At 40.2% G+C, this 72,089-nt stretch overlaps 2 protein-coding genes across 2 annotated transcripts; one reads left to right on the top strand and one right to left on the bottom strand.

Annotated features, from left to right (window-relative positions):
* Positions 1-39,086: 39,086 nt before the first annotated feature.
* Positions 39,087-39,917, bottom strand: LOC143577543 (uncharacterized). Its single transcript, XM_077061349.1, has one exon. The coding sequence runs from the start codon at positions 39,915-39,917 to the stop codon at positions 39,087-39,089; it is 831 nt and encodes a 276-aa protein (XP_076917464.1).
* A 22,259-nt stretch (positions 39,918-62,176) lies between these two features.
* On the top strand, positions 62,177-62,591 carry LOC143577542 (non-specific lipid-transfer protein AP10-like). The gene is made up of 2 exons (XM_077061347.1): positions 62,177-62,472; positions 62,582-62,591. The coding sequence occupies exons 1-2, from the start codon at positions 62,177-62,179 to the stop codon at positions 62,589-62,591; spliced, it is 306 nt and encodes a 101-aa protein (XP_076917462.1).
* The last annotated feature ends 9,498 nt before the right edge of the window (positions 62,592-72,089 follow it).

Below are 72,089 nucleotides of genomic sequence, written 5' to 3'. Positions count from 1 at the left end.
TAATGGTATGCGTCCTCTCAACAGCTGTTGCCAGCTTGCTTTTTGCCACGTGTCATAGTTTCATTGCACCTTCGTTTTCTCTCTCTTCCGCATTAATTTCATCGCATTAATTGCGATTAGTATATAAAGGGGGAGAGGGTTCTTTGTAATCCACACTTTCACTCTTCTCTTCATCTTCTAAGCGATTTCCGGCGAATACTCACCTTTTCAGGCAAGCATTCTCCCGAAATCGTTTTCTTCTTCTTTTACAAGATGTCTCGTGATCTCGAATCTACAGCTGATGACAAGAGTACTGCTGGCGAGTGCCAGTGTGCTCTGCCTGGCGATCTGTATCGGTACGTCGTCAGGAAGTTCATGCTCGAGTCTCTCGAGCCTGAGTTTCCTGAACCCCATCAGACGGTGTACGATGCCCCCAGAGGCAAGATCGGGGTTTATGCTGCATTCTTTGTTTATGGGAATCTTAGGTTCCCATTGACAAAGTTTGTTTACCGTGTCCTTGAGAGGCACGGTGTTCATTTGACCGAGTTGCACCCCATGGCGATCGCCAAGATTCGCCACTTCGAGTGGGTGTGCCGGATTTTGGGCATTGAGCCCTATGTTGACCGCCTGATGACCTTCTACACTTGGAGGTGCATCTAGGGGTGGTACACGTTGATAACCCGGATCAAGGGTTTGAAGATTTGCGCAACCGAGCGCAGTCTTCGCTCGTGGAAGAGGGAGTTCTTCTACCTCTCCGCTCGCGCCATCCCCCTTGCCATGAAATTTAAGAACGGGCAAGTACTTCCCAGCCTTCACGCCTCCAACTACGAGGAGGCGGAATGGTTTTCGAAGATATCTCGAGTCCAATCTCCGGTTTACCGGTTTGCGGAGTCCGGGATGGTGATGCTGGGGATGAGCCGGGTGTGGAAGGCTGCGGATGCGCATAAGATCCCAATCGTCCTCGAATACGGTTCGAACTCTGTTCCTTACGGTATGCTTTGTTTCTTTTTGTTGATTTTGAATTTCTTCTAACTTCTTTCCTGTTTATTTCAGAGGGGAACGACTTGCAGTCGCTCCTGAACCCGCGGGAGGCTGACGGTCCCGCCCGGATGGGTACTCGCGCTCTAGACGAGAACGAGTTGCCCATCCTAGAACAAACGGCGGATCGGTTCGTGGAGGTCTATCCGCTAGGCCATGAGATCCTTAGCGCCTGTCGGCCAGGTAAGGCGCTATTCGACCCTCGACCCCTCAATGTTGAAACCTCTGCTGGAATTCCTCTAATCGTATGTTCTGATGAGGAATCCGCAGAAGGTCCTCCGTTGGTGCGGAAGAAGAAGGCTGCCGGCGGGAAAGGGAAGGAGAAGGTGGCCTCCACTACCGATCCAGCGCCTCGGTCTGATTCGGAGACCGAGAGCGAAGAGGTGGCGGGGAATCCCGGTGGTGATAAGATCACCATTCCGGAGGCTGTGACAACTGTCACCGAAGAGCCCAGGATGACATCGGTGACCGGCGTGAAGAGGCCGGCTCCATCGGGTTCATCCCCGCCCGTCCGCACTTTCAGGCTCAAGAAAACCCGTAAGTACAACTTCCTTTAGCTTTTTTCTTCATAGTTTAATATCGTTAACACTTATCTTCTTTACGCAGGCGTGGATGTTGACGCATTCCAGGGTGGAGCGCAGAGGAGTACCTCTCCGCCAATGACGGTAGGCTTGGTCAGCCTACCTGAGGCGTCGACCCAGGCGCCTGCGCCTGCTTCCGCTGGTTCAGTTGCTCACTCCTTTGAGCCGACTGTTCCAGCTGAGATGACGTCACCGCCGGCTGTGAGTGCTATTTTTACAGCATCTTTCACCGAGCCGGCGGTTACTTTTGCTGCGGAATCCGCGGCGGCGACCGCGGCGGCTGCTACCATGCCCCCGTCATCGGCAAAGACGGCCGATCCATCAGGTACGCATGGGGCTTCTCGCCAATCTCTGCCACCTTCCCATCTGCCTGACCTCTTGGATGGATTTCCCTTGGGTTCAGGTGATGGGTTCGGCGGCTATCGGCCTGTTATTGACCCTACAGGTGCGTAGGGTTCTTTTGGCCCTTTTCATATATTATTATTATTTTTTTTTTATCATCTTTTCCTAACTGCTTTATGTTTTTTGCAGTGTCGGATTCCAATGAAGTGTATGTTCCACGATGGAACATTCGCCGAGGAACAACCCTTCGCACCCCTGTGGAGTGCGTGGAGTGGGCTCGTCACGCTGCTCCTAGTGGTGCGTTGGGGGAAGCCATGGCTAGCTACCAGGAGGGTAGGCTAACCAATGAGCTTCGGGTTCTCCTGGCCCGGATGCAGCCGCGCGTCGAGCTGCTTTGTCGTGAAAACGACAAGTTAAAAGCAGCTCGCCTTAAAGAAGTGGCTCAGGCGCGGGCTGTCCGGGAGGAGAACCAAAGGCTTTCTGCATTGGCTGCGGAAAAGGAGAAGGCCTTCAAGGCCCTCGAGGTTGAAGTTCAGGCTCGACTTGAGGCCCGTTCCAAGGCTGCCCAAGCTGTTAATGAACAGCTTCGGCTGGCTAAGGAAACTGCAAGGAACGCAACCGAGAGGGCCACCAAGGCTGAAGCTGTTGCTGAGCCTCTACGCGTGGAGAATGAGGAGCTTAAAGCCAAATTAGAGGCTCTCCAGCAGGCTCATGATGCCTTGGCGATGGAAGACGCCAAAAAGCTCCAAGAAATCCTGGACTAGAGGGGGGTGCTTGACCATGCTGAGCGTAAGCTAAAGGGCGTCGAAGAGGCTGCGGCCAAAGAAGTGTTGCTTGCCAACCTCAACAAGAGTGAAGCCGATCGCGCCCGTAACGAAGCTCAAGCTGCCCTCCAAGAATCCCTGGTTGCCAAGGAATGGCTTCTTCGAGAAGCGTTGTCTCAGGTAAGCTTTTCTTGTCTTTACGCTTTTCTTTGTAAGTAGAAAAGGTTTTGATACTTGTATATTTTCTTGTAGTTTGTGCATCGGGTCTTCTCAGAGACCTCTTATGATGATGCTATGAGCGCAGCCCTCAACGCTTCTCACGAGGATGGGGAAAAGGTCGGCTTCCTGCTTGGTCTAGGGTTCGTTGAGAAAGGCATCCCGCCTTCCAACTTCCCTTTGTACAATGTTGATACTGAAGCTGTTTACGACCAAGCAGTGAATCAGTACGCCGCCTTCCCGCATCCGGTGGTGGAGAAGGTGAATCAAGTTGCTGCTGCTGATGATGGGTTAGCTATCCTTAAAGCTTTCCTTGAACTGCCACAATCTACTGATGGTGCTGGTCCAAGTGGAAGTGGCCCTGAAGCCTGATCCTGAAGATCCCTTCCCACTGCTAGGATAGATTTAGCTTGTATAGATTTATTTTCTTGTAGGCGGGTAGTTACCCGGCCATTCTTGTAATGAATTTTTATGAAATATAAATCTTTGTGCGGGTAAGACCGCTACTTTCGTTGGGTTCCTTGCTTTGTAAACGTTGTATGACTTGCATACTTTAGTTTAAATTAGCAATTTTCCAAGTGTTTAGAATAAGTTAACCTTTGAACGTGGTAGATAGGTGTTAAGTTTTGCTTCCTCTTTCGTGATTGTGCGGGTAGGACCGTCACTTGCACTTAGTAGGATGGCTAAACTTTACCATCTGACCTGCGTGTAGGTTTTCCTCATCTTTTGAGGATAAGTTAACCTTTGAACGTGGTAGATAATAGGTGTGAAGTTTTGCTTCCTCTTTCGTGATTGTGCGGGTAGGACCGTCACTTGCACTTAGTAGGATGGCTAAACTTTACCTATATCTGACCTGCGTGTAGGTTTTCCTCATCCTTTGAGGATAAGTTAACCTTTGAACGTGGTAGATAATAGGTGTGAAGTTTTGCTTCCTCTTTCGTGATTGTGCGGGTAGGACCGTCACTTGCACTTAGTAGGATGGCTAAACTTTACCTATATCTGACCTGCGTGTAGGTTTTCCTCATCCTTTGAGGATAAGTTAACCTTTGAACGTGGTAGATAATAGGTGTGAAGTTTTGCTTCCTTTTTCGTGATTGTGCGGGTAGGACCGTCACTTGCACTTAGTAGGATGGCTAAACTTTACCTATATCTGACCTGCGTGTAGGTTTTCCTCATCCTTTTGTTAGAAATTCTCTGTTTTGAATAACCGTTCCATGCGCGATTGTTAATAGGTTAGTGTTCAGTTTCCTCTCATGATTCATGCGGATAGACCGGCACTTCCATTTAATGGGATAACTGAACTTTTCCCCTTCAACTGACCTGCGTGAAGGTTTGTCGTTTTTTGGGTTTATGCGGGTTTTGCCGCCTTCCCCACGCAACGACTTTCCACGTAATTATGCGGTAAAAACCGGCATATTAGTGTTAAATAAATTAACCGTTCGACGCGCGGTTGTTAATAGGTTAGTGTTCAGTTTCCTCTATCATGATTCATGCGGATAGACCGGCACTTTCATTTAGTAGGATGACTGAACTTTTCCCCTTCAACTGACCTGCGTGAAGGTTTGTCGTTTTTTTATGGGTTTATGCGGGTTTTGCCGCCTTCCCCACGCAACGACTCACTTATGTGTGCGGTGAAAACCGGCATCAGTGTTTAGTTCATAAAGTATAAATGTAAAATCATCAGCATCGATGTTTTAAGGAGAATCATTTCCATTAGAAGTGGCTCTTGGCCTTTTCTTTACAAATTTGGAATTGATTTACATGCAAACTGTGTAAATGAGCTCCCTTCCATGTTGTTGGGATGGGAGTGCCATCGAGCCGATACGCACCTGGTTCGGGATCTCGTTCTTTACGCAGCATGTAGTCTCCACATTGAAGCTGGAATTTTATTGTGTTTTCCCCAGCTGGGGTTCTACACGCATTAGCCTGCTCAGCGTTCATTGCGCCACGAGGTGCGCGAGCGTCCCATCTCTGACAAATGCTTCGACCATGTCCTTTACGTCTATGCATTCTTCGGTGTTGTGGCCTTTTGTCCTGTGAAAGTCACAGTATTTGCTCCGATCAGCATTGTGACGATGTCGGATTATTTGAGGCTTTGGCCATGGGAGCTCCTCAGTAGCGAATATCTCGGTGACGCTTTTGGTGAGCGGCGTCCATCTGGAGTTCTTGTTTGACTGTAAGTTATCCCTTCCGCCTAACCGATGCTGCAAGCCGGATGAGGTGTCAAAGTTGACCCTTGACTGCCAAATGCCTAGCTTCCGCTTTTTGTTTAATCGGGCGGTAAGGACGTTGTCTTCTCTTGTTTTCTGGGTGTAGAGGTTTGTGCTCTATGGGAGATCTCTACCCAGTTGCTTCTCCGTTTCCGCAAAGCGTTTAGCTGCTGTCATGATGGCATCCCATGTGGATGGCATGCCATCTTTACCCGTTAAGGTGCGGATGAGCTCTGGGTCGTTCGCGCCCTGGATAAAGGCAGCGCGAACAAGATCTTCGCTGATATTACCCAGACTTAGCTTCTTCGAATTGAAGCGAGTGATGAAGTCTAGCAAAGATTCATCTTTTTCTCGAATGCATTTGAGGATTGTCCATTGCTCCTCGGTATACTTTCTTTGCTGGCTAAACTGTTGGCTAAACTTCTGTTGGAAGTCTGCCCAGTCGTAGATGTGGTTGACCGGTAGACGATCGAACCACGCTCTAGCAGCCCCGACAAGCGTCATTTGGAACATGTAACACCACGTGGGTTCCGTCCAATTACTGACGGTTGCCCCCGCTATGAATCTGTTCAAATGATCATCTGGGTCTGATATACCATCATATGTGCCTATGCTGGACATTTGTTTGGCACTTTTTGGGGCGATTGCTTCCGCAATGTCCCTTGCAAATTTGGATGTTCCCGCATTTGCAACGTTCGGTCTGAATGTTTTGGAGAAGTCTCGTGGACTTCCACCTGTGCTTTTTGGTTTGAAGGCTTGTCCAAAATGCCTTCTCGGTTGGGAGTCCGTTCCCTTACGCTTCCCTTTTGCCCTATGGCGAGGGTTCGCGTCGGAGTCGGACTCCTCCGAGTCATCGTCCCAGTATCCTTCGAATTCGTCAGCCTGTTGGACGGAACGCAAGCGTTCGTCCAACTCAGCTTGGAATTCCTTTTGACGTGGCTCCGCCCATGCCTTAACCTCATCGAGTGTTTGGCGGGGGAGTCTTGTTCGTTTCTCTAACTGGGTATCGGTGATTCCCAGTGAGCGATTATTTACTGCACTTGCCCCAGCTTGGGTAACTGGGGTAGTGTTCGTAAGATTTACTTCACTTGCCCCGGCTTGGGTAACCGGGGTAGTGTTTGTAAAAACTGTGTAGCCGGTATTTCCCCCAGTAGCTGGGGTTGTGGTTACCGGAGTTTCTTTAACCATCTTTCGAGAAGTTTGAAAAAACTGGAGAAAAATGTTCTAGCTTTATGCACGGATGGCGCCAATGAAGAAACACTAACCGGACCCCGGGCAGATTGCTGGTAACCTGGGGGTTAGATAGCTGTTTCCCACGAGGGGTTAGACCCTGAGAAGATGGTTCTTCTGATAACCTGCAAAACAGACACCGTGAGCTTGTCACTGAGAAGGGGGGGTTCCTCCTTGTGACCACCCTCCGGCGTGAGAATCAGACTAGATTGCTCTTTTGATATAAGTGTATATTAAGAGATTGCTAGAGCAGATATCAGGTATAATATGATGATACAAGATAAGATCAGATGGTCATACCATTTGTGGTATTTATAGCCGGAGATAGGTTTCCAAGGAGGTGTGGCCTGCTGAATAGTATTCCTGTTCAACCATCAGTGGCCTACGCACTTGCCCTGCTGGTAGTTGGTGAGTAGGCAGCGGCTGATAGTGACCAGGCCTGCCGTGTACTATTCCTTTTTCACCAACTACAGGCTAGGCACGTGGTATGTCAGGAGTTGGTGAGTAGGTAGCGGCTAATAGTGACATATAGTACAGGAGCATGCTGCTCGCCATACTGTTGTCAATGAGCTGTCGTATCTTTGGATAGATCTTTTGCCCATACCTCGTCAGGTACAGTAAAAGATCCTCAGTATCGTACGGACTGGCTCATTTGGGCGGGAGTATTCCCCCTCCCGCCTTTGTGCGGGAATGTTCCCGGCTTGCTCATTCCTTCTTCAGGTGACTGCTGAATTATTATGAGAGTTAAGCCTTGTGCGTGTAGCCATGCTGCGCGGGTGGCCTTCCCTGATGGCCGGTATCCGTAACTGCGGGAACAGGCGGAGTACCTGAAAACCATTGGTAGGCGTTTCCTGCGGGAACAGCTTGCGTACCGCACGTGAGGACGTCACGTCTCTGAGCGTGGTGGGTCCTGCTGATCCAGTTGGTTTCCGCGCAGACGTTCCTTTAGTTTAGTCTTGCGGGTTCAACCGCGCAGACGTCCGTTAAGGAGTCTTGCGGGTTGAACTGCGCAGACGTCTCTTCAAGGTGAGTGTGGGTCCAACTGGGCTCTGCTGGGACCTACCTCTTCAAAATAGATATTGTATGCGAGTAAACCCAATCATTGTAAACACTATTTCTTAATAATAGCTTTTTATTTAGTAAAAAGAAATAATGATAGCCAAATCTAACTCTCTTCGTTGGATCTTATATGTGTAAATATTTATTCGTTCTTTTAATAAAATTTCTATCATCTAAGAGACTTAAACTCAAGACCTTCTAATCGTCGGTGCAAATGTGGTTTCTATTGTGAATTTATATTATATTCTTTAGAAAGTATGTTTATTTAATTGTTATAAAGAAAGATTTTAAGATAATATGTATTATAATTTATTACCATTTAACAACTTAGATGACAACATCTATAAAGTTCTAAAAGTTGTATGACAAACAGATATTGTTACATATAATTTCTATATTAAATAGAATATAAAGTAGTTTCTCTTTTGTTTCTGGTTGGCAAGTGTCTTTAATGTAATAACGGCGTGTTTCATAGAATCATCGTTTGATGCCAAAAGGCCCAAAACAGTATATATGTTGTGACTGTTATTTATGCATAAACTGGAACCTACTACAATAAATATTATTTAGTTTTCATTTTTCTATACCACTTGCAAGTTATAATTTAACATTGATCTTGTGATATTTTCCTATACGATTTTTTATCAGGAAAAACGACAAGATGTACGGACATTTGTAATTGAAAATATTGAGATTAATAAGCGTTTTATATATCATATTGATTCAACTCATACGAATCAACAAACTCTCGTTTGTTGCGATGGTAGATATTTGCATAATCATGTTAAATATTATAACAAGAATCGAACTGTAGGATGTTGAGTAGTTGCGAGTTTAATTTTATTGAGAAACAAATAAGTCTGTTTCTGGTGATTTATGTTAGGAAATTCGATTTTCGAGTTTTCATTGAGAAACATGTAACTCGTTTGTGGTGATTTATGTTACAGAAACTAATACACCGGGATGAATGTTCACAGATAAAAACAGTAGATAATTGTTGTTTGTTCTTTAATCTTTATGAATAATTGCAATATTTTGATTGGAATGCATATACATATTTTTGTTAACATCCCTCCCCCCTCCCCCCCGGTTTGTAGTTTTCGTTACCCCCGTTTGTTTTTTCATTAATCCAGGGATAAAATAATATATTTTTTTATTTTTTATTTATTTAACTCTATGGTAAAATAATAAACGAGTCGAACTACTTTTTTAACAAAAATAAACGAACATAACTATTTTTTTAACAAAAGTAATAATTTGAACCAGTTTTTAATAAAAATAAACAGACCGAACTACTTATTTAACAAAAATAAATAAACCAAAACACATTTTTTTTAACAAAAATAAACAAACCTAACTATTTAAAAAAAAACAAACGGGTGCACGGGCGCACACCACCCAACACCTCCATGATCTCCAACGGTCTCCCGTTCGTACTTACATGTGGGCATCCTTAAACGGGCACACGTACGTCAAGCATACATCTTCCACAAGAGCGACTGACAAAGCAAAAATGCCGCGTTGCGGGTATTCTTAGAGGAGACATCTAGTAATATAATTAATCTTTTAATCATAAGTTTCTATTATTAAATCCACTTCTAGCCGTGAATGCATGAATATTGGAGGTTGGAACAAAACAATCAGACGAGACAACTTTTTTGCTTTTTAAATCGTCCAGACACTTGCAAGATAACGTTGACCCTATAATTCAATTAGAAAATATTATTATATGTTATTCAATTAGAAAAATACTTTTTCTTTCCTATTATTGTAAGAACGTTGACCCTATAATTCAGTTATTTATATATTTTGTATATCCAACATTTTAATACGTTAATATGTTAACCAAATTGCTTTTAACTTGAAACACCGTTAAATTTAAAAAAAAAATGTTTATACTAACATTTGGCAGATTTGAGGTAGGAGAAAAGGCCAAATTTTCGGCTGAAAAATATGACACTCGCGAGATGTTAAGTTGGTCGTGAGGAGGTATAATAGGACCGCATTTGATAACCCCAAATCTATAGGGGTTCATCAATTGCATCTGAAGAGGTTACATCCTTTACGTACCAAAAATATGCATATACATATTTTTGCAAACATTTATAACTGCTACTCCCCCCCCCCCCCCCAATTTAGCAATTTTCGATTTTGTTTTGGATATAATTGTTGTTTTTTGGTAAAAAGTTTATTACACTATATCTTAAACTAAAACCAATCTTATTTCATTATACTAATAAAATAAAATGTTGAAACTTAGACGTCAAACTAGATTTTTTTTCTAATTTCTAAGCTCCCATCTAATTCATTCAAGCTATTCATAGGTCATAGATCAATATAACTTAATCAATTGAAATATAACATAGTGTGGATTTTATTCATTATTAAGTTAAATATCCTTTTCATACATGAGGTTTTACAAACTACACAATTTTAGTACATTTTTTTAAATTTCTTGCAAATTAGCACTTGATGTTTTCAAATCATGTTTTTTGAGTAGTTTTCGTCAACCCGTTTGTTTTTTCATTAAGTCAGGGTAAAATAATAAATTAGTCGAACTACTTATTTAACAAAAATAAACGAACATAACTTTTTTTTTAACACACGTAAATGATTAGAACCAGTTTTAATAAAAACAAACAAACCGAATTACTTTTTAACAAAAATAAATAAATAAAAGCATATTTTTTTAACAAAAATAAACAAACAAACTATTAAAAAAATGGGTGCACGGGCGCACGCCACCCAAAACCTCCATCGGTCTCCCGTTCCTACCTACATGCGGGCATCCTTAAACGGGCCCACGTCAGGCATACATCTTCCACAAGAGCGACTGGCAAAGCAAAATTAATGCCACGTTGCGGGTATTCTTAGAGGAGACATCTAGTAACATAATTAATCTATTAATCATGCTTAAAAGTTTCTATTATTAAATCCACTTCTAGCCGTGAATGCATGAATATTGGAGGTTGGAACAAAACAATCAGACGAGACAACTTTTTTGCTTTTTGAATCGTCTAAACTTGTAACATGGAGACACTTGCAATTGCTTTTACTTTATTCAAGTACTTTATTGAATATTTCCATTTACTCTATAATAATGTAGTTATATAAAATATTATTATATGTTATTCAATTAGAAAAATACTTTTTCTTTCCTATTATTGTAAGATAACGTTGACCCTATAATTCAGTTATTTATATATTTTGTATATCCAACATTTTAATACGTTAACATGTTAACCAAATTGCTTTTAACTTGAAACACCGTTAAATTTAAAAAAAAAATGTTTATACTAACATTTGGCAGATTTGAGGTAGGAGAAAAGGAAGAATTTTCGGCTGAAAAATAAGACACTCGCGAGATGTTAAGTTGGTCGTGAGGAGGTATAATAGGACCGCATTTGATAACCCCAAATCTATAGGGGTTCATCAATTGCATCTGAAGAGGTTACATCCTTTACGTACCAATAAGCCTTAGAACTAGTATGTAATACATGGTTCAGACGAGACTTTGATATATCGTGTGAGGCGTGTCACCCGGACTATATATAAGTGCACCATGGTTAAATAAAATGACATGTTGCTCGTTCATAACAAATTATAATAATGACTTCTCTGAACATGTTCATAATATAACCAACCATGATAGCGACTTGTCCATAAAAAGAGCATTATTTGCCCTACAAAAATCCATTTAAGTATATAACTCACAAGTCAACTATGATAAGGTAACCCCATTTTATTCGATACTTGTTGAAAATAATATCTATATGTTACGATTCAATAATTCAGAAGCTCATATGTATGCGTTTGTTTTTGTTTAGAATATTTTCTAATGTGTTTCTTTCTAAACCATTTCATGTGTTTACGAGTTTGGGTTGCTATGATGATTTTGGTTACTAAAGTATTAAAGATTGTACTAGGCTTAGCTTAAAGGATGTTTGGATTGAGGTTGGATTTAATTAACCCGACCTTGACCCGCTTACTCGCTTATTCTGTTGAGAGGCCATTTACTCTCCAAGGAGCACGCGGGTCAAGAAGGCATGTATATAACTCGATTCTCATTTAGATACTATACATTGGATATCCAAGAGAAGTTTTTAGGCAGAGATTCATTTTGTTCGTATTCTCTCATTGTTAAGTGTGCGTGTTGGGTTGGGTTGTTGATTTAGGGGCTAATCAACACATGGTCATGTCTAATGTTAGTTTAATTGATCAAATGGACGTGTCTAATATATATGTGTGAGTTAAACATCCTAAGGGCACAAGTGATATTGTACTAAAATCGATAACATTAAACTAAGTGACAGGGTGACTTTAGATGATGTGTTTGTTGTTCCTGATAGTTATTTAATTTAATGTTAGTTTACAAACAAGATAAAGACAATAAATTGGCCGTGTCATTGAAGAAACAAATTGTTATATTCAGGATTCTCTAACAAAGAATGTTCTAGTGACCGGTAGTCAACTAGATGGTGTATATGTGTGTGGTAACTCTTTTGCAAACACCAAAGTGTGTTATAATAGCTATGCCTTTTTGAATTTGTGGAATGCGAAACTATGACAACCCTTTGAGAATGTGTTATATGTATTAGAGGATAGTCAAAAGCTTAAAAAACATGTTAATACTACTCCTTTATAATGTTTGTTATAAGGCTAAACAACATAGGGAACCATCTTCTTTGAGTGATCATAAGTCAAAATATCTAGGCGAACTTGTTCATTTAGATGTTTAGGGACCTTACAGTTTCTCACTGTTATCTATGATTACTCGAGGGATGTTTCGGTGTATCTTATGAAACACAAGGATGAAGGATTTGATCATATTAAAAGTTTTGTTAGTGATCAATGAGGCTTGCTTTTAAAACTTGATGCAACTTGAAGTTAATTAACTTGACCTTGACCTGCTTTCCCGTTTACTATGTTGAGAACTTGTTTACTCACTAAGGAGCATGTTGGTCAAGACAATATGGGTGTAACTTGATTCTCATTTGGATGCTATGATGTCCCAGAGAAATTCTAAAGCAAAGATGCATTTTGTCCGTATTCTCTCGTTTTCTGAGATTTAGGACTTCTGCTATTCATCAGTTGTATCATCACTCTTGATTATCATATTTTTGACAATACTATGATCACTCCAATCTCTTTCACATACTCTACTGATTACCATGCCAGAGAATGGTCAGAAGAGAGACCCTCTCTATCTCTAACAAGCCAAGTCGGTGCTCTTTTTTTCTAGATACATCTCGCAATAGTTGTGTTCATCTCCATATAAGGAGATTAGATATAGCATCTAACCTAGTGTAGTTCTTTGAAGCTTCCGAATCAATCTTGCTCTCGACCTATTTGCAAATATTCCCACATTACGTACGCTCTCTCTCATAATTTCGTCTATGTTTGAAGCAATGTTGACCGGTGGCTCTCACCCCAACCGGAGGGACTCTCTTGACACTAATATTATCCTAAAGTTTCATATAAACCCTGAATTTGAAGAAATAAAAGAGAACTTGCAATTAAGACACAAAATCACAGTATCTTGGTTGATAAAGAACTTTTAGTAATGTAAGTTCAGTTCATTAATTTAATAACTATTATAGAATAATTATCAGGTGATTTTTCAGCTATAAATGAAAATGGAACAATATTTGAGTGGATATTTTTGGACATCTCATGACTCATTTTATGAGATCTCAATTAATAGATGAGTGGATAGGCACTATTTAGGCTTCAAAAGAAAAGTTGATTATTTTTTCTTTCTATTATTTGCAAAACAAACTATATATCTAGTGGAGTTTGATATTTGACCTTCTTGGTTGTATATGATTTGAGGTGTGTTTCCCCTTATCGATGGGGATAGTTTTTTGGCCGTCGTTAAATTGGGGACGATAAAGATGTTATTAACTTATTAATTATATGGGAATTAAGCTTCAACCTACTTCAGATTGATGTTTGATGGCCTATGTTTCTAGGTTATTTTTTCCGTTAAAAACTATGACAACTTAGTTCCAAGCCAATGTGTTGAATTTAGAGTGTTGCATCACATGTGCAAAACCATGAAAGACTTTATCAAACTCTATGTGTTGAATGGGGTGTTGGACTTGTGTTTTGGGTGAGCTATTAAACCGAACTAAAAATAGACATAAAAACGTTCAATCACGAACATATTCCCTTGTGGCGTATAAATACACAAAAATTAGACGGAAACATAGAAAAAATAACTAAGTCGACTTAGGATTAGTGGGTTGTGATGGGCCGTTAGACGGGAAAAATAGACGTAAATAAAATAAGTTGAACCACACACAGACATTGCAGCGTGTTAACTCACTAGATTTATGCCGAAACACTAAACACAAAATTTGTAAAAGATGAAAAATATTGGGATCACGTACTGTAGAAACTGAAAAAGTGTCGGAATAATAAATAAACAACACTTTGACAAACTTGTAAAAGATGAAAAGTATATAAGTTAAAAATAAAATTAGATAGAAAAATATACGTTAAAGATAAAAAAAATTAACACAATTATAGATAAAATAAAAAATCATAATTTTGGTACCACAAAGATATTTTAGAATTTATTTAGTTTTAATTTTTGACACTATATGTTTAGTCTTTGTTTTTTTTTACTTCGTGTTTAGTTTATTTATGTTATGTTTCTCTTCTTCTTTTAAATATGTTAACGTAATGAACGTAACCGATTGATATCAAACGAGTTCGTATCAACTTGCTAATGACCAAATTTCTTTTATCTTTTTGTTTTCTTTTAAATATGTTAATTTAATTAAAGATTTTTTTACTTTAGTTCCGATAACAAACATCACCAATGCCGACAAAATTTGAGTCAATTCGTTAGAGTTAATTAACCTTTTTTTACAAACATATAATGTATTCTTAAGGATAACGCGAACAAGATGATTTTAAAAAATCATCACTCATGAACTCATATCTAAAGTGATCAATGGTTCTTCTGGTAGTGAATGATCTAGAAAAAATATTCAGGAGAATACAATTTTTTTTTAAATAAGGGGTATCATAATATTTGCTAACGGGTATCTGATAATGAAACAGAGAAGAAGAAAGAAAAAAAATATTTTTCCACATCGCTGTTTAGAGGAATATTGGGATACCCATGCTTCCATGCTAGATCCGCCTATGTCTCGGACATTAAATATATAAATTTAAAACATGATGTTGGTGGCGCAATTGAATTTTTACAAATATTTTATTGTTTTTAACTTTATTTAAAAATGTTTTGTTTACGTTGATTTGACGAATTAATTATTTTCTGAGATTAGTTCCGCTACCATAACAAACCTAACTGATATCGAGCGAATTCGTGTCGACTTCTGCTGCACGGCTCAAGTTTTGTCAACCAAATAAACATGGTTTTAAATATGTTATTTTTTATTTTTTTATATGCTATACGTGAGTCAATATATTGTTGGAATTTACTAGTGATTTATTCCTTTGGTTTAGTTTCGAACCGTATAGAACCTAAGTGATACTGGCCGAATCCATGCCGCTTAAGTTGTATGCGTGCTAATACTGTTTAGAGAGCTTACAAACTTATTTATTTAACCTGTTATAATGTATGTTCTGTAACGAAGTTAATCGATACCAACCAAAGTTACGCAACTATCCAGCTGAAACACGATGGGTCTTGTTAGACAATTTCTATCAAATATGTAGGTACCCTAAGGCTATTGGTCGTCTTCAGTTGCTCTAAACATGGTAAAGTATTTCTAAAAGAGGGACAACAACATGGAAGGAATGGCTTTCAAAACTGGAAATATGGAGTGGATAAACCCTTAACAGCATTGTCTCCGCCGTGTAGCTCAGTTGGTTAAGGGGGCGTAAGACTTGGAACAATAGTTGACTTACAATGCCGGGACGATCGACTCTACATTCGCCATAGTTAAGGATGAAGCATTCTGCTCGGGTAATTGAAGACTTCAATTACAAAGAATATGTTGAGGAATCAATTGCAAACGAAGAAAACTAGTGACCTAGGTGACAATGGGAGTTTCTCATGGTGCTGATGTCAGCCCTAGATCATTTCAATCTGGCATATATTTTACTGCTCTTAAATGGATCAGAAAGGCCTAAAGGGTCACATATGGGAAACATAAAGCAAAAACTAAAGGTGTGGTTTTAACCAAATCATAATGGAAGCATGATTTGTTAAAAGCTAGCTTGTTTATTCTGTGCTTTAATTATTAGTATTAAGACATAAAGTAAGTATGCAGCTTTATGGAAAATCATAGTTAAAGTATTCTCTGTTTCTTCTGTGAGTTTTGTAAATTATATAATATGTTTATAAGTAATTGTGAGTAGAGATGAAAAAAAATTATTATGTGAAAAAGTTTACATTGTTTATATCATATAATTTTTTTAAATATTTTTTGAAGTGGTTGTGAGTGGAAATGAGAAAAATGATAATGATAAATGTATAAAAAATTTTATTTACTTGAAAGTGAGAAAGAAAATGTAATATATTTTTAGTGTAATTTAAGTAAATGGATGGAAAATATATTGGCTGAGAATAGGGCTGTTCAAAAAGCTCACGGCTCAAAGCTCGCTCGAAACTCGCTCGAAAAAAGCTCGGAGAAAGCTCGCTCTAAATCGGCTCGATTCTAAACGAGCCGAGCCTAGCTCGACTCGATTTCTAAACGAGCCGAGCCTGAGCTAGCCCCGGCTCGACTCGAGCTCGCTCGATAGGCTCGCTCGATTGGCTCGCGTAAAGTCGTTATAAGTTTTTACGAACCTTTAAACTCGTTTTAAACTTTGATGAAATTGAGGGGGTGTTTTGAAACTATGTAATATATATATAAAGGAAAAAAACCCTAATCTCATTATACTATCAGTCGGCCAGCCGCTCCATCTTCTCCCTAGCCGATTTCCGGCGACAGGCGACACTTCCGGCCACCCCGTCTCCCCGACGCCAATCTCTGGCCACCCGCCTTCCCTCTCTCGGTTCTCCGGTAACCCCCACACCCAAAAGCCCCTTCTCTCCCTCTCTGGGTCGTATTTCCGGCTACCGGAAAGCCGGCCGCCGTGGCCGCGGTGCTCAGGAGGCTGCTTACGACCTTGAGGCTACAGCCCAGGAGGCTGGGGTGCACGCCGAGCACCCGTCATCCACGTCCGACAAGGATGACAAGAGTACTGCTGGCGAGTGCCAGTGTGCTCTGCCTGTCGATCTATATCAGTACATCGTCAGGAAGTTCATGCTCGAGTCTCTCGAGCCTGAGTTTCCTGAACCTCATCAGACGGTGTATGATGCCCCCAGAGGCAAGATCGGGGTATATGCCGCATCCTTTGTCTATGGGAATCTTAGGTTCCCTTTGACAAAGTTTGTGTACCGTGTCCTGGAGAGGCACGGTGTACACCTGACCGAGGTGCACCCTATGGCGATCGCGAAGATTCGCCACTTCGAGTGGGTGTGCCGGATTCTGGGCGTTGAGCCCTTCGTCGACCGCCTGATGACCTTCTACTCTTGGAGGTGCATCCAGGGGTGGTATACTCTGATAACCCGGATAAAGGGTTTGAAGATTTGCGCAACCGAGCGCAGTCTTCGTTCATGGAAGTGGGAGTTCTTTTTTATCTCCGCTCGCGCCATCCCCCTTGCCATGAAGTTCAAGAATGGGCAAGCACTCCCCAGCCTTCACGCCTCCAACTATCAGGAGGCGGAATGGTTCTCGAAGATATCCCGAGTCCAATCTCCGGTTTACCGCTTTGCGGAGTCCGGGATGGTGATGCTCGGGATGAGCCGGGTGTGGAAGGATGCGGATGCGCAAAAGATCCCGATCGTCCTTGAATACGGTTTGAACTCTGTCCCTTACGGTATGCTCTGTCTTCTTTGTTTATATATGTTTGTCTTCTAACTGTTTTGTCTTTTATTTCAGAGGGGAACGACTTGCAGTCGCTCCTGTATCCGCGGGAGGCTGATAGTCCCGCTCGGATGGGTACTCATGCTCTAGATGAGAACGAGTTGCCCATCCTTGCACAGACGGCGGATCGGTTCGTGGAGGTCTACCCGCCAGGCCACGAGATCTTGAGCGCCAGGCGGCCAGGTAAGGCGTTATTCAACCCTCGACCCCTCAATGTTGAAACCTCTGCTGGAATTCCTCTAATCCTGTGTTCTGATGAGGAATCCGCAGATGGTCCTTCGTTGGTGCGGAAGAAGAAGGCTGCCCGCGGGAAGGGGAAGGCGAAGGTGGCCTCCACTGCCGATCCGGTGCCTCGGTCTGATTCAGAGACCGAGAGCGAGGAGGTGGCGGGGAACCCCGGTGGTGATAAGACCACTGCTCCGGAGGCTGCGACGACTGTCACCTCCGGAGAGCCCAGGAAGACAACGGTGAGCGGCGTGAAGAGGCCGGCTCCATCGGGTTCATCCCCGCCTGTCCGCACTTTCAGGCTCAAGAAAACCCGTAAGTACAAACTTTATTTTTAACTTCATAGCATTCCATCATTAATACTTATCTTTTTTGTGCAGGCGTGGATGCTACCGCATTCCAGGGTGAAGCGGGGAGGAGTACCTCCGGACCCATGACGGTAGGCTTGGTCAGCCTACCTGAGGCGACGACCCAGGCGGCTGCGCCTGCGCCTGCTTCCGCTGGTTCAGTTGCTCACTCCGTTGAGCCAACTGTTCCAGCTGTGATGACATCACCGCCGGCTGTCAGTGCCATATTTACCGCATCTTTCACTGAGCCGGCGGTTACTTTTTCTGCGGACTCCGCAGCGGCGACCACGGTTGTGAGTTCACCTACAGTGAGTTCACCTCCGTTGTTTCTACTACCGCGGCGGCCTTCACCATGCCTCCTCCGTCATCGGCAACGACGGCCGATCCTTCAGGTATGCATGGGGCTTCTCGCCAACCTCTGCCTCCTTCCCATCTACCTGACCTCTTGGACGGATTTCCCTTGGGTTCAGGTGATGGGTTTGGCGGCTATCGGCCTGTTATTGACCCTACATGTGCGTAGGGTTCTTTTGGCCTATTTTTTTTTTTTTTTTTATATCATCTTTTCCTAACTGCTTTTTGTTTTTTGCAGTGTCTGATTCCAATGAAGTGTATGTTCCACGATGGAACATCCGCCGTGGAACAACCCTTCGCACACCTGTGGAGTGCGTGGAGTGGGCTCGTCACGCAACTCCCAGTGGTGCGTTGGGGGAAGCCATGGCTAGCTACCAGGAGGGTAGGCTAACCAATGAGCTTCGGGTTCTCCTGGCCCGGATGCAGCCGCGCGTCGAGCTGCTTTGTCGTGAAAACGACAAGTTAAAAGCAGCTCGTATTCAAGAAGTAGCTCAGGCGCGGGGTGTCCGGGAGGAGAATAGGAGGCTCTCCGCGGCTGCTGCGGAGAAGGAGAAGGCGTTCAAGGCCCTTGAAGTTGAAGTTCAGGCCCGTCTCGAGGCCCGTTCCAAGGCTGCCCAAGCTGTTAACGAACAGCTTCGGCTGGCGAAGGAAACTGCTCGGAACGCAACTGAAAGGGCCACCAAGGCTGAAGCTGTTGCTGAGCCTCTACGCCTCGAGAATGAGGAACTTAAAGCTAAACTAGAGGCGCTCCAACAGGCTCATGATGCCTTGGCGATGGAAGACGCGAAGAAGCTCCAAGAGATCCTGGACCAGAGGGAGGTGCTTGACCAGACTGAGCGGAAGCTAAAGGGCGTTGAAGAGGCTGCGGCTAAAGAAGTGTTGCTTGCCAACCTCAACAAAAGTGAAGCCGAACGCGCCCGTACCCAAGCTCAAGCTGCCCTCCAGGAAGCTCTGGTTACCAAGGAATGGCTTCTTCGAGAAGCGTTGTCTCAGGTAAGCTTAACTTCATAATGTCTTTACGCTTTTCTTTGTAAATAGAAAAGGTTTTGATACTTGTATTTTTTCTTTTTTGTAGGTTGTGCATCGGGTCTTCACAGAGACGTCTTATGACGATGCTATGAGCGCAGCCCTCAACGCTTCTCATGAGGATGGGGAAAAGGCCGGCTTCCTGCTTGGTCTAGGGTTTGTTGAGAAAGGCATCCCGCCTTCCAACTTCCCTTTGTATGATGTGGATACTGAAGCTGTTTATGACCAAGCAGTGAATCAGTATGCCGCCTTCCCGCATCCGGTGGTGGAGAAGGTAAACGAAGTCGTTGCTGCTGATGATGGGCTAGCTATCCTTAAAGCTTTCCTTGAACCGCCACGCTCTACTGATGGTGCGGGTCCAAGTGGAAGTGGTCCTGAAGCATGATCCTGAAGATCCCTTTCCACCATTATAGATTTTTGTTTTTGTATAGCTTCTTTTGTATGCGGGTATGCACCCAGCAATCTTTGTAATATTTGAATTTTGATGGAATAAAGATTGTGTTAATTCCTTGCCTTGTTTATTTTACGCATGTTTTGATTTAACTTAGCAATTTCTTTAGTACTTAGATAAGTTAACTTTTTAACGTGGCAAATTATAAGTTTGTTTCGCTTCCTCTTTCATGATTGTGCGGGTATGACCGTCACTTACACTTAGTAGAATGGCTTAACTTTACTTATATCTGACCTGCGTGGAAGTTTTCCTCATCTTTTACTTTGAAATTTTCTAAGTGTTCAGAATAAGTTAACCTTTGAACGTGGTAGATAATAGGTTGAAGTTTTGCGTCCTTGTTCGTGATTGTGCGGGTAAGACCGTCACTTGCACTCAGTAGGATGGCTAAACTTTGCCTACATCTGACCTGCGTGGAGGTTTTCCTTAAAACTTGAAATTTTTACCGTTTTGTGTTTATGCGGGTTTTGCCGCCTTCCACACGTAACGACTTACTTCTTCCCATATTTATGCGGTGAATACCGGCACATCAGTGTGGGAAGTTCATAAGTATAAAGGTAAGGCTATCAACACATTGTGAAAGTAGAATCATTTCCATTAGAAGTGGCTCTAGGCCTTTTCTTTACAAGTTTGGAATTGATCTACATATAACATTTGCGTAATTGAGCTCCATTCCATGTTCTTGGGATGGGAGTGCCATCGAGCCTTTCGAGCCGGTATGCGCCCTTTCCCAGAACTTCTTTGATAATGTATGGCCCTTCCCAGACCGGGGCCAGTTTTCCTGGGCGTTGTTGGTTCGAAGCCTCGTTGTTACGCAGTATGTAGTCTCCTACATTGAAGTTGCAGAGTTTTACCCGCGTGTTGTAGTACTTTTGCATTTGTCGCTTGTAGTTCTCTTCACGTACTGCGGCTAAGTCTCTGCGTTCCTCGGTTAGCATAAGGTCTAACCGTCTTTCCGCATCATTGTCTTCTGGCTGAATCAAGAACCTTGGTGAGGGTAAACCAATTTCGACTGGGACCATGGCTTCAGTGCCATAAGTGAGACTGAACGGGGTTTCTCCCGTACTGGCCTTTTTCAGCGTTCTGTTTGCCCAAAGGACGTGCGGAAGCTCGTCCACCCAGCCGGATCTGTGTTCCAAGAGTCTTTTCTTTATGCCTTCGACGATGCTCTTATTTGCTCTTTCTACCTCACCATTACCCTGCGGGTGCGCCACTGAGGTAAAAGTGTGGGTGATTTGAAGTTCTTTCAGCCACTGTTGTAGCTTCTTGTCAGCAAAGTTGGTGCCGTTATCGCTCACCAAATTCCGTGGAAGTCCAAAACGACAAATAATAAATTCCCAAATAAATTTTTTGATATGTTTCGCGGTTGTTTGGGCTAAGGGTTTTGCTTCTATCCACTTGGTGAAGTAGTCGATGGCTACCACTAGGAACTGAACATTTCCTGCTGCTGTAGGAAATGGGCCTGTCACATCGATGGCCCACTTCTGAAATGGCCATGAAGAGGTGACTGGAACAAGTTCATTCTTCGGGCGGTGCGTGTTGGGTGCGTAGAGCTGACAAGACCTGCATTTTCTGATGTATGCCAGCGCATCCGTATGCATCCCCGGCCAAAAGTATCCCGCGTTGCTTAGCTTAGCTACAACAGCGCGCGGACCTGCGTGTACTCCACAGATGCCTTCGTGTACTTCCCTTAGGAGGTAGTCAGCATCTTGGTTGTCCACGCATCTTAAGAGTGGGCCAAGAAAGTTACGTCTGTAAAGGATGTCATCGATGAGTTGATAATTCAGTGCTTTACAGCGTAGTTTTCTTGCCTGTGTTTTTGACTCTGGTAGTGTACCTGCCGCAAGGTATTTTATTATTGGTGTCATCCACGTTTCTGTGCCGGTTTGGATGACACAAATTTCCTTGTGCGGGACCGAAGGTGCCTCGAGGAGTTCAATGCGGATGTCATTTCCCAAGTGGGTGAAGTGTCACACCCGGCCCTGAGCGGCGGAAACAGCCGGGCGACCGCGAGTGGGGATTGATAATTAAGCACGGGCCATTGCAAACATTCAAAGATTTTCATTGCGCATGAAATGTTTAATACAAATACATTACATTGTTTAAAAATTACATAAAAACATCCAAGTATAAAACTGTTGAAGATTTCCACGCCATATCCCCTTGCGCGGCGGGAACAACCATGCGCATCGAAGGGATAGAACTAAAATCTTCCAAAAAGCTAGTGTTAGATGTTCAGCGTGAGGTGCTCTAAGTGTGACTCCATGCGCTACCTAGTTATCTCCTGAAAGACACGTAAAACATTTGAATCAGTATAAACTGAGTGAGTTCACAAGTTTTAGTAACTTGATAAATCGTATCGCGTCATAATCTTGATAAAAATCATTCTATAACATAATTCTGACAGCATCATTGAAACACATGCTTAGTAAAACATAGTTCTGATAACATAATCTGATAAAATCGTTCCGCGGGTTACGCGCGAACATTTCTGGGAACTGTGCTCGTCTATGCAAAGTGGCGCTGCCACTACGAGCTAAAATAAGTAATACCGTCCCGCGGGTTACGCGCGAACGTTTCAGGAAAATGTGCTCGTCCATGCAAAGTGGCGCTGCCACTACGAGCAAATCAATAATTCCGTCCCGCGGGTTATGCGCGGACGTTGTGCCGGAAAACAAGGCGCTCGTCCATGCAAAGAGGCGCGACCCCTACGAGCGGGCTCAACCCCGTAGTACTGCCCCATGACCATACTAGGCACTCGTCCATGCAAAGAGGTGCGACCCCTACGAGTGGGTGGATCAAACCAGCAGTCCCTACCCTTAGAGTTCCAATGGTAAAGTGATCACTTACTCGAATTCTAGCGCACATACATCGAAAAACCATAGATAACCGTTCGCATTGCTCATCATGAAACATAATTTAAACACATAATCGCTTGCTTAGCTTGTAAGTATACCATGATAAAACATTATTTAAGTACGTGTCCCTCGCCCCGAAAACAGTTTAAAATTAGTGAAAACAGTGAAAATAGGGGCTGTGAGACTCACCTGTGGTTCTTGTTAAGGGATTAATCGAGATTCGGGTTTTCTTGGTGTTGGCCTCGGAATCGAAGGTCTAGAATACGATTAAATAACAAGAAGTATATATATTAAGATCAAGAATTAGGAGAATATAAGGGTTGGAAAGCAGATCTCAAGGTTATATTCTTGGCTTACCTGGTAACAGGATCGGAAACGAAAACAACGGATGCTTGGGAGATGATTAGTGCAAGTTGCAGTTCTTAAGAGAGAAGTTTGAAGTGTGTTTTAGGTGATAATTTAGGTTACATATTTATAGGCAAACTCAAGGGAACACAATCCCTTGCTTTAGGGGATTGTAATCTTTTCATATCTAGGTGTAATGATGATAAGGTATGGAAATTATTATTATTTATTTAAAAGTGGAGTAGTGGATAAAAGATTTGATTTGATTTGGTCAGGACATGCAGGTCTGGGGTTGGTGAGAATAGGGTGGCTGACAGTTGACTTTTCATGTTACAGTGTGCTTTTTCAGGTACTTTTGTCAGTGTACAGTAAAAAGTGGAAAATCTCTGAAACACGCTACTGTTTCCTTTTGGGCGGGAGTAATCTCCTTACATCTGGAGAATAGACTAAGTGTTCTGTGCGTATCACTTTGTGCGCATAGCTTTCTGCGTAAAGGACATTTCTTTGCTGCGGGTAGGTGCGTAACCTTCTCGCAGTTAGGGACATTGAGTTTCATTTGTAGATTCTCCAGGTGGTCTTGGTATTTCAACATAGTGATCAGTCATGTTGAAGTCAATTCCATCTTGGAGCTTCAGACAAACTAGCTCTCAATGTTCCCGCCATGCGGGGAGGTTAGTTCCCTTCCGCACGCGCATAAACGATTTAGGATGCACCCGCCTTAGCATCATGCGGGATGGTCAACCCATTAGACAACATAACGTTAAGTTACATGAAAACATAAGGCCAAACATTCGCGCATGGCGCATATAACATATGCCCACGCTGGTTCTTAACATGGCGCGCTCGCGCAGGGCGCACATAATATGCCCGCGCTGACTAACATGGCGCGCTCGCGCAGGGCGCACACAACAAATGCACGCGCTGACTAACATGGCGCGCTCGCGCAGGGCGCACATAACAAATGCACGCGCTGACTAACATGGCGCGCTCGCGCAGGGCGCACATAACATAATTACCTAATATTTAGGTTGATTACTTGGTTTAAGGGATTGGGAATTTACCGGGTGTCACATTCTCCCCCTGTTAAGAGAATTTCGTCCCGAAATTTAGGAGACGTCGCTGGCAGAAGCCATGTTCTGAAAGAGGTGTGGGTATTTCTGGCGCATTTGATCTTCTCTTTCCCAAGTGAATTCAGGCCCACGCCTTGAGTTCCATTGAACCTTTACTAACTTGATTCGACTTCTGCGCAACTTTTGTTCTTTCCAATCGGTTACGGCTATAGGCTCTTCTACGAAGTGCAGTTGTTTGTCGATGTGAACCTCTTCCAACGGTAAAATCAACGTTTCATCAGATAAACACTTTTTGAGGTTGGATATATGGAACGTATCATGAACTCCACCGAGTTCGGCGGGTAAACGGAGTCTATAAGCAACCGGACCGATCCTCTCCAGGATCTCAAATGGTCCAATGTAGCGCGGATTTAACTTTCCTCGCTTGCCGAAACGGGGGACTCCTTTCCATGGAGAGACTTTCAACAGTACTCTATCCCCTACTTGAAACTCCAATGGTTTTCTTCGCACATCTGCGTAGCTCTTCTGTCTGTCGCGCGCTGTCTTAAGGCGATCCCTTATCTGAAAAATCTTGTCTGTTGTTTCTTGGATCAATTCTGGACCAGTCATTTGCTTGTCACCCACTTCAGCCCAGCACAGTGGGGATCTACACTTGCGCCCATACAAAGCTTCAAACGGCGCAGCCTTGAGGCTTGTGTGATAACTGTTGTTGTAAGAAAATTCAACCAATGGGAGATGAGCATCCCAGCTACCTCCGAAATCGATTGCGCACGCGCGCAGCATATCTTCCAATGTCTGGATTGTTCGCTCGCTTTGTCCATCTGTTTGGGGATGATATGCCGTACTCATGTCAAGACGAGTACCTAAAGCCCCTTGTAACGATCTCCAAAATCTTGAGGTGAACCGACTATCTCTATCAGAAATGATGGACACCGGGACTCCATGTTTTGAAACTACTTCTTGAATATACAATCGGGCTAACTTTTCCATCTTATCGGTTTCCTTGATCGGCAGGAAGTGCGCTGACTTAGTTAGCCGATCCACAATAACCCAGATCGTGTCGTAACCCCCAGGTGTCCTTGGCAGTTTGGTGATGAAGTCCATAGAGATTTGTTCCCACTTCCACATGGGAATTTCTGGCTGCTGAAGTAACCCTGATGGTTTCTGGTATTCAGCCTTTACCTTCGAACACGTCAGGCACTTACTGACATACGTCGCGATGGCGCCTTTAAGATTGGGCCACCAATACAGCGTTTTAACATCTTGGTACATCTTGTCTGCGCCAGGATGTACGGAATACCGCGTCTTGTGAGCTTCGTTTAATACTTGCTCGCGCAATCCTCCCTTGAGAGGGACCCATATGCGGTTAGCGAAAAATAGATTGCCGTTCTCTTTAAGTTTCAAACTCTTAATCATACCCCCAAGGCATTCGTTTTTAACAAACTCTGGTTCCAAGGCTTCTTGCTGAGCGTCACGGATGCGGGTAGAGAGATCTGCGCGAATGGTCAACCTTAGGGCCTTGACTCGTAGCATTTTTATTCGCTCCTTCCTACTTAGCGCGTCTGCTACCACATTCGCCTTTCCAGGGTGGTACTTAATTTCACAATCATAATCATTCAACAACTCCACCCATCTTCGTTGCCTCATGTTTAAATCCTTTTGATCAAATATATGTTGAAGGCTCTTGTGATCCGTAAAGATTATACACTTTGTACCATAGAGGTAATGGCGCCAAATCTTTAGCGCGAAGACAACCGCTCCAAGTTCCAGATCATGCGTTGTGTAGTTCTTTTCATTGGTCTTGAGTTGGCGCGAGGCATACGCTATGACTTTGTCTCGCTGCATAAGGACACATCCAAGTCCCTGATGTGAAGCGTCGCAGTAAACAACGATGTCATCCGTCCCCTCGGGCAAAGACAAAATTGGCGCACTACATAACTTCTGTTTCAACATTTGAAACGCTGCTTCCTGACTTTCGCCCCAAACAAACTTCTTGTCTTTCTGAGTTAGCGCGGTCAGAGGTAGAGCTATCTTGGAGAAGTTCTCAATGAAGCGTCGATAGTAGCCAGCTAGTCCTAGGAATTGCCTCACCTCAGTTGGGGTTTTTGGCGCTTCCTAGTTTTCGATGGCCTTGACTTTGGAAGGATCAACGTGTATTCCTTTCTCGTTTACAACGTGACCGAGAAAGTGAACTTCTCTAAGCCAAAACTCGCACTTGGAAAACTTCGCATACAACTTTTCTTTCCTCAACAATTCCAAAATCAATCTCAGGTGTTGCTCATGCTCGGCCTTGGTCCGAGAGTAAATCAGAATATCATCTATAAACACAATCACAAACTTGTCCAAGTATGGTTTGCACACGCGGTTCATCAGATCCATGAATACAGCCGGCGCATTATTTAGCCCGAAAGGCATCACTAAGAACTCATAATGGCCGTATCTAGTTCGGAAGGCTGTTTTCGGCACATCTTCCTCATGGACCCTAAGTTGGTGGTATCCTGACCGTAGATCTATCTTCGAATAATAACTGGATCCCTGCAACTGGTCAAATAAGTCGTCAATCCTCGGTAAGGGGTACCGATTTTTGACTGTCAGCTTGTTCAGTTCCCTGTAGTCAATACACATCCGGAAGGAACCATCCTTCTTCTTAACAAACAGCACTGGAGCTCCCCAAGGTGAAAAGCTTGGGCATATGAAACCCTTATCCAATAGTTCCTGTAACTGATTGGATAGCTCTTGCATCTCAGATGGAGCTAGTCGATAAGGCGCTCGAGCTACTGGCGCAGCTCCTGGGACTAAATCAATACGAAATTCGACTTGTCGCGGCGGCGGTAATCCGGGCAAATCTTCAGGAAAAACTTCTGGAAATTCGCGCACTACTGGTAAGTCTTCAATTCTTAGCTCATCTCCTTTCTTCTCTACTACATGCGCCAGGAAGGCGTAGCACCCTTTCCTTAGGCACTTACGCGCCTTTAGGCACGAAATCAGTTTCGTCGCAACTCCCCTTCTTTCCCCTTGAATTACCAAGGTTTCTCCGTTCAACAGTGGGATCCGAACCTGCTTCTCATGGCAAATAACTTCCGCGCGGTTCTCGACTAACCAATCCATACCTATCACAATGTCAAAACTTCCCAAGTCTATTGGCAACAAATTAATATTGAACCCGTGACCTCCCATGACTATTACACATTGTTCAGTTCTTTCGTTCGCGCATAACTGCCTACCATTGGCTAGTTCTATAGTATAAGGCGTGTCTAGCCTACTGCTTGTTAGGCCTAGGGAGTTTTTAAACTCAGCGGATATAAAACTTAGGTCAGCGCCAGTATCAAATAAAACAGATGCAAAATGGCCGTTAAGCAAAAACGTACCGGTTACCACATTCGGCTCTTCTTTAGCTTCGCCCGCGCCGATCACAAAAGCTCTCCCGCGAGCTTGGTTTCCCTTTTGCGGGCAATCCCGACTAAAATGCCCTGGCTTCCCGCATGCGTAGCAGTTGTCGCTTGCTCCAGCTTCTCTGACACGGCAATTCATCGTCTTGTGCCTTGGTCTGCCACATTTGGCGCATTCGATTCTTGCGCATTCACCCTCGTGGTGATACTTGCATTTGTTGCACCATGGGCGAGGCCCGTTGTATCCTTTCCTTGATGGCTCCACGGCTTGGATCGCGTAAACCCTTGCGCTCTCCTGCTTCTTGAACGGTGGCTGCTTGGAGTCGGACCCTCGGTGGTGAGAGTTCCATTTCCTCTTGGAGTCAGAGGTTCGCTGCTCGTTTCCGCGCGTAGTCAACATACCCGCACGGACCGTATCCCTTGTAAGGGTGATGGCCCGCGCTACCGCCTCATCAAAGGTTGGAGGCGCTGCGGCGTTGAGCGGAACCCTAACAACAGGAGGTAACCCAAAGATATACCTCTCGATCTTCTTTTCCTCCGTGTTTGCCATGTCTGGCACCAACTGGCAAAGCTCGTTGAACCGGTTGTTGTAGGCGTCGATATCCGTTCCTACCATGGTGTGGTTCCAGAATTCCTGCTGCAGATTCTGAATTTCTGCGCGAGAGCAGAACTTTTTCATCATCATCTCTTTCAGCTCCTCCCAGGTCCTGTGGAGAGCGACTTCTCGCCCCAAAGTCTTCACTTGAAGCTTCCACCAAGACGAAGCTGCTTCTTGGAACATGCAGGTCGCGTAAAGGACCTTCTGGTTCTCACTACATCTGCTAATGGAGAGAACTGTCTCCATCTTGTCGATCCAGTTGTAGAGCCCAATGGCCCCTTCGGTACCCTTGAATGGCCAAGGCTTACAGGCCATGAATGTCTTATAGGAGCATCCTTTGTCCAAGGCTCCTGATTCGGGTTCTGGGGTCTCATTCTGACGACCCTGACTTGATTCGGCCTTGCTGGTCTCATGTGTTGCGATTGCTTGCGCGATTATTTCCGCGAGTTCCTCGGGTGTCATGGTAATTCCCTTGGCTTTAGTTGGAGGCATTCTCGCTTTAAAAGAGTGAAAACATATCAATCTTAGCGCATGTACTCTGAGCACATAATGTTCTTTATCTTTATTCACTAGACACTGTGTGACCCGTGTTCCTAAGTGTGTGTATAGTTTCTTTTGAAAATATTCTTTGAAAAATATTTCATGCGATTCCCCAACGGTTATAGTCTAGGTTAAAACTTCTTTTCCTAGTTCGCTATAACCAGTGCTCTGATACCAATCTGTCACACCCGGCCCTGAGCGGCGGAAACAGCCGGGCGCGCGCGAGTGGGGATTGATAATTAAGCACGGGCCATTGCAAACATTCAAAGATTTTCATTGCGCATGAAATGTTTAATACAAATACATTACATTGTTTAAAAATTACATAAAAACATCCAAGTATAAAACTGTTGAAGATTTCCACGCCATATCCCCTTGCGCGGCGGGAACAACCATGCGCATCGAAGGGATAGAACTAAAATCTTCCAAAAAGCTAGTTTTAGATGTTCAGCGTGAGGTGCTCTAAGTGTGACTCCATGCGCTACCTAGTTATCTCCTGAAAGACACGTAAAACATTTGAATCAGTATAAACTGAGTGAGTTCACAAGTTTTAGTAACTTGATAAATCGTATCGCGTCATAATCTTGATAAAAATCATTCTATAACATAATTCTGACAGCATCATTGAAACACATGCTTAGTAAAACATAGTTCTGATAACATAATCTGATAAAATCGTTCCGCGGGTTACGCGCGAACATTTCTGGGAACTGTGCTCGTCTATGCAAAGTGGCGCTGCCACTACGAGCTAAAATAAGTAATACCGTCCCGCGGGTTACGCGCGAACGTTTCAGGAAAATGTGCTCGTCCATGCAAAGTGGCGCTGCCACTACGAGCAAATCAATAATTCCGTCCCGCGGGTTATGCGCGGACGTTGTGCCGGAAAACAAGGCGCTCGTCCATGCAAAGAGGCGCGACCCCTACGAGCGGGCTCAACCCCGTAGTACTGCCCCATGACCATACTAGGCACTCGTCCATGCAAAGAGGTGCGACCCCTACGAGTGGGTGGATCAAACCAGCAGTCCCTACCCTTAGAGTTCCAATGGTAAAGTGATCACTTACTCGAATTCTAGCGCACATACATCGAAAAACCATAGATAACCGTTCGCATTGCTCATCATGAAACATAATTTAAACACATAATCGCTTGCTTAGCTTGTAAGTATACCATGATAAAACATTATTTAAGTACGTGTCCCTCGCCCCGAAAACAGTTTAAAATTAGTGAAAACAGTGAAAATAGGGGCTGTGAGACTCACCTGTGGTTCTTGTTAAGGGATTAATCGAGATTCGGGTTTTCTTGGTGTTGGCCTCGGAATCGAAGGTCTAGAATACGATTAAATAACAAGAAGTATGTATATTAAGATCAAGAATTAGGAGAATATAAGGGTTGGAAAGCAGATCTCAAGGTTATATTCTTGGCTTACCTGGTAACAGGATCGGAAACGAAAACAACGGATGCTTGGGAGATGATTAGTGCAAGTTGCAGTTCTTAAGAGAGAAGTTTGAAGTGTGTTTTGGGTGATAATTTAGGTTACATATTTATAGGCAAACTCAAGGGAACACAATCCCTTGCTTTAGGGGATTGTAATCTTTTCATATCTAGGTGTAATGATGATAAGGTATGGAAATTATTATTATTTATTTAAAAGTGGAGTAGTGGATAAAAGATTTGATTTGATTTGGTCAGGACATGCAGGTCTGGGGTTGGTGAGAATAGGGTGGCTGACAGTTGACTTTTCATGTTACAGTGTGCTTTTTCAGGTACTTTTGTCAGTGTACAGTAAAAAGTGGAAAATCTCTGAAACACGCTACTGTTTCCTTTTGGGCGGGAGTAATCTCCTTACATCTGGAGAATAGACTAAGTGTTCTGTGCGTATCACTTTGTGCGCATAGCTTTCTGCGTAAAGGACATTTCTTTGCTACGGGTAGGTGCGTAACCTTCTCGCAGTTAGGGACATTGAGTTTCATTTGTAGATTCTCCAGGTGGTCTTGGTATTTCAACATAGTGATCAGTCATGTTGAAGTCAATTCCATCTTGGAGCTTCAGACAAACTAGCTCTCAATGTTCCCCGCCATGCGGGGAGGTTAGTTCCCTTCCGCACGCGCATAAACGATTTAGGATGCACCCGCCTTAGCATCATGCGGGATGGTCAACCCATTAGACAACATAACGTTAAGTTACATGAAAACATAAGGCCAAACATTCGCGCATGGCGCATATAACATATGCCCACGCTGGTTCTTAACATGGCGCGCTCGTGCAGGGCGCACATAATATGCCCGCGCTGACTAACATGGCGCGCTCAGCGCAGGGCGCACATAACAAATGCACGCGCTGACTAACATGGCGCGCTCGCGCAGGGCGCACACAACAAATGCACGCGCTGACTAACATGGCGCGCTCGCGCAGGGCGCACACAACAAATGCACGCGCTGACTAACATGGCGCGCTCGCGCAGGGCGCACATAACAAATGCACGCGCTGACTAACATGGCGCGCTCGCGCAGGGCGCACATAACATAATTACCTAATATTTAGGTTGATTACTTGGTTTAAGGGATTGGGAATTTACCGGGTGTCACATGAAGGCTAATGATGCAAGCTTGCTTAACGCATCCGCAGATTTGTTTTCACTACGCTTGACGTGTATGACTTTGCAATCGTTAAAATCGCGCATAAGGGTTTTTGCTTGTGCGAGGTACAGGGCCATTGTGTCGTTCACGGCCGTGTACGTCCCGTTGATTTGATTGGCTACTAACATGGAATCCACGTGGGCTTCCAAGTGTTTCACTCCCATCTTACGCGCAATTCTCAGCCCGGCCAAGAATGCTTCATACTCGGCTTCGTTATTCGTACTTGGAAAATCCAGTCGAATAGCGTAAGTGTATTCTTGGTCTGCTGGGTTGGTTAGTTTCAGCCCTGAGCCTGAACCCTCGTTACTGGCTGCTCCATCAGTGTAGAGTCGCCAGACATCATTGATGTCCTGTGCTGGAGAGGGTTGAGCCTCTTCCTGGCACTCTTTTTCCCGCGATGAAGGCACTTCCGCAATAAAGTCGGCCAAAACCTGGCCTTTTATGGCTGGTCTTGGCTTATACTTTATCGCGTACTCCCCCAACTCAATTGCCCATTTGGCTAGGCGTCCCGATAACTCGGGTTTGCGTAGAACGTTTACAAGTTTGAAGTTGGAGAGAATGGTGATTGGGTGACCCTGGAAATATCGTCTTAACCTGCGTGAAGCGTGTATAAGTGCTAAGACTAATTTTTCGAGGGTAGAGTACCGGGTTTCTACGTCTGTTAGGATACGGCTGACATAATAGATTGGCATCTGGATGCCTTTTCGCTCTACTAGCAGGACTGCCCCGGTTGCTCTATCTGTTGCGGAAAGGTATAGGATTAACTCCTCTCCCGCTTTTGGTGCTGTGAGCGTTGGGAGTTCGATCAAGCGTGACCGAATCTCCTGAAAAGCTGCTTCCGCTTCTGGTGTCCAGCGGAAGTGCGTTTTCTTTAAACAGTTTCTCAACGTTGACACGAAAGGAAACGACTTATCCGCGTGGTTTGCCAAAAAGCGATTAAGTGCCACTAGTCGTCCATTCAGTGTCTGAGTCTGTTTGATGGTAGTAGGTGATTCCATTTGATAATGGCTTCGACCTTTTCAGGGTTCGCTCTGAAGCCATCTTTAGTGACGATGACCCCCAAGAACTTCCCTTCTTCCATTCCAAAGGCACACTTGCTCGGGTTGAGTTTCATGTTTATCTTCCTAAGCGTGTTGAAAGTTTCTTCGATGTCTTTCAACATCGCTTCTGCGTCAGGGCTTTTGATGACCAAGTCATCCATGTAGACTTCCAAGTTCCTCCCAATTTGGGCATGAAACTGGTTGTCCATCAGGCGTTGGTATGTGGACCCGGCATTCTTAAGTCCGAATGGCATCATTTGGTAACAAAATGTGCCATCGGGCGTTCGAAAAGCGGTTTTGTCCTGATCATCAACGGCCATGTGGATTTGATGGTACCCCTTATACGCATCCAGGAAGCATTTAAGGCGAAACGGTGCTAACGAATCCACCTTAAGATCAATTTCGGGTAACGGATAACAATCTTTGGGGCATGCTTTGTTTAAGTCCTTGAAATCTATGCACATGCGCCATTGTTTGTTATTCTTCGGTACCATAACGGGATTTGCAACCCATGTTTGATATCTACTAACGCGTACGATGCCTGCGTCAAGGAGTTCCTTGACTTGGGTTCTACACGCGTTAGTTTGTTCTGGCCCCATTACTCTACGCTTTTGTACGACTGGCGTAACAGCCGGATCGCACTTGAGCTTATGCTCTGCCTTACTTCGGGGTACACCAGTCATGTCAGCTGGTGTCCACGCGAAGATGTCAGCGTTTTTCTGTAATAAGCGTTTGAGTAAGGTGCGTGTGGGATCAACAACTGTTGGGCCAATGGAAACGGCCTGGTCAGGGTATTTGCCGTTGAAGGCCCATCTTTCCGGTTCGGTGATGGTTGATTTAACCATCTTTGGTTTGGGTTTAGATGAGACAGATGCGATGCATACCTGGGGAATGCCGGTGATCATCGCTACACCCTCAGCTGTTGGCCATCCCATCATGCCGTGGACTGAAGATACCACGGCGTTGAATCTTGCCATCCCGTCTCTTCCGAAGAGAATGTCGTATGTGTGGTGTGGCTTCCTCATCACGTCAAAATCCACGTCTTCCGTGCGTGAGTGATTCCCGTCCGTAAGAGTGACGGGGAAAGATAGGATACCCAGGGGGTGTTTGTGCTGCCGTCGAATCCTTCCATCGAGGCGTAGATCGTTTCCAGGCGTTCCTTGTCTTCGTCATCTAGCTTGTCGAAGAACTGCCTGTACATCACCGTTGACGAGGCGCCGTTGTCAGCAAGAGTGCGAGAAGTGATGTAGTGCCCCAGCTGGCTTTTGATGACGATAGGGCCTTCTTTGCTGGGTCCTCCTGGCACTCGCGGGAAGCGCACCTCAGCTTCCTTCCACGCGCATGGTTCTGTCGCTCGCCTTTTTCTTCCTCTGATCTTACCATGAACCATGTTGATGCTGATGTCAACGGGCTTTCGTCCGTTGCCTCTGTACCGGTTATCATTCCTTCCTCCCTTCTTGATTGATGCCACAAGGTGTGCAAGTCTTCCATCCTTGACGAATGTTTCAACAATATCCTTCAAGGATGTACACTCCTCCGTACTATGACCTTTTGTCCCATGGAAGTCACAGGATTTGCTTTGATCCGCATTAGGTCGCTGCCGAATCATTGGAGCTTTTGGCCATGGTAGTTTTTCGGTGGCAAATATCTCCGTGACGCTTTTGGTGAGTGGCGTCCACCGGTGTTTTCGGCTTGAAGGGTGTGTGTTATCTCTTCCGCCAACAAGAGGGTGAGAGCTGGATGAGGTGTCAAAGTTTACCCTTGACTGCCAAATACCTAGCTTCCTCTTTTTGTTCTGCCGGGCGATCCGAACATTGTTTTCTCTAGTCCTTTGCGTGTAGAGGTGTGTACTCTGGGGAAGATCCCTTCCCAGTTGCTTCTCCGTCTCGGCAAAGCGCTTGGCCGCCGTCATGATGGCATCCCATGTGGATGGCATGCCGTCCTTACCCGTCAATGTGCGGATAAGCTCTGGGTATTCGGCGCCCTGGATGAAAGCGGCGCGAATAAGATCTTCACTTATGTTGCCCAGACTTAGCTTTTTGGAGTTGAAGCGAGTGATGAAGTCTAGTAAAGATTCATCCTCCTCTCTAACGCAGTTGAGGATCGTCCACTGTTCTTCAGTATATTTCCTTTGTTGGCTGAAGTGTTGGCTGAACTTGTTCTGAAAGTCCGCCCAATCATAGATGTGGTGGACCGGTAAACGATCGAACCATGCCCTGGCCGCTCCAACCAGAGTCATCTGGAACATATAACACCACGTGGGTTCCGTCCAGTTACTGACGGTTGCCCCCGCAATGAATCTGTTCAAGTGGTCGTCTGGGTCGGATAGACCATCATAAGTGCCGATGTTGGACATTTGTTTGGCACTTCTCGGGGCGATTGCTTCCGCAATGTCCCTTGCAAACTTAGACTTTCCTGCATTTGCAGCAGTTGGTCTAAAGGTTTTGGAGAAGTCACGCGGGTTTCTCCCCACGTTCGTTGGTTTAAAGGTTTCTCCAAAATTCCTTGTCGGTTGGAAGTCCGTTTCCTTACGCTTCCCTTTTGCCTTATGGCGAGGGTTTGCGTCGGTATCGGATTCTTCCCGCTCATCGTCTGAGTACTCGCACTCACTGTTCATGTTGAGATGTTGGCGAGTACTGCCGAATTCGTCAGCCTGTTGAAGTGAACGCAAGCGTTCATCCAACTCAGCTTGGAACTCTTTCTGACGTGCTTCGGCCCACGCCTTAACTTGATCTAGTGTTTGGCGAGGGACCCTCGTCCGTTTCTCCAACTGGGCATCAGTGAACCCCAGTGAAATATTGTTTACTGCACTTGTCCCGGCTTGAGTAACCGGGGTAGTGTTCGTAAAATTTGTATAACCGCCGGTGTTCCCAGTTGCTGGGGTTGTGGTCACCGGGGTTTCTTGGTCACTTACTGGCCTTGGGACCGGAGTAACGTTAACCATTTCTTTAGAAATTTTGAAAAAACTAAGAATTAATTCTAGCTTTTATGCACGGATGGCGCCAATGAAGAAACACTAGGTGACCCAGGGCAGATTACGGATAATCTGGGGGTTAAGTAATGTTTCCCACGAGGATGAGGTCCAGCAAAGAAGGTTGTTCTTCAGGTGACCTGCAAAACAGACACCGTAAGCTCGTCACTGAGAAGGGGGGGTTCCTCCTTGTGACCACCCTCCGGCGTGAGAATCAGACTAGATTGCTCTGAATATAAGTGTATATTAAGAGATTGCTAGATAAGATAAGATAATGAGATATCAGATGATGTCCTTACCATTCCAAGGTGTTGGAGTATTTATAGCCGAAGGTAGGTTTCCTAGAAGGTACAGCCGGCTGAATAGTATTCCTGTTCTACCAACAGTGGGCTACGCACAAGCCATGCTGGTTGGTGGATAGGCTGCGGCCGACAGTGACAAGGTCGGCTGTATACTGTTCCTTTACTGCCGGCTATGCACTGTTCCACCAACTGTAGGCTGCGCACGTCCCACAGTAAGGGTTGGTGAGTAGGCAGCGGCTAATAGTGACAAACAGTACTAGAGGGTGCTCCTCCTCGTACTGTTGTCGGTGAGCTGTCACCCTGTGATTGGTTCATGGGCTGCTCTGGTCAGATCGTCTGTTTTGCCCATACCTTGGTAGGTATAGTACAAAAGATCTTCCAGAAGCATACGGACTGGCTCATTTGGGCGGGAGTATTCCCGCCTTGCTCATTCCTTCAGGTGACTACTGAAGTAGCAAGAGTTAGTGCCTTGTGCGTGTAGCCTTGCTATCAGTGCGGGTAGCCTTCCCTGATGGCTTGTATCCGCAACTGCGGGAACAAGCGGGGTACTTCACCATTGGGAGGCATTCCCTGCGGGTACAGCTGGCGTACTGCGCGTAAGGTCTTCTCTGAGCATGGTGGGTCCTGCGGAAGCAGTTGGTCGTTGCGCAGACGTCCCTGTTCAAGGTGAGTCTTGCGGGTCCAACTGGGCTCTGCTGGGACCTATCTCTTCAGTTACTAATTTGGAGCTTTTTTTTTCCATTTTGCTTTTGGTGACTATGTAATAGATTCGGTATCTATATATCTTTTGGTATTTAAGGATATATCTTTCATTACAATAGTGAAATGACATTCCGGTTTTTGGCTAATGTTGTCATATATTAACTTTGGTTGTCATCCATGTAATTTGGCTTACTCGGTAACTTCATTTGTGTTTGCACGAAGGTTTAGAGTTGGTGTACTTCGAGTATATTTGTAGACGGTAGTCTGAGTGTGTTTAATGTCTCCTTATTTTAGTTCACTCTAGTTTATTTGATTAAACAAAACTATCTACTAGTTTAAAGTTTAATCATTGTTCTCCAGAGTCCCGACAGTTATGTTGTTTAGTGTTTATAGTTTTTGCAATTCCTTCAATTTTATATTAACGATTCAGGTACAGCTTCTCTACAACAGAGAAATTCAATATCCAAACAACATATTTAAACTAACAGCAACCTAAGACAAAATATAAACCTAATGCATCCAAATTTATTAGACTGTTAGTAATAGTTTAGGGTTACAACCAGTGGCAGACCCAGGAATTATTTTCTTGTGGGGCGACATCGGGATTTAACACTAATTTTAAGGGGGGGTATCGGGACTTTCACATAAAAATAACAATAAAAAAAATAAGGTGGGCGGACGTCCCCCTTTTCCTAATACATAGGTCCGCCCATCGTTACAAGGGTGGTGTGCATATAATGAACACCAGATTTCAATGCCAACCCTAGTTATCACTAAACATTGTGCCATCGTGGTCTAATATGTTTGAAGTTATCAAACGGTTTGAATTCTTTTTATATGAGATTAACTAATTGATAAGCCGGCTTGTGTTGTAACTTGTGTACCAATCACGGTATGACAAATGAGACAAACTTAAACTTAATCGACCACATGCGTAACTTGACCGGTTACACCCCTAGTGTTCGATTTTCTGCGACTTTATAACCTTTTGTTTCACTTCGAAAAATTCGAAAATCATTATTGCCATTAGAATGTAGCTACTAGCTACCAATATTGCATGTTAAATTGTTTAGTTTGGACTATGGAGTATGAACCACGTAGAAATTTAATGGGCCTTTTGGGCCAATAAATACACACAAGATGTGGTTTTTGAGAGTTTCATGGGCTAGGGCATGCAAAGTGCAAACTAGGGCTGTCCAAATCGCTCGTCGCTCGAACTCGCTCGCCGCTCGCTCAGAAATTGCTCGGAAAAAGCTCCCTCATTTTTCGCTTGATTGTAAATGAGCCACTCTGCTCGGCTCGGTTTGTAAACGAGCCAAGCAATGAGCAAAGGTCTGCTCGGTTCGGTTCGGCTCGAATATTTTTAATTTATTTTATATATAATTATATATGAACAAATATATAAATATAGAGACAAAAACACATAAATATAAGCTTACAATTATTTTAACCCATTTAATTTTTTCATATTCTGTCAATTTTATAGTTTTATTTGTTCGTTGCAAGTTTTTAGAATACTATAACTTTATTTACATGATCATTATATCTCACTTCAAACTTATTTTTAATAAAAATTTACAATCTATTACACGTTTGTCTAAAAACTACTAATTTTATTTATAAAATATATAATTTACATCCTTCAAACTTGTTTCTTATTGAAAGTTTTAAAGTGAAAAAGAAATTAAAAAAATGCTCGAAATCACTCGATGTTCGATCGAAAAACGCTCGATTCGATTTTGGCTCGTTTCGGTTTTCGCTCGGTTTGAATTCCAGCCGTTCAGTTCGGTTAGATTATAAATGAGCCAAGCAACGAGCAAGCCTTCGCTCGGTTCGGCTCGACTCGTGAACAGCCCTAATGCAAACTAGCACTAAAATTGGGGTACCCGTCAGACTTATTAGAGGGTCTCATTGTCGTGCATCCAATAAGAATTGAACCTATGAATTCATTTTTTTATTTAAAAAATGTTTTTAGCAAAAAGGTTTATACTTTATAGGCTATTAAAAATTATGATCGATTTTCAACTTAGAATGCCAACATTACATTAGTATACATTTAATTCCATTTAAAACCATCAAAAAGTTATTATAATAAAAGAATAACAAAAAAACTATCAACGGGTATATACGTGGGCCCACGATCCTTCGGCCAAGATTTACCAACAACTGGTTAACAAGAAAAATCTTAGATAAAAATTTGATTGGTGTTAGCATAAACTTGTTCCTTGTCATCGTATTTTACCATAAGATGTTAGGTGACATGTTAAGGTTTTTTTAACGGTTTAGTTAACACAAAAAATGTAAATGTTTATTTTGAGATAATTAATTTGTTTTATTAAATTCCTACGGACGGTTAATCATGCATCATGTAGTAGCGTTGATAGCTGAAAGATAAGGGTACATGCACCGATCAGCTGGTGTCCCGATGATTGAGTGCTATGTGCCTTATGTCCAAGGCTTGATGCAAAACTACTATCGAGCCGGGGGTCTCACCGGAAGCAGCCTCTCTATCCCTATGGGGTAGAAGTAAGGCTGCCTACATCTTACCCTCCTCAGGCCCTACCATAGCTTTGCTATTGGTGGGATATACTGAGTACGATGATGATGATGATGATGATTTATTAAATTCCTCTTATAAAATCTATGAACATAAGTATAACTATGTTATAATCAATTTAGGTTGATCTAGTAACTCGAAGAATGACTGTCACATTGCCAATGGGTCATTTCAACCTTTTGTTCATAGATTCATATTCATATTATTATATTATGTTTTGCCTCGTTGAGCTAGCTTGAGCCCATATATTTATATTATGTTGTTGTTGCTGCTATTGAAATTGACATAAAATTGTTTTAATGTGAAAAGCAAAAGAATACGAACTTGTTGATACATTATTTTGAGGAAAAAAAAATAGTATTTGGATTCTTTTACAAAAGAATAGATTTGATATCCTTCATCGTTTTGGAGATGTTAGCCGTCTTGTTTTGAAAAATCATCTCGTTTCGGGTCTTCCAAATACACCAACACGCCGTAAGAATTACACCGTAAAGCACCTTATTTTTCTTGAGCCCCAAGTTGCAGTATTCATGAAAGGTAAGTAAATCCCGGACTGAGAAAGCGAAAATCGGAGGAATATTACACCAATTACTAACAAATTGCCAAATTAACATGGCAAAATAACACGAAGTGAGAAGGTGGTCACAAGTCTCCTCGTAATCACCACAAAGACGACAAGTCGATCCCACGTCAACATTTCTTTTAACGAGAGCCACATAAGTTGGAAGCCTATCCATTTCCGCCTTCCAAGCAAGAATGTTGACCTTAATCGGAACCCAACTATTCCACTTTATAGTAAATGGGACAGGCATGTTGGAGTTTTTTAAAAGAATTTGTTTCATGGAAGCAACAGTGAAAACACCCGCTAAATCATTATCCCAAATCCAACGGTCCGGGGTGTTATTAACAATAACCAACTGTAACATATTTAAACTAACCGACAGCTCGTTGGTCTCATTTTGATTCAGGCTCGAACGTTTCCACCTCCATTTCCAAACTATATTCCCATCAACAACCTCAAAACAAGACTGAGTTAAACAAACTTTATCCTTTACGATCAAAAACAGATTTGGGAAAACTTCTCTTAAAGGTACGGGAGTGAGCCACAGGTCTATCCAAAATCTGGTTTTATCTCCCATACCCAGAACTCCTTTAATTAGACTAGTCAAATTGAGATTGGAAAAAGCAAGATGATTTTCCATTTTTGCAATTGTGTTCCAAGTACCTGGCAGTTTGCTTGAGTGCGGTAAAATAGGCCAAGACCTAATGGAAGAGTGTAATGAAATGACCACCTTTCTCCATAATGCAAGCGGTTCGGTCTTGAATCTCCACCACCACTTGGTGAGGAGACACCTTCAACAATATTTCGCACTTGAATGTCAAAATTATGCAGATCAGCTCCTACTGCCTCCCCGACTTGAATCGTATTAATTAACCACTTCTTCCTCTAAGCGTCTGTGTTCCATGTCAGATTGAGTGTCCATATCGACCTGTAGGATGCTGGGGGAAAATAAAATTCCAATTCGAATTACCTGAAGCTGAGTTGGTATGTCATAAATTTGATGGTTCAAAGTTTAGGTTTTATTTCTTGATAATTATAAAGAACCGATTACAATGAATAAATAGCCAAGAAAGGCCTACAATCAAGGAACAAAATAAGGAAGGGAGAACAATAAGGAAACGATAAAGAATGAAATAAATCAATTCTCAATACTCCCCCTCAAGTTGGAGCGTGTATGTTACGAACGCCCAACTTGTTAACCAAGAATTGCAACTGCTTCGATCCAAGGCCTTTCGTTAAGAGGTCTGCCAACTGCATGGAAGTGGAAATGGTCAACGGTTCAATGTCATCAGACTCCACCCGTTCGCGAACAAAAAAACAATCCATTTCAACATGTTTAGTGCGCTCATGGAAGACCGGGTTATTTGCAATGTGACGGGCAGCCTGGTTATCACAATATAAAGGTGTGGGTTGCTGAGGAGGAAAACCAAGCTCAGTCAAGAGCCATCGAACCCACAAGATTTCGCTAACAGTCGACCCCATGTAGCGATATTCAGCTTCAGCAGATGATCGGGAACAATCGTTTGTTTCTTCGTCTTCCAAGAGACAGGAGCACCACACAAGAGGAGAGCATAACCCGTTCGAGACCGCTGAGTGTAGGGGCACCCAAGCCAGTCGGAGTCACAATAAGCAGTAATGGTACAATCACCCTGTTTCGGTAATAAAATGCCCTGACCCGGTGAACCCTTTAAGTAGCGGAGAACACGATGGACCGCATCTAAGTGGGGTTGACGAGGGTCAGATACAAACTGACTCAGAATGTTGACCGCATATGAAATGTCGGGTCGCGTAGCCTGAAGATACAACAATCGACCAACAATTCGTCGGTAATGACCCGCGTCAACTTGAGGATGCTCCTTTGCTTGATCAAGTTTAAGGTTTTGTTCAATAGGAAATTGGCTGGGTTTGCAACCCTGTAGGACACTGTCATGAAGGATATCAAGAATATACTTTCGTTGATTTAAGATAAGACCCTCTTTGGTCCGAGCAACCTTGATGCCAAGGAAATATTTGAGAGTGCCAAGATCTTTGATACTGAATCGTTCATTAAGTTCTGTTTTGGTAGCTTGCATTTGGTCTATGTCGTTGCCAACCATGACGACATCATCAACATAAATAAGAATAACAGTGAAAGTCGTGCCACGCCTTTGAGTAAAAAGAGAATGGTCAGCCCTTAAAGGTTGGAAACCAATATCAACAAGCACAGCGGTAAATTTGTGATACCAATTTCTTGACGCCTGTTTTAAGCCGTATAGAGACTTACGCAAGCGACAAACCCTAGTATCTCCTTCTTTGACAAAACCTTGAGGTATCTTCATGTAGACCTCCTCATCAAGATCACCATGGAGAAAAGCATTATTGACGTCAAGTTGGTGTATGGCCCAATTTTGTTTCACGGAAAGGGCAAGAAGAATTCGAACAGTAACAAGCTTGGCAACCATGGCAAAGGTAGCATGATAATCAATGTCTTCCATTTGAGTGAATCCCTTTGCGACAAGGCGGGCTTTATAACGTTCGATATCACCATTTGGCTTGTATTTGATTTTATATACCCACTTGGAGTCAATCGCACACTTGCCTACGGGTAATTCTTCAAGAGTCCATGTGCCATTCTTTTCAAGAGCTTGAATTTCTTTCTTCATTGCTTCTTTCCACCTGTCACTTTTAATTGCTTGATGGAAAAATTTTGGCTCATCGTTGGCATCAATGGCCGCTAGGAAAGCTTCGTGAGAATTGGAGAATTCTTTGTAAGAAACAAAATTGGTTAAAGGATATACCTGTGAGGAATCTTGATCGGGAGTGGTGCGAGTATGGTCAACCGAAGGGTGAAGACGAACTTCATAATCGTTGAGATGCTTTGGTTGTGATCGAGTTCTTTTAGCACGGGTGGATGCTTCAGGCAATGTAGTAGCAGGTGGATCTGATAAAGAATCAATGGAAACATGTTGGGCTTCGGGTTCAGAAGTGATGTTGTTGGGTTGTGGAACATGTTGGGCTTCGGGCTCATGGTTGTCAAAGACAACATCTTGTGGTGGTCCAGATTCATCAATGGGCTCATTAGTTTGAGTTGGGCCAATGTCCTCATTGAGAGTGGGCTGTGATGTTTCTGTTTTATCATGGACCTCAAACAAATCACTTTCATCTGGATTAACTTGATGATCCTTGAAAGGGAAATGAGTTTCATGGAATCTTACATCCCTAGAAACCACAATTTTCTTGCTTTCTATATCCAATATTTTGTAACCTTTGGTCCCTGGTGGATAACCTAAGAACACCCTAGGTCTCCCCCTTTCTTCGAACTTATCTCCTCCTGTATCAGTGTTTCGAAAATATGCCAAGCATCCAAAAATTTTCATGGCATCGTAATCAGCCTTTTGGTTGAAAAAAAGTTCGTATGGGATTTGGTTTTGGATGGCTTGAGAGGGTAACCGATTGATTATATAAACAGCCGTCAAGACACATTCGCCCCAAAAACGCTTGGGAATGTTAGCTTCGAACCGAAGGGCACGGGCGGTCTCAAGAATATGTCGGTGTTTTCTCTCAACAACACCATTTTGCTGTGGGGAGTGAGGACACGTCGTTTCATGCAAAATTCCAATGTCACCATAGAATTTAAGCATGTCATTGGAGGTGAATTCACCCCCATTGTCACTTCTAATTCGCTTAACGGTTTTCCCAAATTGGGTTTTAATCATGTTGCATAAATTAATAAGACAACGTGAGGCCTCATGTTTAAATTTCAATAAAAACACCCAAACAAATCGGCTAAAATCATCAACAACCGTTAAAAAATATCTTGCACTCGAAAAAGAAGGAACACGATACTTTCCCCAAACATCACAATGCAATAATTCAAAGCACTCCTTTGTTTTAATTTCACTGTTTTCATAAGGAAGTCTAGTGTGTTTGGCTTTGGAACAAGAATCACACAATTTATTAAGCGAAGAAACTTGAACAAAATCAAAAAAATTGAGTTTTTCACCAGAAGTGTGCCCCAATCTTCTATGCCAAATGTCAACGGATGTCATCAATGCCTTCCTCTTGACTTCAAACGCCCCCATTCGGTATAGACCATCTTTGCACTCACCCTTACGAATCAAGCTCCTCGATTGGAGTTTCTGCATGACACAAAAATCAGGAAAAAAGGTTATGGCAGCTTGCAAATCCCGACTCAGTCGGCTGACTGATAAAAGATTGCAAGTAAAATCGGGTATATGAAGAACTCCTTTTATTTTATTCCCTCCTGGAAGCATGCATTCGCCCTTCCCCTTGACGGGTATGGGCTACCCATTTGGGATCACAACCGGCTTCTCATTAAGGGTTTTGACATTATTTTCCAAAAGTTCAATGTTGTGGGTAATGTATTCTGTAGAACCATAATCAATTATCCACTCATCACTTTCTTTTGCTTTACCTGTCATGCAGGCTATGCGTTTTGTCTCTCCACTTGTGGTATTACCATTTTCTGCAAAACAATTCATGAAGGTGTTATATTGATCTCTTGTCAAACCTGGTACAGGGCTTTTGGTACTATCAACACACGCTACCTTTGGTTTTATTTCATCACGTCTCTTATTTCCCAACCACCATTCCGGGTACCCAACAAGCATGAAACAGCCGTCACGGTTGTGCCCATTCCTCCCGCAATGAGTGCAATGCTCAGGAGTGTCCGTACGCTTATCAGCAAAGCCGGTCCTTTTGTCTTCTTTTGGAACGGGTTGCTTGTCACGTTTAGAACCCGAATTATTGTCACGTTTTGCAGTATGAAGGCTTTGAATGCGACTGATTCAGTGGGCGTGACCTTGTCAGCGGCAATGGCCCTATGCTTTTCATCTTCAGAGACAAGCCGATACGCATTACCAAGGGTAGGTGTGGGAGACATTGCAAGGATTTGGGTTCTGATAACAGAAAAATTGCTATCAAGTCCCATGAGAAACTCATAGAGTCGTTCTTTATCTCTAACATCGATCATCTTCTTCGCTAAACCACAGTTACAACCGAGGCAGGTGCACTGTGGGATGGAAAGAGCCGACTGCATCTCATCCCATATGCCGCGAAGTTTTGTGTAATAGGCTGAAACAGAGGTTCCGTTTTGTTGTGTGTTGTTTAGCGTTTGCTTCAATTCGTATGCCCTAGGGGCACTTTCTTTTCCGAACCGTTCAGCAAGATCAGTCCAGATCTCAGTGGCAGTTGTTGCATATTTCACGTTGTTTCTGATTTCTCTTTCCATAGCTGTCGTGAGCCAACCTTTCACCATGGCGTCACAACGCATCTAGGCCATGTAGTCGGTTTCGTTTTTCTGTGGTTTCTTGATGGTTCCATTAATGAAACCAACCTTATTTTTGGCGAATAAGGAGTTTAACATCTCCTGAGCCCAATCAGAATAGTTGGTGTCGGTGAGGGCATCATTTACATGCATTTGTTTTGGGTTATCTGAGGGATGGATGTAAAGAGGAGACGTGGTAGAGTCATTGGTCGTAGTCTTGTTGGAGACAACAGAAACATCATGGCCGGCCATAGGTAAAGGAGGATTGTGATGGGTGTATTAGGTTAGGGTTTGCTCTGATACCATCATAAATTCGATGGTTCAAAGTTTAGGTTTTATTTCTTGATAATTATAAAGAACCGATAACAATGAATAAATAGCCAAGAAAGGCCTGCAATCAAGGAACAAAATAAGGAAGGGAGAACAATAAGGAAACGATAAATAAGGAAATAAATCAATTCTCAATAGTATGCAATGAATTCGAATTACCTGACCTGCGATTTCTTTTCAAACTATTGCCACCTTTTAACTTAATAAATAAATCCCGGAGGAGGTGTGTATGTGTTCAAGTCATAGAGATTGGATCTTGTGTATTAGGCCCAACATTAAAGTCTTCATGGCTCAGGAGAAGGTCTTCTAAGTCTTTTACGAGGATTAGGCCCACCAGTAGTAGAGGGCCCAACATGGAGATAAACGAGTTGTCATTGTCATGAGATAAAGTTAAAGGTGGATCCTGGGAAGAAGCAACAACCCGTGACGAGACAGGTTTCTTAGGGGTGGGTCTTAGGCATGGATCTAGAGGCACCGGATATGATATTATTATTTATTTTTATTTAAAAAAAAAAACTTTATAAGTTTAATAAAAAAAATATATATTTATAATTTCACTTAAGCCCAAAAATTAAGTTGATTTAGATTTTAGAGAACCAATTATAAACAAATTAGCAAACGAATAATAATAATACCGATAAATAAAGTGAAATAACCGTTAAATAATTAACTATGTATCAATCAATCATCAATCAATCAATCATGCCCAGTAAAATCTCACCGACAGCAAAGCTATAAGTAGGGTCTGGGGAGGGTGGGATGTAGGCACACCGTACCTCCATCCAAAGGAATGAAGAGGTGGCTTCCAGAGAGACCCTCGGCTCTAAGTACATGTGTATGAAGCAAAAATAAAGGAAATCAAAGTTTAACAGTTATATACAAACTACTACTAATTATAATAATATTAATAATAAGATCACAGTTTAACAGCTATATAAAAGCTAATAATAATTATAATAATAATAATATATGTAAGGGAAATACCATTATGGTATGCGACCTAAATAATTAACTATGTATATATATATATATATATATATATATATATCTTGAAATAATTTATGTAAGAGCAAATTACAAAAATAGCTCATTTCATGAGAGAGAAAACATCAAATAGCACGTGAGATTTCAAATTCCCAAAATAGCCCTTCAAATCTCACGTACACGTGAGTTTGTGAGATTCCCCGTGACTTTTCGTGGTCCAATCAGATTCTACCAAGTGTGTTCCACTCCCACCTACCACGATATTTTTCATCCCAAATCTGTCGGAAACGTAACTTTTGACACCAAATATAACCTGGAAAAAACCAACTTTAACGTAATGTTTCAAGCTGTTTTCATCGGCAACGTGAGTTTTCAAAATTATGGTTTTTAAAGTTATTTTGAAATTCATCTCCAAAGATAAATTTCAAATGAATTTTGTAAATTTCAAAAAACCTAAAACATCTTCATCTTCTTCATCATATTTACCACTTTCATCATCTTTAAACATCCCATCCTCCATAACATCCACCCATACATCAACCACATCATCATACTTCCTCAACACACCTTTTAACTCATCACCATATATATCACCTCCTATTCCATCGCCGCCGCCGGACCTCTCCAATCACCCACCATCCCCTCCGGCATCGGCAACCACTCATCGGAATTCACATCATAAACAACACCTTCTTTACCACCATTAATTATATAAAGCTTCTCTTTTCATCCCACACCTATCTCACTCGCGACGACCACGGCGGCGCGTGAGACTCTGGCGGCGCACCACCATCGTGGTTTTTGAAGTGGGGGTCCAGTAGACCAAGTCTTGGTAACTGGGTTGAAGATTAATGGGTGTGAAAGATGATTAAGGTGATGAAGATGAAAGTGAATATGAAGAAGAAGATGTACAAGATTATGAATATGATTTTTTTAAAGACAAAATTCAAATTAAATTCATCTTTGGAGATGAATTTAAAAAAAAAACACAAAAACTATCTTTTTTGAAAACTCACGTTGGAGACGGAAACAGCTTGAAACATCACGTTAAAGTTGGTTTTCATCAGGTAAGATTTGATGTAAAAAGTAACGTTTAAGAAGGATTTGGGATGAAAACTTGCGTGGTAGGTAGGAATGCATGACACATGGCAGATTTTGATTGGTCCACGAAAACTCACGGGGAATCTCAAAAACTCACGAGGACGTTAGATTTGGATGGCTATTTTTGGAATTTGAAATCTCACGTGCTATTTGATGTTTTCTCTCTCATGAAATGGGCTATTTTGGTAATTTGCTCTTTATGTAACTATTTAGCTTACTGTACAGGATATTTTCTCACAACCGATCATTAAGGGGGGTGTTTGGCTAAGCGTTTTCTTTTTTTTCTTTTTTTGCTTTTGGAGGGGTAAAATGTCCAAAATGTCCCTCCAAAAAGCAAAAAAGCTTTAATTTAAAGCTTTTTGAGGGGTATTATGGACATTTTACACCTCTAAAAGCAAACAAGCAAAAAGAAAAGGCTTAGCCAAACACCCCCTAACTCGTTTACTTATAAAACCCAACTTTAGCTCACCCTAAACAATACACGAGTTTTACACACAAAATCCGAAACCAAAATCACCACTCCGTACCACCGCTCACAGACCGCTAGAAACACCACACAACCCTCACCATTACTAAAGACAGTTTTCCGACAACTGTAATGTCATCTCCGACGGCCTACTGGGCTACTATCGTTATCGTCACAGTCGCTACCGATTTTCCTACACTACTGCCACTGCCACCGGAGCTAAAACCAGAGCCACCACAACCGCAACCGTATTCCATCGTCGTCACTTGACTACATTCCACACAGGTAAATTAATCCTCGTAAATATGGGAAAGAAAGTGTGTATCAGTTTAATTACAAAACAAAACATAGCTCAACTAGTTAAGACATGGACTATTAATATTAATATTAACTCTCAGGTTTGATGTTCGAAATTCTTTTTCTTTTTTTGTTGTTTTCGTAAATAGTTAAACTGATTTATTGAGTAATAAATATTTTATTAGTTTAAATGGATAAACTTTCTAGTTGGAAACACTAGTTAGACCTAGGAGTGTGCACGGGTCAGTTTGGTTCGGGTATTGGCATTAACCCAACCTAACCGATCGGTTATCGGTTCGGTTCGGTTAATTTCGGTTAATAACCGGTGGAGATATACACACATGAAAATGATAATATTAAACTATTAATACATATAATACATGAAATAGAGGAAAAAATGCTTGAAAATATTAAAAAAATGAAGAGTTCGGTTCGGTTAATTGGTTCACGGGTTAAATGCTTAGGCATCTAAATACGAAGTCACAAGTTTAAACCTCACCCATGATAAGCTCCTTTTTAAAATACACAATATGTTCAAACTTTATAACACCAACATTCATTCTAAATTAACCTTTCATTCGTTAAATTTGGATTTAGTATTTTTGTTTATTTATTTCCTTAATCAAAGTAAACAAGTTTATTTAACCCGAGAATGATATCATGGATACAAATAAGATGAAATCAAACATTGATCTTTTGATAAAAAGGGAATTTACAATTAAACAAACTTATGAGTTACATTACCATAATGTAGGATGACACGAACACACTAAAATGATTATCATTTACTTTTATAAGACAACCTATCGGCAAACAAGGCCTTCTTTGTTATCTGGTTCGATTATGATAACCCCTATGACTAAGACCTGGAACTCTTAACGTCTTTGGCTTTTCGTTTGTTTCATGTTTCTTACGTTTATTTTGTTTCATTGCAACAAGACATTTGAAACTTGTATGTTTCAGGGAAGTAATATGAATTTCGAACATCATGGGAAACCAAACTTTGATCACATATTTGGGTGTGGTGGATACTGATGCGGTATTTCATATCTATGAACACTCGGCTATATTATCAAAGTATTGTTAACCAAGATGTGCGGGCTTCATGTTACGCTCAGTTTTTCCGATATGTTATACTTGGGTCTATAATACGTTAATTTTTTGTTACTTTTTAACAAAAACAAGCATGTGGTAGATTTAAATTAATTTTGCTCATTACCGCATGTTCCGATACTCAATTTTTAAATGCTTCAAAAATATATATTTTTATTCTCTGTTACCCTGAGTGCTACGCTTCTCATGGAGTGTCCCACGAGCATGTTGTTGTGGCACCGACAACATGTGCTCTTTCCGTGACGGTGAGATTAGTTCACGGCGTCCCTAGGTACAGGTGTGGTACAAAGCAACTAGGAGGCATATGGATCGATCATAGCTCTGTTTCAGTTTCTGGGAATGGATGTAGGTGTGCCAACCTGCCCCATTCCATGTGATTGGTTTACAGGAATGCCCCCTGTATATCGTCATCTCTGTTTCTGTTACTATTCGGCTCATGGGTACATCCGTATGATATGAACTATCTGTAACTGTTTAAGCCATCTGTTATTGTTATGAATTATTTGTTACCGTTATAAATCATCTGCTACTGATCTGAATTATTTGTTACTATTCTTACTCAGAAGTTATTGTGATCGACTTATCCGAAAGTGTTTTGGCTTACTGTTTACGTGAATTGTTTTATTAGTTGTGTACTGTTTAGCAAAAATGTTTTATTGTTATTGTTACTAAAACTGTTTTGTTATCGCCATCATAAACTATTTTTTTTAAGCTTACCGTTTTTTTAAAAAAAATGTTTTAGCGCTTGACCCTATTATTCCGTACTGGGCATTTGGCTCATTAAGTAAATTTTTCTCCTCTCAGTTTCACAGGTTACTTTGGACGGGATGGAAAGAGTAAAATAAATGTTAGGATACTTATGAAGATTTCTAAGCAATGAAATTATGTCTTCTGTCTCTGTATACCTTCGCACAAAGTGACATGTCAGCCCTTTCTGAGTCGGGGTGTTACATAAAGGGTCATTACAAAAAAGACCCACAGTTACAATTACATTCGATACCTAAACCTAAACGACTACCTCCTAAAACCTTAAAACTATCCTAAAACTTCACCACAACCGCCGCCACCACTCATTCATGCAAAAGCATGTATCTGACCATGTTGACGCTTTCAACGGTTGATTTTCGGCTGCGGCCGTCTTTCGATCCGGCACCCGGCTTAACAACCGAAACAACCGTGCATTTTGTTTCTTTGATGGTCATTTTGGCCATCTTTCTGGCGATAGTTTCTTTGCGTGGCGTGACTGGTTTTGATGATCTTATGAAAGTAAAAGGTTAAGTGTGCTGTTGTGGTTGGTTGGTGAGTGATAATATCTGTATATATGTTGGTGAGTAATTGAGATCTGGTGAGTAGTTGAGATGTATGTTTGATCCTACGGCTGTCATGGATGAGTGCTCGTTTTTACTTTTTACTTTATAATATTAGATATAGATTAGACTATTTTTTAGAAAACTGAGGTGTATAAAGAAGTAAATGGTAAAAGTAAAAGCGTGTAAACTGAATACCATATGATAAGAAGGCACGTGGTGGTGACATCACGAATCACCTTGCCCTGTCTCTGTAACTTTCTCCAATAATGATATTTCTCAACATTTTCTTTCCAACATATCATTTTACTGTTTTAGGTAAGAAGTAAAAGTTTATTCATATTTTCATATAATCAAAATATCTCGTAATGAGTACAAAATGCTTTGTTTTAAGCTAACGTTAATAATTTCAAAATACCTTTAGTAAGTGTTTTAGGCAAAAGTTGCCACAATAACACTTTTACGAAAGTATTGGGAAACTAGTCTTTGGCCGATGTAAATTTTATCAACAATCGTCACAACTGCAAACGCCATACAATATGTCAAGTATGGCTTGCTATACATTTGTGATTTGCCAATCGTTTGTTTATTTTTAAAGAAGGCAACGTAAACGTTTCATATTTCAGGGTCACCCTAGACAAAAATTTTTCTAAAAGATATATTTCTATAGGTCAAGTACGACACACTTGTTTTCCACTGTAGGACACCTAAAGCAACATTAGTGTTGGATATGGCAAAAGGTAAAAACTTGCTTGAAATATCATGGATATCATTTGTATGTAAAATCTTTGAATTATATTTCAAAGAGTTTCAAGTATTATTAATTTTACATATTATATTTATATTTCTTGTTTTTTTATATTTAAAATCTCTAAGTTAAGTTTTACAGTTAGCTTGGTGTAGTTTCACTAATCAAAAAGTAAATCCTTTTTTAATGGCGTTTGGAGCCGACCAATATGCCCAATATCCGAGTTAATCTTCTGAAGACGGGTTTATTTTGAAGTTGGAGTCTCCAGGCGGAAGTCATCTAAGAACACTATGAAGGAGAAAAACCGTTCATTCTAAAAGAAACTCAATGAGTCAGGTTTTAAAACTAAAACGTTAGCTAATCATTACCTTGGTATACATTTAATTCCATTAGCTTCATCCCTACTAACAACTAAATCACATTTGTAATGGCCTATAAGAAAGGGAAAAAAAACAATAACTAACAAACAATTAATTAATTAATAATTCATTAGCTTCATCCATACTAACAACTAAATCACATTTGTAACGTTATTAAATCGATCTATTGTTGTGACATTTGATTCTTTGAAACAATAAAACCAATACCATCATCACCCGAAGAATTGTTATCATACATTAATACTAATATTGCTAGTAACATCTGTCTTGGCTTTGTTGTTATGCATTCAAACCTTAAAACACATTTTTATCAACACCAATTTCGTTGCAAAACACAATAATAATATCTTCATTACCGTTTCCCATCTTCCACTCAACTCTTTCCGCAAATAGGACAAAGTTGCCCCTCACCTGAGGTGCACACTAATGAGTTTAACTACCAGACTTAATATGATTAGTGGGGTCGGGTTTAATTGTCAGTTAAATGAAATCACATGGACAAAAATCACAAATTTAAAACAATTGAACTAAAACCGCATATTTGAACAAACCACATAAACGGAAACCGTAGTTTACTCTCTTTTTAAAATGTGTCCCGTGACTGTAACCCAATTGGTAGATCTAGGGATGTTTGAACTAGGTTAATTTCTTTAACTCTAAGCTAATCTATATACTAATTTTTGTCATATATATTAACATTTAAAAAAAACATTAAACAAGTTAATATATCAACTTACTTATTAAACAACTCATGTCTGAGTTAACATTTTTTTAAACAGGTCATGTTCGAGTTGATAAATTGTCACGATTTCTATTGGATTCTAGATTATTGATGGTTTCGAGAATAATAAATTAAATTGGTCGAGTTAGTTGGATTAGGCAACAATAGTGTCATCTTCTTTACACTTTGTAGTAGAGGTGCACAAACCGGGTATTTTCAGGAACCGGAATCCCCGGTGTCAGATATGGTCAACAAAAGTCAAAATCGGGTCGAGTAGGAGCTGGTTTTGGGTATAGTCAGGCATTTGCCTGGGGTTTTCGAGTGGGGTTTTGACCATGTAAAGGTGGAACCGGTTCCTGCGAGTTCGGATCGGGGTCGGGTTCCAGGTATAGTTCTGGGGAAAAACCCAAGACCAGGTCATACCCGCGAGTCATGTACAGGTAGGAACCGGTTTCGAGTGAGGTACACCGGGTATATATATTGTGTAGTGTGCATCTCTACCCTGTAGAGACTGGAACGAGATCCACGAGCCCAACAAGCCCAAATTGGGAGCCTAACACTAGGCCTGATACGAACTCAACCACTACACATTACACAACACACGTCTCCATTCTAGTATGTCGTTTTGGCTATATCATGGTAGACTTGCACTTTTTAGTAACTTTCAATTCGCACATGGAAGCTTCATTGCTAGTTTGGAAGGTTCGCTATGTTGTAACGGTTGTTCCTATATTGAAGAGGTAGGTCCCAGCAGAGCCCAGTTGGACCCGCAAGACTCACCTTGAAAAGGGACGTCTGCGCAGTTGAACCCGCAAGACTCCTTAACGGACGTCTGCGCGGTTGAACCCGCAAGACTTAACTAAAGGGATGTCTGCGCAGAGACCAACTGGATCCACAGGACCCACCATGCTCAGAGACGTGACGTCCTTACGCGCAGTACGCAAGCTGTTCCCGCAGGAAAAGCCTCCCAATGGTGAAGTACTCTGCCTGTTCCCGCAGCTGCGGATACAAGCCATCAGGGAAGGCTACCTGCGCAGCAAAGCTACACGCACAAGGCACTTAGCTCTCATAATAATTCAGTAATGTCACCTGAAGAAGGAATGAGCAAAGCCGGGAATACTCCCGCCCAAATGAGTCAGTCCGTACGATACGGGAGGATCTTTTGTACTGTACCTGACGAGGTATGGACAAAAGATCTGACCAAAGATACGACTGCTCACTGACAACAGTATGACGAGCAGCACGCTCTTGTACTGTATGTCACTATTAGCCGCTGCCTACTCACCAACCTGTCGGAGGACGTGCATAGCCTGCAGTTGGTGGAACAGGAATGGTACACAGCCGGCCTGGTCACTATCAGCCGCTGCCTACCCACCAACTACCAGCATGGCATGTGCGTAGCCCACAGTTGGCAGAACAAGAACACTATTCAGCCGGCTGTTCCTTCTTGGAAACCTACCTTCGGCTATAAATACTCCAACACCTTGGAATGGTATTATCTTATCTTGTATCTCATCTTATATCTTATACCTGATATCTGCTCTAGTCATTCTCTTAATATACACTTATACTAAAGAGCAATCTAGTCTGATTCTCACGCCGGAGGGTGGTCACAAGGAGGTACCCCCCACCTTCTCAGTGACGAGCTCACGGTGTCTGTTTTGCAGGTTATCAGAAGAACCATCTTTGCCGGATCTAACCCCTCGTGGGAAACATCTATTTAACCCCCAGGTTATCCGTAATCTGCCCGGGGTCGATTAGTGTTTCTTCATATATCATATTATGGTCTAGGGTTTTCATCCGTTTATTGGGTTGCATTAGAGTTTTAAAGACCGGTATATTGTTGTAATAATTTTGATGCATACATACAAACTTTTGTGGCGCTATCCTGACCGATACAATCATACAAAGGAGTGTGATTGTACCCTTGCTCAATAATTTTCTTTTTTATTTTGTCGAACCATTGTAAATGGCTTGATAGACTGTTGTATTGAGAAACCATTAACACCCGTTAAACTTTCTTATATTAATCACAATGTTTACTATTAATTACATATATATAACTACGTTTTCAAAACATAATATGTATACATGATAACATGAAGGCTAACATCCATTATCTAGTCACAACTTACAAGGTTATCTTTTAATTAGTGTTATAATTACCATAGTAAATCACTTTATGTTTTTTTAAAGACAAATTTAATAAATGTCACCATCATACAACCAATAATAACAATTGTCATTCCATCATATTTTAAAAAGTGTCCTGTTAGAACATGTACTTTGTGACAAAACTAGAAGTGACATTTACCCGATTCTATGTTCAGGTATACCAGAAACTTTGTTCCCTCATTCATATGCTTCGTGCCTAACTTAATTCACTCCTACACTATTCGACACATATCTAATCACATGAACATTTTTTTCCCACTACCTTTTGTTGATAAACAAATTGAAGCAACTCTTTCATCCATCACATTTCTTGCCTTTCAATTATGTTTTAAAGAAAACAAAACTTATTTAATCTTGCATGTGTTTCTTTACAAAATTTATAACATGATCTTTGTCAATATACATGTGATGCTCTGGTATTTTGTATATATATTAATGTATTAATTATCTAGTTTTATTGAGTGTACTGTTAGAACTTTGATACTTCATACGTGCTTTTGTACTTCAGGTCATTGATCGTTAAAGATGCTAAATGGGAGACCTGTACGAGTATGAAATGATATCTCATGAATACCGGAGCATGATTTGATTGCAGTGGTAAACACCTGATTCTCTAATAAAAGTGACAGATTCTAATATTATTTTCTACAATTAGTATTCATCTAATTAAACGCCATTTGCTAATCGTAACATGTGATTTATCTGATCTCATTAGGTAGCAGAATATTGATGAATTGACGGTTTATTTGAGTTTGGTTCTCATGTACAAAAAGGAATATTTAGGTGCATGCATTTGTTGTAAAGTTCATCCTTTCCTAAAATGGAAAGTAAGAGCATGATCCTAGTCCCTCATTTCTTTTCATTGCATACATTTTTAGAACCTGTAACTTTTTCTATTACTGAGAATTATAGCTTTAAGATCACTTGATCATATTCATACCATGATCGGAAACGATTGATCAACGAGTTATATCATACAAAACATAAGATCGATCGATCGAATAAGCAACTAAAGTTACTAGGTTATTTTACCTAGAACATCATATAAACAAGCTAAAAGTCATAAGAGTAAAGTCAAACCAAAAAAGATTCATAAAAGATCAAAGATGGATATAGATTGACCTAATTTTGCATTAGCTTTAGCTTACCCAACTCTCATTTACACACACACTACAAGACAAAACCATAAACACAACACAACAAGACAAACAAACCACACACATAACACATACAATTTTTTTGTATAAATAGAGTGTGTGTTTCACTCACATTAATCGCTGCTGGAAACAGCTTCTTCAGTTTCCACCATCCTTCTATGGAAGTTGCGGTGGCAGCCGCAAGCGGCACACGTAAGAGGCGCCTCGGTACCCTCCTCCGCCTCATTCATTGCCATGAACTCCCTACACCCGTCCACCTCGTAACCACCAACGTTGGCAGCATGGTTTCTTTGACACTCACCATATCTAACAAGAACCCGACCGGTGTTTGATGAGTTCGCGTAACCTGATGGTGGTGGTTCTTCCCTTTTCAACACCACTCTTCTTTTGGTCATTTGTTTTGAAGAATTGAAAGATGTCTTCTTTGTTTCTTAAATAAATATTGTAACCCTAAAAGGGTTTATTTATAGGCAGGCTTTCAAAGCTTTGCACTAACCCTAAGAATAATTTGATTTAATTCCACTTTTCATCCTTGTTGTTTGATTTTGTTTTCAGTCTAAACCTTACTTTTTATATTAATCACAATTAGACCTTTGAGTTTTGTTGTGTAGTGTAAAGATTCCATGGTAGCATTGTGGTTTAAGTGTGGTTAGAAGAAGCATGCATGTGTACTTTCACATGCATGTCATCTTTGCTATCTATAGTCATATGTATATATTAATCAACAATAAAATTACATTTTTATTTATTTAAAAGTCCGTTATTCTTAATCTACATATATGGATGGTATAGTGGTAATCAACTAATTAATACGTTTTTTCTTTTTTGAAAAAAATTATGTCCAGCACAACCTGTGATTTATCTGATAGTATTGGTTTGTTTTTCAATATTCATGGTTTAAACGAGTTCTTTTCTTTAATTTTGGTTTTATAACATTATAAACAACTTTTAGTTCAACTTATTATGAATTGACATGTTAATTCAATGTGTTGATGTTAATTTCTTATCTTGATCTATACTCTTCATATTCTTGGAAGTATATATAGCTGAAATGACTTGGTTATCATAACAATTAAAGGGTTAATTCAATGTATCTAATGTTTATTTACTCTTTGGATTTGACATGTGGAGTTGTGTCTTCAATGAATCAAACTAGTGATGATGGTTCTATTTAGGTAAGGTTTTCTTTGATCTGATTAATTACACTACTAGAAAACAAGTCATTTTCCCACAAAACTTTCCTACGACATGTAGTTCAAACAGATTTCCAACAAAAAAAAAACTCCAACTTTGTTACAACATTAGCTAATAAACATTATGTTAAGTTAAAATAGTTTTTGTAGGAAGTTTACAACCACATGTTTTTGTAGCAATTTTGTAAGAAAAGTTGGGAAACGGTTGAAAACAATTTTTCAAGCGTGTGTTTTTCCAACATAACTTTTTGCTGGAAACTTGTTAGAAATTGGATTTTCCAACAAATTTCCTACGAATTAAATTGTAGAAAATCATCTCTTTTTCTAGTAGTGTGACAAAGTAATGGGTAATGGGTAATCTCACCTTTTTAAGTAAATGAAAATGACTATATATAAAGATTAAAAGAATGTATATCAAATGTGTACAACCTCATGTGGTTGTCTGATGTATGTTTACACATTGTTATCACTATGATTAAATTAAAATGCCTTTAATGCTTCTATTTAAGGAAATGTTCCGCTGGAATATAACTTTTTATAATTTGCAAGTGGGTGGTTTGAAAAATAATCAAAAGTATTAATTTTATTTATATTAGATATTAATATAAATATACGATTTGTAATTGTAAAGGTTAAATGGAATAATTGGCAGAAATGCGCTGCGAGATTTCGGAATACTGCTTTAAATGGAATAATTGGGTCCCGTTAAAAGTCAGTTTGGTTGCGCGTGTCAATGGCGAGAAGGAATTTGGAGGTGCCATCTACATTGTGCTTGACTTGTGCTGAATATGACGTACGCGTGACGAGTCGCCCGAACACCTATTTGTTTCTAGCAGGCTTGCCCAAGCACTTTGGCAGGTCTATGGTACTAGGTTACAAGTATTTATGCCTTTTGTTTTTGAGATATCTTGGATTTGTATAAGTACACAAGGTTCCTTAAAAAGAAGGCAAAAGTGTTCTATGTTATTACTCTTGTTTCAATTTGGAGCTTGTGGAAGATGCGGAATGCTTTAGTTTTCGACTAAATAGCGGCATGTTTGGAGACTTTGATCATTAAAGTGATTGGTTTCCTTTGGATTTGGCGTAGGTCGCGATTAAGCTCAATTATATGGGAGAAATGGATGTAATTTAGCATGTAGTTAGTTCTCTACGTCTCTGTTTTATTTGTTTTTTCATTTATTGGAGAACGTTTGATGTCGTGTGCTAAGCTTCTTGCTTCGCCTGGTTTCGTTTATTTATAAATTCTTTTTGTTGGTCGTTTGAATAAAAAAAATTTCTTTTATAATTAAAAGTATTAGTTTGATTAATATTATAAAAGTTATAGTTTGAAAAACAAAAAAAATTAATACCACCAACTAACCTGCTTGAGTGTTAGCTAATTTTAATTCGCCATTTTTAACCATTAGACTCCTTATGAGAGCTACTCTTAATGGAAGTTGACATACTTGTTTATGTGTGTTCAAAATTAATAGCACTAAATATGAACAATGGCTTGGAATGTTTTAACATGTCTCACAACACACTGACATTTTTCTCTCATATATTGTATCCGTCTTTTGTTTCTCATGTTCACATGTTAAGCTGGTTAAATCTGACATGAATGTAACTAGACTAATCATCACTCATGTATTCATAGGGTTGCGGGATCAAATTCAACGTGTATATATGATCTGTATTAACTTGAAAATTCGTATTTTCAATTATATGTTATTACTTTAAAATTACAAATTAAATTAGAAACCAAAATTTAATTGTCGTTTTATTTTGAACTATAAACTTTTATAAAAAAAAGCGACAACAGCCGCATCACACCCACCACAACCCCGTGGAAGCAACCTAGCAAACAACAAACTACATAACCTTAATCTTACACCAATTCGCCCACTCTATTCTTTTACAATTAGATCGGTTTTTAAACCTAAGGAAACTTAAAGATTTAACTGTGTTGGCACATTTTGACACCTACTTATTTTTTTTTCTTTAGTCATAAGACACTCAAAAAAGTTTAGGTTTTAACATAAAATATCTTTCAGACTATGTGTAATGGTCTAACTAAAATGTGAAAAATGTCCCACAACATTAGTGGCACGTAGACGGGGGGGGGGGGGGTCTCACTAACTTTTCACATAAAAAAACTTGTAATAATTTAACTAACAACACAATTATTATTTAATATGATTTTTTTATATAAAAATATGAATAGATGCAACCGATTGGTTGGAAAAGTGGTGGACCCCACGCAAGGAATGCCTAATCCCGTTAAGCTGTTAGCGTCCCAGAGGGCTTGTTCTTGTTTGGCGCGCCCCTAATTATCTATGGCGTAACGCTCTGGTGAGAAATTGATGGTGAGATGACAGGGGCACAACCGTCCTAGAGTTGGTTTTAAATTAAAATTAGAGTAGCCATATAGTGAAATGTGCTTGGTTAAAGAATTTAGAGAGTGCATTATTTTAACAATTATAAAATGTGAATGAGTATGTAAAAAGATAGTTATTATAACAAAAAAAAAATAACTACTAGCTACAAGTTGTGGATCATTTATATGTATCTTGCTTGAATAACAATGAAAAAAAGGTTAATTGTGTTACACTGTTAGGGATCAGGAATTGACATCTCCCTTGTCAATTATCTTTGTTCATAAAGCCAATAATTGTGAACAAATGTTACATTTTCATTTGATGATCAAACATCTAGGTATGATTTATATTGAAGTTTTGGTTCATTTTTGTTTAGAGGAAGCTAAGAAATTTGCTAATTTACTTCTAGAGTTTGTTTTAAATTTTCTTTTATTTTTTTAAAGTGTAAGATTTTTTGCTTTATACATTTAGCCGTAAAACGGGTATGACATGAAACTAAATTACAAACGAGACACGTGCCTCTTAAAGAGAAGGCAAACTTGAAAGAGTGATACAAGATTCTCTTGGTGGAAATAATCATATATCCATGATTGTTTGCTTGGTACCCTATCAATCTATCATACTCATTGTTTCAAATTCTTGTGATAAAAGTATTGTATGTGCCATTCATTGTCCAGGTTCTATTCCTGGAATAATTTTAGCTTCAAGGTCGAAAAATATAAAACATGTATCTGTCTTATTCCTTTTAGCAAAGTTAATATACCAACTCCGGTCATGTTGTGTTGTCCGCAAATAAACCACTTGTATCCTTGTCGCCCAAAATCTTAATATTTGAAGTTCTTGCTTAAATGGCTTTGGTGACGGCCTCCATAGTTCATACATGTTTAACCCTTTTGACGCTGTCGCTTACATCGCTCACTATTTTCATTTTTAACCCTTTTGACGTTGTCGCTTACATTGCTCACTATTTTTGTATTGCAAGACTAATATTCTTATAAGATAATATAAGCATTTTCATTACTCATGATTTGGAAAATTTTAAAGAAATATGTTATGGTAAGAAAAATAAGAGAATATGTTTTGATTCAATAATTCGATGTGTACAATATGCTCCTAGTTATATATATAACCAATAGCACCTTTCAAGGCATACATTAGCAAACTATAGAGAGGAAATAACTATAGGAAAGAAACAAATATTGTGGCTAAAATTAGGTGAATGTAGGGCTATTTAAAAAGTCCGAGGCTCAAAGCTCTGGCTCGTGGCTCTCTTGATAAAAGCTCGAATAAAACTAGCTAAAAAAACTTGATTTGAAACATCATGAGGTGAGTTGGCTCCTCCAAATTCCTTCTCGCCATTGACACGCGCAAAATTGAGCTAGAGCCTTAGTTGAGTTGATCCATTCAATTTCGAGCCCGAGCTCGAAACCACCCTGGCTCGACTCGTGAACAGCCCTAGGTGAACGACTTTAAATTTTTCCCATTGAACAACATAAATTTGTCTATGAACTCATCCAAGCTTTTGCAACCACTGGTATCGTGTCACTTGGGGGTGTGATGGCTTCTAATGCTTTGTTTTGAAACCTAACCTTGCAACCTTAAACATAGTCAACATTTGTTTTCCCATGTGGTGATTTACCATAAAAAATGGTTGATTATGAAATCAAATTACTTCTCAAGCTACATTTGGTATTTACTTGAATTTCATATTAATAGTTTTTAGTTTTTAATGTTTCCTAGGATCACATATACAAAAGAAGCTTATGGGGCCTAACCCTTTGGCCAAACACGACATCAGCGTCGTGACGTCTTCGGTGTCTATTGTTATATATGATATCTTCACATTTGTAGCATTTCATCTTTTGGTTCCCATTCATGTTGTGTTACATATATAGGTTGTTGATAATGGTAAAGAGGGTGATTCCACCCGTTGTAGGTTACATGTAAGTGTTGATGATAAGATTACACCTTGTCCATCAATCGTAGCCCATGATACTCATTGAAGAATTAATATGTATCGTACAAGGTTTTTAGACCTAAGAGGATTATGCATATGTTGGTCAATTCCTTATGGTGATAATGGAAAACATAATAATATGATATACCCATTAATCATATGTGTACATGTTATAGCATGAAGAGTAGTAATCGCATCAGAGAATGATGTAGACGACATAGTTGTCAGATTGGTCGAGTTCCACTTTAGGATGTATAGTTAAGGATGATGTTGAGGTTCTTGAGAGGAACCTAATTTTAGGAGATAGGAGACACGCAAAATTGTTATGTGTGTATAGCTAGGTTATGATGTTAATCTTTATCTCTTTTTGTATAGGGAAACCTTTATTTGCTAGTAATGATAATATAGTCCATCAACAGTTACCAAACTAATATAATAAGATATAATTTAATTATTTTGATATATTATTATATAAATGGCAATGATGGCCATATAGATACATATATAAAATATATTTATTCTTACAGTATAAGCCCTGACTCTAGTTTCACGAACCGTTCCACCAACATTCTAGCATCAGTGCATTTTAGTTACCAATATTCATTCAAGGAGTAAAGAACATTAATTCCACGTTTCGGTAGTTCTACAATTACGTTTTCTTATCGTGTTACTATTGTGTTCATGTAGTCGCTCGCTTTTTTTACTTTGAAGTTTAAATAAGTGTACTTTGAATTCAAACTTCTTATTTTCTTTAGAATTCGAAGAAAGTAAGTTTTTTGAGTACTTTCAATTCAAACTTCTTATTGTCTTTAGAATTTAAAGAAAGAAAGTTTTTTTGATATTTCATGACATTAAGCTACCTGACCAACAAACAGGGTATAAAGCTAGTTATAACACCGATTATTAAGGCCCAAAAGTATAAGTTAGCTCAAAATACATAAAGCCAACCTATAGTAACTTGTTATATATATAGTCCATGGCTTGGCATATAACAATGTGAATGGACTTTCAACTAAACTAGTGCATCACCGCTTATAATAATAATGTTTAAATCTACCACCATCCATCCACCTATATATTGTGGTCATATAAGGTGTATATGACCACAATCAAATTTAATGATGATACACGTTGCATGAACAACCGACTAACGTGATGAAACATTTGAAAAAAATATACCTTTCAAACTTATTACTTTGATACGTGCCCAAAATCACCGATCACCTTTTTTCTATAAATCTCACAACACCAAACAAATAAAACATATAAAGATATAAAACTACAAGAGATAATAATTAATTAAAGATGAAGAGTTCAATGACTCATGTAGCCGTGTTATTAATAATAATGGCTCTAGTCACGGTGCACCCAACTCAAGCCATTAGTTGCGGCGAGCTTGGTGGTATGCTTGCACCGTGCCTAGGCTACCTGACATCAGGTGGTTCACCATCTCCGAGTTGTTGTGATGGTGCCAAGAAGGTTCAAGGTGCTACCCAAAGCCAAGCGGATAGACGAACCGCTTGCAATTGTGCTAAGAGTGCTGCAGGGCAGCTGAAGGTTCGCGCTGATAGCGCGAATGACCTTCCGAGCAAGTGTGGGATACCCGTTACTCTTAAGATTGATCCCAAAGTCGATTGTAACACGTGAGTGAAACTGAATTAAATATGTAATTATTTTGTTAACTTAATTTAATTTATAAGGTTTTAATATGTGACTTATGGTATATTAATTGTTTAATGTTTAATGGTGCAGCATTCCTTGAGGTGGTGTCACGTATCGCTAGCGGAATGAATAAACATGTTTTGTTTATAAAAATATATGTTTATAAGAGTCTAGTACAATATATGCGCTATGGATCGGTTTAGAGTCGACAAAACATGTTTTGTTATGTTAAGTTGTGATGTTTCACATATGAATAAATGTGTTTTCTTTATCAAAGATGTCAACCAAACACGACTTGTTGAGTAAATGGATTAACCTAAAGATACACAATTTTATAATTGTGGTTTATAAAAGTTTTATATATACACTTCCGAGATTAAAAAAATATTAAATGTCAAAAGTTAAAATACTTTATATATACGAAAAAGTAGCATAAAGGAAACTTCGTTATAACTTATATCAATAGATAACCAAATTGCTGACACCTTCACAAAGTTATTGTCGACTCAAATTAGGATTGTAAGTCCCAAATCTGATCTTTAATATGATACCAAGAAAACATAATCCGTATACGGAATCTATTGATTATGGTGATTCATGAACAATAACAATGATGAGTATAATGATCGATCAACACAATTAACACTTCAATACACACGATTATATTACTAGAAAACCATTTGGTACATAAGCTAGTGTTATTTTTCAATAATTGCTCTCTAAAACAGATAGGGGCTAGCTAGTACTAACCCTAAGGCTATGCGTAGTGGAGAGGCTAAATAATTGGGGCGTTTTGCGCCGTGTGACGCCCAGTCAGCAAGGGGTGAGAATTTGTTTTTGGGGTGTAATGGTGTAGGGACTACAAATAGTAATATAATATATATATATATATATATATATATATATATAAAATAACAATATATGCATATATATGTATATATAACACACACACACATATCCATACATGTTGGCCCCACCACCCCCTTCTTCCAGACGACGAGAAGAACTCGCCCCCGCCCCTTTTCGCCAAAAAATCGCCCCAGGGGACGGTGTTCGCGCCCCTTCGCGCCCAAAATCGCCCAGCTTGTAGCCTCATTACATATGGCCTAACAATTAACTAAACATTATACTATATGGGATGGCTATTACAAAACCCAAAGGCCAAACCCATAAGCCCAAGTCGAAAGGATTTAGGCTTCCTAGCCCAAAACTATTAAACGCCCTAGCTAACCCGTAAAATATGTTTCTTCCGTCATGATCATGTTGTAGCTCATTTGATATGCATATTCATATTCGTACACTCCAATCTACTAGTTACTCCTCGTCCTTAACTTGGGGGGCAGTATCAGATCATGTTTTGCCTTTAGCTTGCGGGGAAATATCATATCATGTTGTAAATAGTGATTATAAATGGTAATATTGGTTGATGCATTATAAATATTAGTATTTACATGTTTGTTATACATAAAATGCATTGACATTATTATAAATATTACTTTAATTTATTAATCCCTTCGTTTCATTATACTTTATGTTGGTTCTAATATTTAATAGATTGAACTAGAAATAAAGCAAATGGTTCTTATGTCCACTCCCTACATTATAAACAAACTAGTTTCATAAGGCAAGCAGTCATGAACTACATGCTTGCTAGCATTAACAAATATCATGTTCCATACTAGACATTATTATAAACTGAAACAGAAACACATATTAATAATATAAACTACATTCTTAACTTCATATTCTGAATTCCTCATGAGTTTATAGCAGTTCCTGAATTCTTCATTTCAAGTGCACTAGTAATAGTTCCATGTTTATAATCAACAGCATGAGCAGTTGCACACCAACAACATATGACCACACATGTAAGGCCCCGTTACCGGTAGCCCTACTTTCGTGTTGGATTTACTCATAAACGCAGTTCTAAATATCAGAGTTAATTAAAACATTCGCGGAACATTAAAAACTTTTATAAAACATTTCGTAACAATCCAAAACTTGTCTTAAACAAACAACTTGTCTTTCAAAAACAAAGTAATTAAAACATATCACGTCTTGAGCCTTCTGATGCCAGCCTCTTATTCAATGCCACGTGTCTCCTCAAGCGAGCTGCCTCATCCTACTCACCTGCGTGCATACTAAAAGTCAGCTACGCTGAGTGAGTTCTAGTTAATCATACATTATACAATACACACAAACTTATATTCTTTCATTCATACTTTCATACTTTCTTTTATACTAACTTACTTTCATATCTTATGTTATAAAGAGCATTACGCCCTACATTCCTCGAGTATTATTAGGGCTCGGTACCCTCATTCCTCGAGTATTATTAGGGCTCGGTACCCTCCTTCCTCGAGTATTATTAGGGCTCGGTTCCCTAGTTCTCGAATATTAGTAGGGTTTGATTCCCACTTCGTTACCATACAACCATACATCATACCTCGAGTATTATTAGGGCTCGGTAACCTTTTTGTAACCATACAACCATACAACCATCATTTCCTTCTTTTATTAACTTTATCACGTTCATACACATAAGCATACATATCATACTTACCTTATACATAGCGTTACAACCTGACAGTACGTGCAATATCCAAAGATCGTTCACGTACCATTAAGCAATCATTCATACATTTCACATTATTCACATAAGGCATACACTTATCTTTTAGGATAAGCGTATTAACAAACATATTGAGTATGCACACAGCCCCGAAAACATAACACATAAATGGGGCTAGAACTCACCTGGATCCTGTTGCGTTTACCGTTAATCGTTATCCCTTTTCCTGAGCTGTGCACGACTAACTGTATAATAATTACATGTATTAATTAACTATCACTACCCATATCGTGTTTCCAGTCTATTGTAATCCCACAACGAACGGGGTCCGGGGGCAGCGCCCCTGGCAGCGGGGTTCTAGGGGCGGCAGACCCTAGCAGGGTCCAAAGGGCAGATCCGAAGATCGTACACATTTTTCACTAGGATTTTAATTTATTTTCTAAACGAACTTAACTTTTGGCGAACTTAATATTCGGCGAACTTAACATTCGGCGAGGTTAGTGTTCGGCGAACTTGGCTTTGGCGAACTTATACAAGCGAACTTATACTAGGCGAAGTTCACAGTAGGCGAACTTGCCTGCTTAGCGAACTTATACCAGGCGAAGTTCACAGTAGGCGAACTTGTATGCTTAGCGAACTTGCTGGGCGAACTTGTTGTGGGCAAAGTTACCCAGCAGCAGCTACGGCTCGTCCCAAAACCTCTGTAATCAGTCGGTTTTCAAGGTGTAATATATCGATAAGATGTTAATAATTCTCGCAAACATTCCTTTAGCCGTTTTTGGGTAAAACACGACCCGAAAGTGCTTAAAGCTTGGACCTTTAGATTAAAACGTTCAATACTAGGTTTAAAGGTTTATTTCTAACGAGCCATAGCAGCCGTAAGTTCGTTAAGTTCATCTCTAACATCAAGTTTACAACTTTACGTTTTATTCATACCCGATCTATTCTAGACTCAAGTTTCAAGGCTGACCGTCTATAAAAACATAAACTTTAAGATCGAAATCATACCTTTACGTTTCGTTTGGCCTAGGCTAGCTTGTTTATGAACTATAAATCTCGTGTATGGCTCGAATAGTCAAGATCCACCAAAACGAATGTTCGCTCGACCTCGCTTTCCCTCTTTCTCTCTCGGCCGTAAGGTGGTGTAGGGTGTGTGTGTGTGTTATGAGTGTGTTAGAGAATAAGATGGTAAGAATGCGGATTTAGGGTTTTAGGATGGTTTAAGGGGTATTTATATCCCTTAAAGCCCATGGACATAAGACCCATTACTCTTTTTTTTATCCATCTTAATTACTTCAAGTCCAAGACCCTTTTTCTTTATTAAGCACTAGCTAATAATATTTAACGCTCGACAACTTAACGAAATCTTCCTTTATTTAATATTATAATATTTTAGGATGTTACAAGACAAAATACAAATATAACCAAAGCTGCCAATGTTACTACACCCCCAATGACACCAACAAGCCCACTATTTTCCTTGTAAGGTTCTATAGTTGAAGTTGAATGTTCTAGCCGAATAACCGGAAATACATGTTCTTGCAAATCGCCAAAAGAACCGATTAAGTTGCCTTGAACATCCTTGATTTTCATACCCCATGATATAATATGCTTGTGCTTTTCATTAGAAGATGCCAAACCTAACATAACCTCTTCACCTTTTAATATATCACCCAAATCCACCCAAACCGAAATCAATGGTTCAATAGCCTTAGGATCACCTAATTTGGTTAACCTAACTTCAAGCCGCTTTGAAACCGGTTCATATTCAATCAAAGATGATAAATTCACTTCATTCTTCATAACATTACTAATTTTCGAAACGTTGGTAACCTTGGAAGATGATATTTTACATACATTGGCATAAAACTTAATACCTAGGAACTGATAAGCGTCCAAAGCCTCGAACGACATGTTTGTAGCGAATTTAGAAGCAAAATCAGCTGGAACAATTACTAGTGCGACGCCATTGCTGATTCTGAATTTGGTCTTTAAGGATATTGACATTGAAGAACTAAAGTTGAAAGGGTGAGTGAGTGAGATGAGTTGAATGGAGTGTTCATTGGCTTCGGGTGTGAAGTTGCGATTAACAACTCGCGAGAAAGTGGGATTAACGGATAGAGAGATCATAGTAAGGGTAACGATTAAATCCGAAAACCAAGCCATCGTCAATAGGTGATTTTTGTGTTCTTGTTTTCAAATTATAGTTGAGTACATTGTTAATTTATATGACAAGAGTTCTTGAATGAACTTTGGACTAGAGCTAGAGGTAACGTGCATAGAATAAGTGTGCTACGATTATTGTCCGTTGATTAATATCTACTTCTAGAAAAACCACATTTGGTGTACGAAATTACTAAAATTCTAAAAACATAATAATAATAATAATAATAATAATAATAATAATAATAATAATAATAATAATAATAATAATAATAAAGTTACACACTTGTATTTTGATTTATGGCATGCATGCACATAAAATATCAAATTATAATCAATTGATATTATAAATTATGTGAAAAGATACAATACAATAATGCTTTAACGTGCATTACGTACGCGAATCCATTTTTTCATGAATCGATCCATGAAATCACATCCAAACATCTCGGAATCGTCAATACATATCCAATTAATCATTGGTTCACCGAAAAAACAATTTTGGATGGTTAATCGATCAATTTTCCCCTTTTTTTACAAAGGCCGTTTTTGAGCGTTTAATGAGCGTTTTCTGAGCGTTTTAGGTTTTTGCCTTTGTTTTTTGTCTTTAAGCGTCTCGCGTACATATCGTACGTTAAGGCATTAATGTACAGTAACTGCACCCTATAAATTATAATACAAACAGTCTTGAGCTTTGAATTTAATCGTCTGAAATTTGCTCAAAATTTGTTATTCAAAAAGTTGTAGGTTATTAAACTGATATATAAAAAAGCGAAAGCTTAAAAAATAACGGTAATTAAAAGAAAATATATTTTTTAACTAGTTAAAATAATATAGTGAATTTATTAATTATGTAAGTATTAAAGTTTTAGGTAAAAAGATTAATGAAAAGAGATAAATTATTGGTTTACATAATTTTACAAGATAGTACTCTTGTCTTTAATAAGTTGTAAGGAAAAGGAAATAAAAAATAAAAAGCATTGATAGTTCTGAATAGAGATGTTCAACGAAACCGGTTCCTGGAACCGAATCGGTGGACCCGAACCGGACCCGAACCGGTTCCTACCCGTTTTTTGTAGGAACCGGACCCTATCTGATTCAACCCGATGATCCGTGACCGGTTCTTGCATTTCTGAGTGGGGGCGGGTAGGAACCGGAACCGAACCGGAACCGGTTCTGGAACCGAACCATCCGGAACCGGTTCCTAACCGTTTTTTTGGCCGTTTTTTGACCGTTGGGGTCAAAAATAGCCGTTTTTTGACCGGTTACGGTACAGGAACCGGGTTAGGAACCGGTAAGAACCGGTTAGATAGGTTAGGGGTCCGAGGGTGGGAGAACCGGTTCGGTTCCCTAACCGGTTCGAGCCTGAAACCGGTTTAAAAGGGGGTTTTGAATATAGGAACCGGTTAGGAACCGGTTCCGGTTCCTAGTCCCAAACCGTTTTGAACATGCCTAGTTCTGAACTTGTATGAAAAAAAAAAAAAGACAAAAGACAAAAACGGAATGCAAAAGCTTAAATGCATAACTTTTGTTATGGTGACTATTTCCCAAACCATATGCAAGAAAAGTGACATTGTAACAACCAGGTTTCTTTTAATAGGTAATAATAATAATATAACTAGAATAAAGATAAATGTGGTTACAGGCTTACAACTACAAAATATGAGGTATGAAATCCAAATAATTAAAATGAATTTAAAGAATAAAGAATAAAGAGAAAAGAAAAAAAAAGGACAGTTCGAGGGTGTTTAATTGTTTATATTAACAAGATGTCACTTATTGATTTTAATTTAATCGTTAACAATCATGAGGTTAAGTGACTCTATAGAGTCTGCGTTAGTATTTGTTTAAACTTTAAACATATCCTAGCACATGTTTTTATTCAGTTATATATCATTAGGTCAACATGACCGGATTCCTTAGTTATATACATTGTGCTTCTGAATCTGAAACCCAGGTGTGATCAATTTTTTATTAATTGTTTATAAATCAAGTTCAATTTCAGTTTCTGTTTTTTAATCAATCAACTTTAAAGTTTAGTTTAACAACAGTTGTCCACTTAAGTTTCAATTTCAACATTTAAATTACGTTTTACAATAGATAATCAAACGAAAAGTGTAATATAGACCACATGGTTATCATGGATACGGTAACCTACTTACACTAGCTCGTTACCATCCAACGTGAGAACATGATTGATACGCAAACTCTTGTATTGATGTCATAACTCCTCATCATGCAATCTAATAGAGTTCTCTTACTTATATTCATTACTTCATGATTCGTTGGTTTGTACTTGAAGTTATCATTAAGCACACTCCTCGTCAAGTAACAAGTCCATGTCAAGTTATGCTTGACTATGGGTTTATCCATGTGAGTCATAGTATATTAAGATTGTAATAGATTCTAGAGATTTATGATTCTCAAGTTTCATCCTTTATTTAATCGAATATATTGTACAACAAAAAGTATATTTTCTTTCCTTTCCTTTCTCTTTCTTTTTCCTGGTAAACACATCCTTAGAGTTGTAAATAAGTTGTAAATAATTTGACGAGTTGTAAACACATTTTAAATGAGTTTGAATCATTTACAAATGACTTTTATCGTGAGTATTATAAAAAATAACTAGAGTAATTATGTTAACACCAGGATATTAATTATTACACTATAACTTTTATACTAGAGTAATTATTATTATATTGTATTAATTTTTATAACATAATTATGCTTGTTCAAAACAGTAATTACTCTAGTTATTTGTATGTTTAGTATGTTAATTTTATTTGTACCGAACCCCCCCCCCCCTCTTGAATAATGTGTGAACATATAAATGATAGTTAAAGTTTAGCTTGAATCAAATATAAAGTGTTTATTAGATAGATTACAATGTTCAACCATATCACATTTGTTTATTAGATTAGTTAGACCAATACACCTAAAAACACTAATTATTTTCTGATCACATATTCCATTTGAGTGAGAAAATGTTTAAAACCCCTAAGGCTCTAATGTCTCAGCTTAGAGATGTAAAAAAAACGGTTTGTGACCGGTTCACTGCAATACGACCTGAACAGGTTTGACAAGAAAACCGATTTCACTCAAATTAGGTCCTAAACCGACCCAGCCCGCCGGTTTTGAGACTGGTTCCCTTTCTGAACAACCAAACCATTTTTAAAATCGGACCGGTTTGAGAAAAAAACCACCGTTAAGAACCGAACGGAATCGAATTGACCAGTTCGACCAACCGGCTTCTAAATCGAACTTGTTTGAGTCAAACCGATTGAACCATGGTTTAACCAAACCGGTTCAATTTGAAAAAAAATAAAATGATTTTATACACCTCTAGTCTCATCTCCCATCCCAAGTGGACCCATAAAATTTTTGATTTTGGACCACTTTAGAAAACAATGATAACACCATTTTTGAAATTATTCATTAAAGGTTCTATAATAATTTATAAAGAATGGAAAGTTAAGATCTTCAACACCACCTAATGTGCCACGACCACCAGCTTCTGTAAATTTAATATTAAAAACAGTTGGATGTATGACCGTTACACCAATTGTTTGTATCCATGTTTTAACAACTGCCAATTGTTGTTTGCCTTGTGTTAGCAGTTGCAACATCTTATTGTGACGTTGTCCAATACCACGTACAACTTCTAATTCAAGATCCCCACTAATTTTATTTGATAAAACATTGATTGGTATCCTAGTAGATATTTTTATAGACACGTTCAAATTATGTGCTTGATAGACATTATTTGCAAATAATGATATGACATGTGTTTATATTTGCATATTTAGTTCATGTGTCAAACCTTGGCAAATTGGTCGTGTCGTTGAACATCATGCGGACTATTTTAATTGGTTTAAACTGTAAAATAGTTTAAAGACACAATTGTAACTAGATAACATTGAATTAACAATTAGAGTAACCGGTGGTTTTCGTACTAATAGTTTGTCTAAATTTGCGGTTTTAGTCCGATAGTTTCAAATATGCGATTTTCGTCTCTGTAGTTTGAATTCACTTGCAATTAAACCCGAGCCCACTAACCCCGTTAAGTCTGATCGTTAAACTCATCAACGTGTCCCTCACGTGAGAGGCAACTTTGTACTTCACCCCCAAATACACCTCAGTCCCTCACGCGAAGGGGCTTGCGAATTAGAGTTAGTGTTCATTTGCGAATTAGAGTTGGTTTTCGTCCATGTGTTTTGTCCAAAAATGGCAAAACTGTCCCTCACATGATGGGCACGCTGATGGGTTTAACGACCAGACTTAACTAGATTAGTGGGGTCGGGTTAATTGCAAATGAAATGAAACCACAAGGATGAAAATCACAAATTTAAAACAATTAGACTAAAACCGCATATTTGAACAAAACACATGAACGAAAACTGCAGTTTACTCTAACATTTATAAACCATGTTTTTTCAAATGAAATATAATAGCTAGCTAGTAAGAAAAAAACTCGTGGATATTAAAGTGTGTTATGGGTGTAATAAAGCAAACTATAATAAGTGTGTTAATGCGTGTATGTAAGAATTTTAAGAAGGTAGAACTTTAAAGATGTTGCATTTCATAACTTGTAAGTTAATACCAAAACTAGTGTTAGCAATAAGTCTTATCAACCACTATTGGTAAGAAGTTACCAGTAATGCAAGTAATTATCTTTTAAAAAAAGTTAAACGGTCAATAATTGATATTCAAATTTATAAAATTATTATGTTTTGGTTGATGAAACTAAAATATTAAGTAGCTTAACTAACAGTCATAATATATGTTAAAACATTAATTAAATATATTGAATGTGTAAATACCTTTATGTTCCTTTTACAGTATGATACCATCATAAAATTTGGG

Source organism: Bidens hawaiensis, unplaced genomic scaffold (assembly GCF_021521415.1).
Source record: "Bidens hawaiensis isolate Kalapana, Puna unplaced genomic scaffold, B.hawaiensis_p1.1 tig00028733_1, whole genome shotgun sequence".
Lineage (NCBI taxonomy): Eukaryota > Viridiplantae > Streptophyta > Magnoliopsida > Asterales > Asteraceae > Bidens > Bidens hawaiensis.
The sequence above is the reverse complement of the archived record's forward strand: the minus strand, read 5'-3'. Positions and strand labels throughout refer to the sequence as shown.

Coding starts and splice junctions, on each gene's coding strand:
- LOC143577543 (XM_077061349.1), bottom strand. CDS start 39,917: ATGGAAAATCATCTTGCTTTTTCCAATCTCAATTTGACTAGTCTAATT.
- LOC143577542 (XM_077061347.1), top strand. CDS start 62,177: ATGGCTCTAGTCACGGTGCACCCAACTCAAGCCATTAGTTGCGGCGAG.